Source organism: Schistocerca nitens, chromosome 4 (genome assembly GCF_023898315.1).
Source record: "Schistocerca nitens isolate TAMUIC-IGC-003100 chromosome 4, iqSchNite1.1, whole genome shotgun sequence".
NCBI classification, from domain to species: Eukaryota; Metazoa; Arthropoda; class Insecta; order Orthoptera; family Acrididae; genus Schistocerca; species Schistocerca nitens.
In genome coordinates, this window is record NC_064617.1 from 232,248,702 (window position 1) to 232,320,790 (window position 72,089).

The following is a 72,089-nucleotide window of genomic DNA, read 5'->3' on the forward strand; positions in this document are numbered from 1 at the left end:
TATGGTGCTGTCGGCACTCTGTAGACACTATGATTCTCTGAATATTGAATTCTCTAACGGTTTCCCAAATGGAATTTCCGGCGCGTCTAGTTCCAACTGCCACTCACATCGAAGGTCTTTTCACATGAATCATCTGAGCACAAATGACAGCTCCGCCAATGCTCTGCTCTTCCATACCTTGTGCACGCGATATTACCGCCATCTGCACATCTGCAAATCGATATCCCACGAATTTAGTCATCTCAGCGTATCCTGCTTGATAGTGACTATTATAGGCTGATAAGAACGGATATCACATCGCAGTTTGTTTGATAAACGCACATACATTCATGAGCCAAAACACTGCGATCTCTCCCCAACGCCAGATAAGCGGAACAGAGAAGAATGGGGAAACATTCTACCGACTGTATGAGTAGCAAATGGGGAAATTCATTGACACAAGCGACTTACACAAATTGGCAGATCGTTATGGCCTAGCACCTGGCAACAAATATCTTGCAAATAGCGAAACTGGTTCCTGTTTCTATGCTACTGTCGTGGACGTCTATGGAAAGTGGTTACTGGACGGTGCGCTGTGTAACCCTGTATTGTTCTTAAAATTTTGTATATAGTCTCGGTAGAATTTATATATCACCAGACTGGTGTGCTGTGTATAACCCTGCAGATCCCATAAAATATCTATGTATGTTCGTATCTTATTACGTATAGGACCAGACAGATGTACATTTTTGTAATCCCGCAGTTCTCATGAAATTTCCATTTGCTTTTCAATTTGTCGCATATGTGACCATGCAGATGTGTAATTTTGTAGGTCTGCAGCTTTCATAAGTTTTGTATATGTTTACGTGATACAGTAGTCTCTGGATTTATGTACAAGCCCTAATGACGTAGTGTTACCACACACGCAGAGCCTGTTATGACGCGAGCGATGAAATTCATTGGTGCCTCTTCTGCTAGCGCCATCGTGCGAGTACCTAGCTTGTGCTTCTATGTGATGGAGACGCTTAATATTTATAATGTCATGTCTCTTGGACGCGGATGTGCTACTTACGACAATTTTGTAAGGCCTGCGTGTTGTAGGCAACTATTAATATCACCATTGTTTGCCTTGATGTTGTAACCTGTATGTGCCCTAAGGTATGTAACTAAATTTATATGTATAGATATTATATAAGTGGAATCTAAGCCCACTTTTATAGTGTTTTCGGTCCTCCCTAGACCCGATGATACCCGGCTTTCGTTTCGCCGAAACCGATAATCATGGAATAAAAAGAATTCCTGCGATTTTGGCTACCAGTTTACTGTTTTAACATAATTACGCTACCACGCAAACATATGGGGCTATACTCGTCTTGTATGAGACGTTCCCGGGTGGGTCCACTGAGGGCCGAACCGGACAATAATCCTGGGTTCGGTGTGGGGTGGCGGTGGGATGGGTGGACTACTGTGGCCTGTTGTAGGGTTGTGAATCACTAAGGGCTACGGCGGGACGAAGCCTTTTCGTCGTTTCTAGGTCCCCTACTTAATACATAACACACACACCGTATAGGTTTTGTTGAATGAGTTTTCGAGTATGAAATTATGTGACACAATGGCTATATCGTTTGATTGAAGAGACTTAGAAATTTGATATTTTTAGACCTCAAAGGACCATTTATGTTAACGTGTGACATAAATTTGAACTTAATACGTCTTCTCGTGAAAAATAAAAGAAGGTGCAGATTGACTGCAACAAGGCGAACGCACACCGCGAGGCGCCGAGGAAGCTAACATAGGCACCGGTATTCAAATACAGAGATACGTTAACAGGAAGAATTCGATTATGCTGTCGGCAACGCCTGTATAAGACAACAAGTGTCTGGCGCAGTTATTAGATCGGTTACTGCTACCACAGTGGCAGGTAATCAATATTTAAGTGACTTTGAACGTTATGTTATCGTCGGGGCACGAGCGATGGGACACAGCATCTCAAAGGTAGCAATTTTCCCGTACGAACATTTCACGAGAGTACCGTGAATATCAGGAAAGCGATAAAACATCGAATCTCCGACACCGCTGCGGTCGGAAAAAGATCCTAGAAGAACGGGACCAACGACGACTGAAGACAATCGTTGAACGTGACAGAAGTGCAACCCTTCCACAAATTGCTGCAGATTTCAGTGCTGCGTCATCAACAAGTGTCAGCGAGTGAACCATTCAACGGATCATTATCGATATGTGCTTTCGGAGCCGAAGGTCCACTCGTGTATCCTTGATGACTGCACGACACAAAGCCATACGCCTAGCCTGCGCCCGTCAACACCTACATTGGACTGTTGATGTTTCCTAGTCGTACGAGTCTTGTTTTAAGTTGTATCGAGTGGATGGGCGTGTACGGATATGGACTCTGCATGTCAACAGAGGACTGTTCAAGCTGGTGGAGGCTCTGTAATGGCGTGGCGCGTGAGCAGCTGATATGGGATCCCTGATATGTCTAGATATGACTCTGATGGGTGGCGCGTACGTAAGCATCCTGTCTCATCACCTTCATCCATTTGTATCCACTGTGCATTCCGACGGACTTGGCCAATTCCAGCAGGACAATGCGACACCCCAAACGTCCAAAATTGCTACAGAGTCACCCCAGGAACACATTTCTGAGTTTAAACACTTCCGCTGGCCACAAAACTTGCATGGGGGCTTAATTGAATATAATGAAAATAATTTAAATTTTAAATTTTAGTAGCTGTTTGTCCGATTACGAAGTCTCGTAACGGTTGGCCCTGACTGTTATTATTACGCTATCTGACTGCATCGAACAATAACAAAGAATGAAATGGAAATTTTCATTAACACAATTAATTAATTAAGTCCCCAGCAACTATAAAAACCTACGAAACCAAAGCACAAGTGTAACTGTTCTGTGAGTGGAAGTATGACTCAACGTACGCATCTGGCACGGTTCTTCTTCAATAACACAAGAAATTTTAAATATCATTTATACTGAATTAATTAAAGAAAATAAAAATACCATAATTACTCAAGAAAACCAGAATTACACTCTAATACAAGAACACAAGCCAGATGCTTTGTTGACTGAACCTGTAATGACGCATTATTTAAAACATGGAAATAATGAAAAATAAATCAAGTTTCGTTACCTTCATATATTGACCAAAATCACTCTAATCATTACAATATATCTCCACACCGACTCGCTATTACCACATCTCAACAAGAACTTTTCAGTATCACATCTCAGCAAGCACTCCCTACTAGCACATCTGAACACGAACTGACTACTACGAGTCCTCGACAAGCACTGCCCACTACGACAATAATCACTGCCCGTGGAGGCGGCGGAACAATGCTCTCTAGCGATCTCTGGCGCTGTGGCTCAGTGTAGCCACCTTTCATATGCCCTTCCTCCACGGCTAGAATTTGATGTTATTTTTGCCAGCATTGGTGGTGAAAATACCACCAAATTCGTCAAAAAAATACAGACAAAAATAAAAAATAATATTAATACGTAAACATCACATACTAGATAAAATTTTGGCTTTGCACTGACCTTTCAATAACCTAATATATAAAATACAGTAAGCAATACAAATTCTTTCATACATGTGACTTTACATAACAGTTTACACAGTATTATGTGGTTAAACAGTTCAATCAATAGCGTCAGCAATGACGAATATGTGCAGGTAAGAGTCTCATAACTTTTCACAAACAGTAATACACAAAAAATCAGTTTATACAAATATTCACATAAACGCTTTCCATAGCTCAAGAATAAGCAGTTGACAGTTCCAGCAGTAGCACCCAGCAATGGTCAACAGGTGCAAATACCAACAAGTAACATTTTTCAATAGAAGCAGTCCATCAGTGGCACCCAGTAATGTTGAATAGGTGCAGACACCAACAAGTGACCTCATCTCAGTAGAAGCAGTCCATCAGTGGCACCCAGTAATGTTGAGCAGGTGCAGACACCAACAAGTAACACCATTTCAGTAGAAGCAGTCCATTAGTGGCACCAGCAATGTTGATCAGGTGCACACAGCAACAGGTGACTTCATTTCAGTAGAAGCAATCCATCAGTGGCACCAGCAATGTTGAACAGGTGCAGATATCAACAGGTGACATCTTTTCAGTACAAGCAGTTCCATTAGTGGCACCAGCAATGTTGAGCAGGTGTAGACATCAACAAGTAACACCATTTCAGTAGAAGCAGTCCATCAGTGGCACCCAGTAATGTTGACCAGGTGCAGACAGCAAGAAGCAACATCATTTCAGTAAAAGCAGTCCATCAGTGGTACCCAGCAATGTTGAGCAGGTGCAGACATCAACAGGTGACATCTTTTCAGTAGAAGCAGTCCATCAGTGGCACCCAGTAATGTTGACCAGGTGCTGACCGCAGTCTTTATGGACTATCACTATCACGAATCACACTGTTCATCAGCAGAAATTAAACATGTCCTTGTGGCACCAATCGTGTAGAAAAGGTACAAGTAACAGTCCATAATTTTTACAATCACTGATCACACAGTTCATCAGCAGAAATTAAACATGACTAAATGTCACACATCATGTTGAAAAGTGCAGCACCATCACTAATCACACAGTTCAGGCATGAACAATAGTTTGAAATACACATACAATGCTTTTACATTAAACATACAAATCATAACAAACACACAAATGATATCAGATAATTGTCCTATTAACTATTACAATACACAATAACAGTTAACCTATAATATTTATGGGTGTCAGTGCAAGCCACAACAAACAAGTGAAATAATATTTAGGAGATAGGTTGGGATCACTTCTCTGGGATTATAAAAGGAAAACACACAAAACACACTCACTCATCTTTCATCCACATTAGTGCTACTGTGTAATTGAATAGTGTTAACTGTGTAAATGCAATTCTGTCAAAATTTTATGTTCATCATGTGTATCAAGTAGTAGTGGCAGCAATGTATAACAGTCAATAATAGTTAAGTCAACGTCATAGTCATCATGTCAAGACCAATGTTTGCCAAGCCAGATCAAAATGTACGGTTGCTGAACAACTGTCAGTGAGCCAAGATATGCACATGCTTCCTCTCTCAAAAAAAAGTATATACTGCTTAGTGATTTAACAAGTGTGTGTATAGACAATCTTCCTTCCACTTTAGTGTTCTAGTCTGCCATCTTCATCCTCCTTGTTCCATATAAACCAACAAAAACAATATGCTCCTCATTTACTTTACCTCTTATCCACCAAAACTCCAATAATCATCAACTTCACCAAAACTCAATACCTCAATAATACGTCGATACATATAAACCTCAGCACCAATATCATTTCACTTCCATAACAACTCTTTCCTCTAGTCAGTCTCCTCGAACAAGTACAGACAAAATCCTAGTGCAACTTCAATTCATCATCCCATACAATCCGAAGACACAGTGTCCACACACAACCTCTGTGTAATCCATCTGACCCAAATTTTCTACTCATTATAAATTATAAGATACATTTTGGTTCCTTGTCCATCATTAAATAAAAGAAATGCATACATGACCTCTAACAGACTTCAGTTCGATTAACTCTCAGTAATTAAGTACGATTACGGAGTGTGAATGATCATCATATTTCACAGTGTGTACACCACTTCAAGAATCATAGCAGAAGCAAACATGTGGAGTATTTTTGTGTCAAGTGTCACTTCCTATTTCAATTGCTCACGAAAAATGCAGTGTAATGACTGTCAATAGTCTATACCTAGTTTCGGTATGTCATGTCGTTAGCTTCCTTCCTAGTAACATAAATTTATACAGCTTCCCTAAAACCTCAGCTCATGTGACTTCTACACTCCTGGAAATTGAAATAAGAACACCGTGAATTCATTGTCCCAGGAAGGGGAAACTTTATTGCACATTCCTGGGGTCAGATACATCACATGATCACACTGACAGAACCACAGGCACATAGACACAGGCAACAGAGCATGCACAATGTCGGCACTAGTACAGTGTATATCCACCTTTCGCAGCAATGCAGGCTGCTATTCTCCCATGGAGACGATCGTAGAGATGCTGGATGTAGTCCTGTGGAACGGCTTGCCATGCCATTCCCACCTGGCGCCTCAGTTGGACTAGCGTTCGTGCTGGACGTGCAGACCGCGTGAGACGACGCTTCATCCAGTCCCAAACATGCTCAATGGGGGACAGATCCGGAGATCTTGCTGGCCAGGGTAGTTGACTTACACCTTCTAGAGCACGTTGGGTGGCACGGGGTACATGCGGACGCGCATTGTCCTGTTGGAACAGCAAGTTCCCTTGCCGGTCTAGGAATGGTAGAACGATGGGTTCGATGACGGTTTGGATGTACCGTGCACTTTTCAGTGACCCCTCGACGATCACCAGTGGTGTACGGCCAGTGTAGGAGATCGCTCCCCACACCATGATGCCGGGTGTTGGCCCTGTGTGCCTTGGTCGTATGCAGTCCTGATTGTGGCGCTCACCTGCACGGCGCCAAACACGCATACGACCATCATTGGCACCAAGGCAGAAGCGACTCTCATCGCTGAAGACGACACGTCTCCATTCGTCCCTCCATTCACGCCTGTCGCAACACCACTGGAGGCGGGCTGCACGATGTTGGGGCGTGAGCGGAAGACGGCCTAACGGTGTGCGGGACCTTAGCCCAGCTTCATGGAGACGGTTGCGAATGGTCCTCGCCGATACCCCAGGAGCAACAGTGTCCCTAATTTGCTGGGAAGTGGCGGTGCGGTCCCCTACGGCACTGCGTAGGATCCTACGGTCTTGGCGTGCATCCGTGCGTCGCTGCGGTCCGGTCCCAGGTCGACGGGCACGTGCACCTTCCGCCGACCACTGGCGACAACATCGATGTACTGTGGAGATCTCACGCCCCACGTGTTGAGCAATTCGGCGGTACGTCCACCCGGCCTCCCGCATGCCCACTATACGCCCTCGCTCAAAGTCCGTCAACTGCACATACGGTTCACGTCCACGCTGTCGCGGCATGCTACCAGTGTTAAAGACTGCGATGGAGCTCCGTATGCCACGGCAAACTGGCTGACACTGACGGCGGCGGTGCACAAATGCTGCGCAGCTAGCGCCATTCGACGGCCAACACCGCGGTTCCTGGTGTGTCCACTGTGCCCTGCGTGTGATCATTGCTTGTACAGCCCTCTCGCAGTGTCCGGAGCAAGTATGGGGGGTCTGACACACCGGTGTCAATGTGTTCTTTTTTCCATTTCCAGGAGTGTATGAAGTTTCTTGTACTAATGTCGTTCGTCGAATTATAGCAGTTCATTTTCCTATCTTAAAAATATAAGGCACTGAGCGTAAGCAAAACAAGCAATAGCGAGTAAATATACCAGTAGAGAACAGAATGTCAACAAGTGGATGCAGCACAATCCCTACAACGAGGCTCTGCCAAGCGAACAATCTATAATTAATACCACAGTGTAACCTAAACTCTATGTTCGTACACAGTATATCAGCATTTCTATACACCAAATTAAAGAGTAGTTATGACAAAAGAACAGAAATGTGTAAATATGCAATCCATACGCACAGCAGCAAACATGCCTTACACAATAAACAGGTCATTAGCATCACATCGACATAAGCAAATAAATGTTCATATGTAATCTTTATAAGTAAACATGAAGGCGCAAGCAGATAAATCACAAAGTATAACTTACAAACATAACAGCACAATTAATCAGGTGACAATTATAATTTGAATAAATAAGCACAGCAGGCACATAATAGAAAAATATGACATCAGTGAAAAAGCATAGCAGCCAAGCGATGCATAATATACACAAGTAATAACACTGTTCATTAATCAATAATTGTCAAAATCAGCAAATGTACACAAGCACGTCGCATCACAAGTAAATTCATAGAACATGAAATTTAGCACAAAGTATGAATCACGTAATCGCAAGCAGCAAATTACGTCTAAAGTACGTACCTAAGTGGAATTATGTTACCTGAAAAATAAACTCAATCAATAGTTACCCTTTTTAGTTTATTACTTTTTTTTTTTCGAAATTGCATTCTTCCTGAAATTTTCTCCATAGTAAGTCGTCTTAACGTCGGACATGCACAGAATTTACCTGAAGGTCTTAAATATTTTACACAACCGTATCCTGAAAAATACTGAACGTTAATAACATAATTTATAAACTCACCATAGCTTTATACAGAATTTAGTCGGAGAAATTAGACTGTGTATTTGTTTACGTCTGTCAGTGCATTCGCACTGAGCGCTCGATCAGCTGTAGGCGCGTGACGTAGAAAGTGATTGTTTGCGGTTAACGACTGCCTTGTGCGGCGCGCCGACTTGACTGTTGCTTTGAGTATGTGCCGCCGCCAAAACACAGCGCGGTATCCTTGCATTCTCCGTGTGTTTACGTAGCTGTTAGTTTCTCACAAGTATGTCATTCCACAAAAATTTTAACGTTAGATATGTGATGTACTCCCTTAGAGCGTCGAGATTTAAGAGTTTCTACTTCAACAGTGTTATCATGAATGATTTTGCGAACTCTATATGGACCGTTATAAAGCAGAAAAAATTTGCGACACAAGCCTTTTCCTTTGTGAGACAAACGTTGGGACTTAATTAATACCTTTTGACCAACTGACAAAGTTTTTAAACGACCAGGACGCTTAGCTGATTTCTCTCTTCTTGCAGCCGCAGACGCAATATTTCGTAGAGCCAGGTTGACAACTTCAGAATGCCGCAGTTTCCGTGAAGGCGGAAAACGAACGATTTCAGAAATGCGATTTGTTGGTACTTTATTTTTTAATATCAATAGAGGCGGTAAAGAAGTTGAATCATTAGGGAGTTCATTCAGAATGTTTTGAAAAATATGAAGATACTGATCCCAAGTTCTGTGATTCTGATGACAATAAAGACGACACAGTTTATTAATTTCTTTCATCCATCTTTCTGAAGCGTTAGACTGAGGGTGAAAAAGTGAAATGAAGATTGGTTTAATCTTCCGACGCCGTAGAGTACGAAGCCAAATTTTAGAGCGAAACTGTGATCCATTATCTGATATAACCTTATCAACATGACCCACTTCTTTAAGAAAATGTTTGATGAAAGCATTAGATACTGAACGAGCTGTTGCTTTGCGTAAAGGTGTAAAACACACATATTTTGATGTCAATTCCACTGCTACGAAAATGTACGCAAAACCATTAGTAGAACGAACCACTGGACCGAACAAATCGACTGCAGCCATGTCCTTTAATTTCGCTGGAATGATAGGAAACAACGGTGATCAATGAGAAATAGTTGACATAATTTGCATAAACGAGGTGTGGCCAAATTGTCCAATCTAACAAAGCGTCTAAGAAAATTAGACACCAAGGAAACTACGAACATCACGTTTTGTGGTAGGAACAGCATAATTACGAATAGCGTCTAGTTTCTCTGGATCAGGGAGAATACCTTCTGTAGAAATAATGTGACCGAGAAATTTCACCTGAGAACGACCAAATTCAGATTTTTCCAAGTTCACTGTCATGCCAACTCGTGTAAAAATACGTAATAATGAATCCAAAATTTTGTTATGCTCACTCCAAGAACGTTTAGCAATAAGAATATCGTCAACGTAAGAAGTAATATTGTCACGAAGATAAACAGGTAAAATTTCATTTAAACTACGAATGAATGCTGATGAAGATACAGTAAGTCCAAACGGTAATTTCCAAAGTCACTTTTGGGTAAAACAGTCAAATCCGGTTATTGTTTACCTACTGTCTAGATAGATTGATAGTAGAAGAGTTGTTTTTTATAGATGCAAAGAATAGTGAAAGAGTAGGCAGCGGTGCAGAAAACTAAAAGGGAAATAGCACCACTACAGCTCGGGGCCCTGTGAGCGCTACGGCACATATTCACTTAGTGTAGTGAATCCCCTGAGGACTTTAATAACTGCACATAAATTTCAGTTTGTGACTCAGTGACAAATCTGGCTGAAGTGCGTACGTAAATCGATCTAACCATGCACATGGATGTATGTCATTCTTAGAATTGCGGAAGATCTTAAATTTCCGAACAGTCAAAAAGTGTTTATAGTCAACGTTTTCGCCTCGTGGCGACAAAGACCTACCGCGTCTGTCCCAGTTTGAATGTCGATTATTGTCAAGTTCGCGCGCCTGGCGCTCTCTTGTTGCATCACGTAAATGAAACAAATTATTTTCTTCAAACCCTTCTGCTAAACTAACACTTGTCAATTTATCTGAGATCTCCTCATCTCTTTCCAATAAGTTTACGTCTTTCGTAAGTGTCGCGACTCGGGTTTCAGTGTTGACACATTTGGTAGTTAACTGTTCATATTGTTGTGTTAGGTTATTTATTCTGTCATTTGGTACGGATTCCTCGATTCTCTCAATTATTTTTTCCTTATCGTGTGCACGTTGTAAATTTAATTCTGAAAATTTTTGTACTATCACGCGATCTTTTTCTTCCCGTTCTCTGTCCTGTTCCTCTTGTCTGATTTCTGTTGAAATTAAACTATTATTGTGAGCATTCAAAATCGATTGTTCTTCTTCTCTAATTTCTTTCTTTGATTCATCTTTCGTATTTTTGAAACATGTCCCTATTCGTGAGCATAACCGTGTTGTCATTGTTTCCATCTCTGTTTTAATTGTTCCTATTTGTGAACCCACTGTTTTTAATTCAGATCCCAACTGTGACCCCAGTGAGTCTAACCGTGTTTCCATTGTGCCCCTATCAGTTTTTAATTCAGATCGTAACTGCTCCATTGTTCCCATCTGTGAGTCTAACCGTGTTTCCATTGTTCTCATTTGTGATCCCAAATTTAATATTGCACCCATCAACTGCTCCATAATAGCCGGTTCGAAATTCTTTTCGCCCCTAACATTTCCCGCGAAACCAACTTCTTTCGTCATGGCTGTAAAGCTATCTGTGTTCGATACTATTTCAGAATCTTCTATCGTTAATCTCGTATTCTGTGAATTTTCTGATTGAGAAAAATTTTGAAATGGTTCCGGACTATTTTCCCGGCTTATTAAATTGTTTTCCACTTCATTATTCATGATACTGTTTTCCTCTGTTGGCGAGTTCGCCATGTTAACAATTTCGTCATTCTCACTATCCATCATTTTTGCCTTTATCATCGATCGCGTAATCATTTACAAAACATACAAAACTCGTCACTATATGAAAATTACACACAATGACACTTTATCTCCAACAATACCATTCACACGAAATGTTTCCCTCAAACACGATTAATCGAACAATTGAAATAATTGCACTAAATTGTCAAACGCGTATACAAGACAACAAAATTAAATTCTGAAAAAAAATACCATTATAAGAATGACAATTACCAAATCTACACATGCAAAACAGACTATAATTACTAAACTACAAATTGCTACAACAATGCTACTGTCTACTATTTTTACAATCAGAAGATTCCAAGGGACGATCCGAAGCAGTGGTCGCCACGTGCATGGGGGCTTAATTAAAATAGAATGCAAATAATTTTAATTTTTTGTTTTAGTAGCTGTATGTCCGATTACGAAGTCTCTTAACGGTTGGCCCTGACTGTTATTATTACGCTATCTGACTGCATCGAACAATAACAAAGAATGAAATGGAAATTTTCATTAACACAATTAATTAATTAAGTCCCCAGCAACTATAAAAACCTACGAAACCAAAGCACAAGTGTAACTGTTCTGTGAGTGGAAGTATGACTCAACGTACGCATCTGGCACGGTTCTTCTTCAATAACACAAGAAATTTTAAATATCATTTATACTGAATTAATTAAAGAAAATAAAAATACCATAATTACTCAAGAAAACCAGAATTACACTCTAATACAAGAACACAAGCCAGATGCTTTGTTGACTGAACCTGTAATGACGCATTATTTAAAACATGGAAATAATGAAAAATAAATCAAGTTTCGTTACCTTCATATATTGACCAAAATCACTCTAATCATTACAATATATCTCCACACCGACTCGCTATTACTACATCTCAACAAGAACTTTTCAGTATCACATCTCAGCAAGCACTCCCTACTAGCACATCTGAACACGAACTGACTACTACGAGTCCTCGACAAGCACTGCCCACTACGACAATAATCACTGCCCGTGGAGGCGGCGGAACAATGCTCTCTAGCGATCTCTGGCGCTGTGGCTCAGTGTAGCCACCTTTCAAACTCTCCAGACATGAACATTATTGAGCATATATGGAATGTCTTTCAACGTGCTGTTCAGAAGAGATCTCCACCCCTTCGTACTCTTACGAATTTATGGACAGCCCTACAGGATTCATGGTGTTAATTCCCTGCAGCACTTCTTCAGTCATTAGTCGAGTCCATGCCACGTCGTGTTGTGGCGTTTCTGCATGCTCGCGGGGGCCCTGCACGATATGAGGCAGGTGTACCAAAATGGCTCTGAGCACTATGGGACTCAACTGCTGTGGTCATCAGTCCCCTAGAACTTAGAACTACTTAAACCTAACTAACCTAAGGACACCACACACATCCATGCCCGAGGCAGGATTCGAACCTGCGACCGTAGCGGTCGCACGGTTCCGGACTGCGCGCCTAGAACCGCGAGACCACCGCGGCCGGCGGCAGGTGTACCAGTTTATTTGGATCTTCAGTGTATTAGGATTCCGGTTTTACAGCTTGAGATACGTAACTGTAAAAATGAATTCCTGAAAATACGTACATTGAGAAGGAGAATAGTGTCTCATTAACGATGAGAAATGATTGTTCTGATATTTGCGATAGACCGACAAGCGGGGTCGAATGCTCTCGAATGTGAGTACTGATTCTGGACGTATTCTCCTACGGCGAAGTGTGGGAACACGTAATTCACCCAGGAACATTGTCGTAGATGATCGTTTTGGTGGCTGGTGTTATGGTGTGGGGATTGCGTAGGTGGGGAACACGGTACAAATACTCTATACTATACTACAGTAGTTCTTTCCTGGTGCGGTACAAGTTTGATCGTAGTATGTTACTTCACAACAGTGACACATCTGAGAGAATTACTTTCGTCCTTAGGTTTGCACACCAGTGTATATTCGCCATTCCAGTGGGAGCACGAGCAGCGATTTCACTCTGTGCCTGCCACCATTTGCTCTGACTGAATAATTTGGTTTCTGCCTAAAGGACACAGAGACTGGAGAGCGAAAACAAGTTAGATAAGAAAAATAAAAGATCAGCTACGGTCTGTAGTTAAATCCCGCCCAGAGCACTGCAGAGCACAGTGATCTCCGTTTGTCCGTAAGTACGGTCTAAATTTCGTGTCTTACAATGTCCGTAAGCCATGAATTCTGGAACTTTCTAGCCGGCCTCCATACTTTATGATATTATAAAAAGTTTACTTAACCGCATTCGGTAAGGGCGGGATTTTTATTGGCAATCTCCGGCAGCCTCCGCAGGTGGAGTTAAGACTTTGCGAGGGCAGCGCCTCTGCAGACCCCGGACCCCGTTGCCTTTACAGACGGCATAAATCTGCACGTGACCCATAAACTCCGGCACTGGTTACCTCATTGTTCCACCGGAGGCACGCGTTGCTGCACACAGCTGGACATATCCACACGCAAGCAAAATACTATGCACTATCTTCCGCCGAAAGATACGCTGTCTTGTACTTTGTAACATGTTCTTAAGCCATTGTTCACCAACAATAATATCTTCTTTAGAAGTATTATTTTGTCAACACATTGACCTCAAAATGGTTCATGTGGCCCCGAAACCTTCCACAATTGTACGGAGAACGTTCAATAAGTAAGAAACCAAATTTCGGTAGAGAAGAATGCGAAATTTGTTGCGAGACATCGTGTAATATTCCCGCTTCAACCCCTAGGGCTTCGTGAATTTCCGATACCTGGCAACTATAACGTAGCCATCAAAATGGCGTCTATAACGGACGTGAGTTTCAAGCAGAGGGCAGTCATCGAGTTTCTTTTAGCGGAAAATCAGACCATTGTGGATATTCAAAGGCACCTGCGCAATGTCTACGGAGACCTGGAAGTGAACAACAGCATGGTCGGTCGTTGGACGAGGAATCCGTTACTATCGAAATAAAGTCACGCAAATCCGTCCGATATCCCGCGTGCTGAACGCACACGTACCCCAGAAAATTGAAGAAACCACTTCAACGTGTTCGTCGCCACGGAAACGTAAACGAAATTTTCCTTCTCCATGAAAACCCACGGCCTCAAACAACTCCACATACCCGTCAGGAGCTTACACAAAACTTCGTTGGACTGTTCTTCCTCATCCACCCTATACCCTGGATCTTGCACCTTCTCACTTCCATGTGTTTGGCCCAATGAATGGTGCACTCCGCGGGAAGCAGTAGGCCTACGTGGATGTTTGGGATGTTATTCATGCAGTAAGACGTTGGCTTCGACGTCGACAAGTAGAGTGGTACCATACACGGGTATTCCTCCCAATAAGGTGACGTGAGTCCGTCGCATTCAACAGAGATTACGTTGAAATATAGAGTTTTGTGGCCAAAACCATGGTGAATAGTATGCTGTATGGGAACCCTCAATAAAACCATCCTGCTTCCAGAAAACAAATGTGTCGCATCACTAACCGTACTCCCCTCGTAGCCGGCCGCAGTGGCCGAGCGGTTCTAGGCGCTTCAGTTCGGAACCGCGCTGCTGCTACTGTCGCAGGTTCGAATCCTGCCTCGGGAATGGATGTGTGTGATGTTCTTAGGTTAGTTGGGTTTAAGTAGTTTTAAGTCTAGGGATCTGATGACCTCAGATGTTAAGTCCCATAGTTCTTAGAGCCATTTCAATTTCGCCCCTCGTATTACATGTAGTCTAGCGTGTAATCAAAATCTATTGGACAATCGTTGGGTGCAGATTTTCTCCATCAAAGATAATATGCCAAACTGATGATAAATACGTGCGTTTTCGCAGAAATTTGTTTTGCGGAATGTTTATTGTATGCGGTTTCACACCAAAATCGCTGGTAAATCGGAGACTGCTCATTATCTGTGACATTCTGCAAAGAAGTTGTTACGCCAATAAAGTCACAGCCTGTCACGTGAAGTAAAAATGACCAAAATTCGTGAGATAACAATAGGCGGAAACTCACCGTTGTGGTTGTGGAAACGCAGCCATCAAACGGTAGCTTATCAGAAAAGATCATTCCAAACTGTGTGTATTTAACCTATCTTTCTCCGGCTAATACTTCTAATGTGCAAGAGAGCAGTTACTGGTTAAATTATCTCACGGTAATTGTTTAAGATGAGCAGCTACAGCTAGCCACACTTACAAATTTTACGCACGGCTGCTTTTATTAGTGGAGATTTTACTGTGATGTTTGCTGGGTAAAACTTGACTTCTGTTTTATACCGTTGGGTTGTGTTGATGTGGGGGAAGAGACCAAACAGCGAGGTCGTCGCTCTCAACGGATTAGGGAAAGATGGGGAAGGAAGTCGGCCGTACCCTGTCAAGGGAACCATCCCGGCATTTGCCTGAAGCGATTTAGGGACAGCACGAAAAACCTGAATGAGGGTGGCCGGATGCAGGATTGAACCGTCGTCCTCCCGAATGCGAGACCAGTGTGCTAACCGCTGCGTCACCTCGCATCTGCATAATAGTACTACAATCAATTGTAGTAATTCCAATAATTTGTTGAGACAATAGGCTTCATTAAGGAAACAGCACTGAAGTAATTTAGCCGACATATGCCGTCTTCCCAAAAAAGTTTCGAGAGTAATTTCATGCCTGACTTGTAAGGGACGTCCGAGCAATGATCATGGTGACAGCTTGAAGTAACAAATGTAAACGGCACATGTGCGTGCGGGCAGTCACGTGTGGAGTGGAAATGACAACGAGGAGAGCACGGCAAGTACCATAGTCCCATTTCCCACAAATGTCGTTCAGCGGAAGAGGAGTCAAAGTAAACAAACACAAATCTCTGCCTATGCGTAGATATCAACCGTTTCCGAGAAAACGACGATAAAAATTTTCGACGTACTTTAGATGCCTTTTAGGCCTCGCTACTCTCTGCCGAAGTGGTGGCACAGTGGCTAGTGTCATGGTTCCCTACTTTTGTTCCTCGTTTTCAAAACCCGATATTGTTTTTATTTTATTTTGTCTATTTTTCATTTATCTACTCATGCCCATAGAGTGTTACTACACAAATGTTTGCCCGCACGGGAGTGGCAAGGAGTGCCTGGTCCCCGGCACGAATCCGCGCGGCGGACTTGTGTCGAGGTCCGGTGAGCCAAACAGTCTGTGTATGGTTTTTAGGCGTTTTTCCATCTGCCTCGTCGAAAGCGGGCGGTTTCCCCTTATTCCGCCTCAGCTACACTATGTCGGCGAATGCTGCGCAAACAAGTTCTCCACGTACGCGTACAACACCGTTACTCTCGTCTGGTGTGTGACGTTCCCCTGGGGTGGGGGGGGGGGGGGGAGGGTGCACCGCACAATAACCCTGAAAGAGTGGTTCTGTGTGGGGCGGTGGAGAGGTGAAGTGGGCTGCGGTAGTCGTCGTGGGATTGTGGACCACTGCAGCTGCGGCGGGGACGGAGCCTCTCCGTTGTTTCTAGGCGCCTGGTTAACATACAATATAATACACGAATGTTTTTCAAGGTCGTTATATTAACTGTAAAATTACAGTTGGGTTTGACAAGAAGTGTCATACATTTACTATACGATCTATGGGTGTATGGTATTTTCAGGGGTTACAATATTTTTATATTCTTATATTCTTATAATCTTATATGTCATTGGAATATCGATTCTTATATTAATTCTTATACTTTATTCCTATGTTTATTTTCAGGAAGATTTGGTGCATTCTCTTCCATGATACCCATTGTAGAAACATTCTAAACATAGAAATTCCGAACATCACGAGCATCGCGCAAAGGCAGGTTTGCCACAGCGAATTTCTTCGAATGAATCTCGCTCGTGGAAGAAACGTCGTTAACATTGCTGAAGATTTCTCGCGTTGGCAATAACTTCGCGAAAACCACACATAACGGATCGCTTTACCGAAAAGTGGTACATGCAGTTGATTACGAATCGAGATACCCTACAGGAATTTTACCGAAAACAATTTCAAACAGTTTTCTTATTCACTTATTGCTTTTTTTCTTTTTTTTCACCGGAATACCATTAGTAGACGAATAAGGACAACGTTATTTCAGTATTCATTGGAAAACATTCGTATAGTAATCTTCTGTGGACGCAGGTAGATAAATGAAAAACAAAAAAAGTAGCAATCGGATTTCGAAGACGGTAACACAAGCGTAAAGCCGCGACGTTAGCCACTGAGTCACCACTTCAGCTCGAAGATTTACCTGATAAAAGGCACATACGGTGCCTCGAAAACTTTGACCATCGTTTTCTCTGAAACGGTCGAGTAGCCACGGATAGGTCGAAACACGTGTTCGCTTATTATGACTCCTCTTCCACTGAGAAAAGTTTCTGGGAAATCGGTTTATGGCACTTGACGTGTTCTCCTCGTAAGTAGTTGACGTGCAGTCGTAGTATCTCAGTTTTGTTGAGTCACAAGTCGTAATGAAGCAACGTAATGAACATTTCTAAATATAGTGTTCAGGACAGTCTCCCAGTCTCTGGACAGTTTTGAAGAAAAGGAAAGTGTGACCAAAATTTCTCGTACACATCTTGATTCCAAAAACAACAAAAATAAAAATAAGAGGCATGTAGACCTGTCGTTACTTGATTGAAATGCAAGGCGTTGACAATTTTTTTCTGGAAATACTCACTGCTGGTGACACATGACTTCGTGTTGTCAGGTCGAACCTACCAGAAAATGACATAAAAGGTCAACTCCTTGACGACGTAAACGACATTCCAGTGAATGTGACGCGTGAGTTAGACAACATCCCAAACAAGGACACTTCTGACAGATTCACTCAGCAGGGGGAGATTGTGTTGAACAATTGAAGCGTTAAAGCTACCAATTCCACATTTCTCTAACTTTTATTGGTCCGGTTTCGAAACTTTTTGGACTGAAGGGGTGGAACAATAGGCAAAATGTCTTAAATTATGACGTATAAAGGCAGAGTACTTCAACTTCTGCTTATGTATCGAGAGAAAGAATAAACTTTTATCCATACAAGTTGAAAAATAAAACAAATTAAATTTTAAACAATCTTGTACGTTTTAGAGCAAATGACCCTAATTTCTTCCACCAACGTCGCTACACGTCAACATTGACGAGGTAATGATTGATTAACCCTCTCAAAAATTCCCCGTTTGCTGCGAATGGTTTTCGCAGCCTCAGCAATTTTTGCTTCGGGTTCTTCGCGGGTGTTCATTCCCGCGCACTCAACGCTGATTGGCTGCCGAGTTCCGGCCATAGCTTCACAGCAGTTCGTTTCCGACCCGTGGTTATCTGGCAGAGTTTACTACGCTCTACGCTACCCATCGTGTTCTGCAGTTTATTCCTCTGTACCCTATATACAGGGCTTCGATAAATGACGATAAATATTTCGTTCAAAATATCTTACAATGATGTACAAACACAAAATTGTTCTTTTTTCTCTCCCAACTTCCTACGTCAATAAATGCCAATGCAACTGAATTTTATAAAACCAAAAAATTCGAAAGTCTCTGAGTATTCCTGTGCTGCAGCATCTTCTTCTACTATTTTGTTTAGTGTATCTGTCTCATGACAATAAACGTAAATATTGTCCATAGTAGGCAGTAATCCGATGTTTATTTAATCATCCGATTAGCTAATTTCGATTAAGCGTCATTGTCAAGCACCTATTAAACAAACATGGAAAAGCACTATGTTGTCTCCATACATCACAATGAATAAATAACATTTTACACACCTCACATCAAGGTAAATCATTACTGAACAAATTTATGAACATTTTTCTAACATCTGTATTTCATCTCATTTGCAAATCACTCTTAATTTCAAGTAAAAAGTAGTCATATTCCGTCATTTTACGAAGGGATCCACACTACAGTGACACCTTTTAAGATCGAATCTGAACTTTGCTGTATGTACCACAGCGTGATAACTGAGAGCAGCTGGTAATTTGCTGTCATAGAGGCATATTAATGCAGAGACTTTAAGACTCTCGATAGCACATATTATAGGCACGTTACGTATATTGTTGACGTGCCTGTCTCAAGACAGGTTTCAGCTGCACGCTTTCCATCGTATCCCTTTCTGGCATATTCCTTCACCTGTTCGTATGTTCGTTAATTTATAACGTCGTCCATTATTCCAAGTCTCTTCCTACGTCTTCCTCTCATTCCTTCCACTTTTCCCTTTGTAATTGTTTGTTACAGACAATTCAAAGACTAGATTTTTTTCCTATTTCTGATCACGTTCGATAATATTCATTTTTTTGTTGATAACGTTGGCACAGATACTGGTAACTAATATTTTTTGCTTGTAAGGTTGTTTACAGACTTTGTTGTGAAGCGCCATTGATTGATGCATTCAAAAAATGTGATTTTTGTTTCACACCGCGCAGCAGCCTCAAAGAGGAGATGGTGCTATGCGTATGTCGTGTAGGTGCTGTACAAATCGACATTGGTTGAACTTCGACCAATTTGCTTCGCTCAAAGTAAGGTTGGGTTGTTGGGGTGAAGAGACCAGATAGCGAGGTCATCGGTCGCTTCGTATTAGGGAAGGACGGGGAAGGAAGTCGGCCGTGCCCTTTCAAAGGAACCATCCCGGCATTTACCTGGAGGCGATTTAGGGAAATCACGGAAAACCTAAATCAGGATGGCCGGACGCGGGATTGAACCGTCGTGCTCCCGAATACGAGTACAGTGTGCTAGCCACTGCGCCACCTCGCTCGGTCAAAGTAAGGTATCGCAAAGTAAAACTGCAATGAACACAGAATTCCTTGAAAGGGATTGTTTCCGAACTCTCAATTATACCATGTTTTCTTTTGTTTCTAATTAATGTTCAGATGTTTGTGAAATATTATGGGACTTAACTGCTAAGGTCATCAGTCCCTAACCTCACACACTACTTAACCTAAATTATTCAAAGGACAAACACACACACCCATGCCCGAGGGAGGAGTCGAACCTCCGCTGGGACCAGCCGCACAGTCCATGACTACAGCGCCTGAGACCGCTCGGCTAATCCCGCGCGCCGGCCGGAGTCGCCGTGCTGTTCTAGGCGCTACAGTCTGGAGCCGAGCGACCGCTACGGTCGCAGGTTCGAATCCTGCCTCGGGCATGGATGTGTGTGATGTCCTTAGGTTAGTTAGGTTTAAGTAGTTCTAAGTTCTAGGCGACTGATGACCTGAGAAGTTAAGTCGCATAGTGCTCAGAGCCATTTGAACCATTTTTAATCCCGCGCGGCTAATTAACAATTTATGCAGTATTCACAGTTTATGATAAGCAAATAAAATCTATTCTTTATTAAGCATCGTACTAAAAGCGATGTAGCTGCCCAAATAATAAGTCATACATCTTTTTTTTCCTTCAGAGTTATAGAAACTCCATGAGGCTTAAATCTGGTTATTCCAGTGACAGATTGAAGTTGTTTTGTGCAACATTTTTCCCCCTGTACAAGCTGAGAATACTTACAGCAATGCACACCCCTCCAGACCGCAGGACATCAGGAGCAGGTTGGAAGGCGGAACGAGCGGCAGCTATCAAATTCTCCGCTCCGCTTCCAGCGCCTTTTTATTCTTCACTGGGTCTGGCCTCCTCTCCATCTACGTCAGACAGGCGGCCACCTGTTAGCAAATCCCCCCTCATCCAGCACACACACACACACACACACACACACACACACACACACACACACGGGGGACGGGTGCGTCCATTCACAGGACCTAGGCCCTGCACCGAACCCGATAGCGCAGGAAATTAAGTTCCCCCACCCACATATTCCCCGCCGGACAGAATCACTCAATCAGTCCTCCCCTCTCCTACCTTCGCCACTTCTCCACTCTTTCCGCCCTTCTTCTTCCCTCTTCTGCTCTGTCCCTCACTCGTCATCCCCTCCAGTTCGCCGCCAGACGAAACTCAGCACCCTTACAACCGTGTGGCGCGGAGCTCCGCCATATGTATCCGCTTTCGTTTGCTCCAACTTTTACCACGTGTCCTATCGTGCCGACAGCGTCTCCGGTTGCGTTTTCTTTGTTTGTAAATAACCGCCGGCCCTTCCGACCCTTCGCTCCTACGCTGGTCACCTTACCTGCCGCCTGGGTAAAAGGCGGAGGCGTTCCAGCGGCGGGGAAGTTGGCTTCACTCCCTCCTCCGCTCCCCCCTCTACTTCACTCCCCTCCCCTCCTTCCCCCCACCCAACCAAGCCATCAAAGTACGAGCGTGGACCGTATCCACGGGTGTGTTTGCCACCCGTGCCTTGTGAAAACAAAAGGTTCACCGGACGTGACCGGCACGTGGCGTATAACATACACACAAGCTCGTCTCTCCATTGTTTAGGAACGTGTCGGTCTGAGCGCTGTTTGTCGACTGCTGCAACAGAAATAACCCGTCGGGAGGAAAATAAACATAAAGCAAAGGAAACAAGCTAGACTCTCGCCACAGGCTATTGAGAAAATGCAGACCAAAAAGGCATTTCATCGTGTTTACAGTTTCAAATGTTATCTCGATAGTGTAATTTTTGCTGTTTGTCATTGGACGCTCGCTGTTGTTTTGCCAGAGTCGATTCTTCTGCCGATGGCGTGTTATCGCTCTAATAGTAAGCAGTGTGATGGGATTTCTACTGTTCACGTTTTGTTCAGGGTGTAACAAAAGGGGCGGCTAACGTTTCACGACACAGTCCGGACGCATAGAGGATGAAAATATTTTATTCCTGGTTGTCAATCAGCAGCTGTGAAGCACGTTCTAGGAATGGAAATAATCCGAAGTAAGTTGCACAATTTGTTTTATTAAATTAATTTCTCGACTAGTATCGGCAAATTAATTCACCATCCTTAGAAGATCGCATTATTAACCTTACATCTGAAATCAATCGTCAACCAAAAACTGGTCGGTACAGTCCTACAAAAAATGGGCGTAGAATAAGAATTTAGTGATTATCAAGGTTGAATCACAATTAGCAGCAGGTTAATAACTACAAGTGTACAATAATAAATAGATTATAGATGTACCTTCGTAAAAAAGTTTTTACATAGTTGTGTCAAGCAGATAACATGTTTTCGGTCACCATATCTTCGCACTTTTTTACCTTACTCTTTAACTGTCTGACAGTACCATGCAAAAACTTTAACAAAGGTACGTTCATACTCTGTTTATTGCTTTTTGTTATTAATTTTCTGTTAATTGCGATTCAACCATGGTAATCAGTAAATTTTTATTCTATACCCGTTTTTTGTAGGACTCTATCGTCCACCGACGAGTTTGCTTGACGATTGCTTCTCGATATAAGCTTAATTGTATGACCTTCTGAGGATGGCAAATTAATATGCCGAAACTAGTCAAGAAATTAATTTAATAAAAAAAATTGTACTGCTGTCAACTGATTATTTCTATTCTTAAAAGGAAGAAAATATTTATTTTACGGATTTACAACAATCATGTGAAACACACAAGAACAGACCTACCAGCATGTCAATGAAATACTTTCTCATCGAAATGTTTAACAAGTCCTCCGTTACCATTGATACACTATCCGATCAAAAGTGTCTGAACTTCTCTACGTAATTCGAAATTTTCCGACCGAAGTCACAAGAGGTGTCAGTATAAAAGGAGGCGGGGAGTATTTCGCTGTCAGCAGAGAAGCCGTGACAACAGAATGCTTTGGTCAACAGAGACCAGTGACTTCAAACGTGGACTAGTCACTGCATGCCATCTGAGTAACAAATCCTTCAGGAACAATTCGACCTGTCTAAAGCTGCCCAATTCGACTGTTGGCGATGTGACTATGAAGAGGAAGCCGGGTGCAACAACCACAGCTAAACAAAGACCATGTATTCACGGACAGGGACCATCGAACATTGCAGAGGGTGGCCGGGGAAAAATCGTATCAAATCTGAGGAAGAAATTATTCGCGAGTTCCAGAGTTTTGTCAGCAGTTCAGCTGCACAATGACTTGTCGAGAGCCGGCCGAGCGGTTCTAGGCGCTTCAGTCCGGAACCGCGCTGCTGCTACGGTCGCAGGTTCGAATCCTGCCTCAGGCATGGATGTGTGTGTCGTCCTTAAGTTAGTTAGGTTTAAGTAGTTCTAAGTTCTAGGGGACTGATGACCTCAGACGTTAAGTCCCATAGTGCTCAGAGCCATTTGAACCATTTTTTTGACTAGTCGAGCAGTTCTCCATAAGCTACACATTTCCGAAGTCAGTGCTAAGCGACGCTTTAGGTGACTCAGAGATGGGCTCCGCTGAACAATGGGTGACTGGAAACAAGTGATTTGGAGTGATGAATCACGCTATACCCTTGGCAGTCCGATGGAAGGGTTTGGGTTTCTCGAATCCCTGGTGAACGTTACTTGCCATCATCTGTAGTGCCAACAGGGAGAATGTTTCTGATGGTGTCACAGTAGGTGGGATGTTTTTCGTGGTTAGGTTGTAGTCCCCTAATCGTGATTAACGGTACAATAAATTCGGAAGGATATTAACACATTTCACAACCCTGTGTAATGCGTACAATGGAGGAACAGTTCGAGGACGATGATTGCTTATACCACCAAGACAACGCCCTGTTATAAAACGGTATATGCGAGGCAGTGACTTGTGAATAATAACATTCCTTAAATGGACTGGCCTGCCCAGAGTCCCAACGTAAACTCGAAAGAGCACCATTGAGACGAGCTAGGACGTCGACTTTACTCCAGATCCTAGCGTCCAACGTGACCACCTTCTCTGCTTTTCGCACTTGAAGAAAAAGGGCTGCCATTCTTCCATAGATTTGAGACACCACATTGAAAGCGTCCCTCAACAGAGTTTGTCATAAAAGCGAACGGTGAACGTACTCGTTATTAATATCCACTGATAGGAGTCCGGATAATTTTTACGAGATAATGTACCTGCTTCGTCTGGCAGTTCAGTTGAAGCGTGTGCTAATTTATCCATGGCGTACTGCATATGGAAAACGACTATGAAGGCTCTCTTTTTCTTGTTTCTTGTTGTAGGATTCAGTACATAAGAATTTTCAAACGCCCGGGAAACGTGAAGGCTATGCATAATGAGAACATGAAGCCTTAACTCCCACCACCAATGCCCGCTCCAGTACTGGCAACACATGATTTTGATAACGTAAGAATGTATATAAGCGCATTCGTGTCGTTAGTGAAAATTGATTAATGAAGCAACACAAGCTTTTCTTTTGCCACTTTTCAGTAGTATAAAGTATTCGACACATAGGAAAGTCAAATTTGAAAACGAACGGAAAATGTTTCTACTTCGCAATTCCTACTTCGTTGAACAGTTTCGTATATAAAAGATGGTAGATAGTAATCACTAATTTAAATCCGGAAAAAGGTTTTTGTATATCAATGTAAAATGCCTCGTTCCACATGATTACGATTAATCGTACTAATAACGTACTGAACATGAAACTAAGTAATTCACGTCTTATCTCAAAACTTATTTCAAAAAATTAAATAATTTAAGCAGGATAAAAAAGAATGTGGCTGGTAGTGACCTCTTTGGTGATGATGATGATAATTATGGAGATGATAATGATGAAGAAGAGGATAGTGAGGTATTCTGCCCATTAGCGCGGTCCATCACTGCAAGTTCAGAATTCTCCAGCCGACCTTTCCGTAGCTGCGTATGACGCATTTATCTTGATGTCGTCAGTTAACTGGTATCATCATCTCCCTCTGGTCCTCTCCCCAATCACCATTCATTCCAGTGCCTCCTTCGTTATACAGTCTCCCACGGAGTGTCCTAGCCAATTTTCTTTTCCTCCTGTGAATTGTTTCCAATATTTATCTTTTATCGTTCACTCTGTGTAACACAACATAATTTTTTATTTCATCTGTCCATTTCACACATTCCATTGTTCACCAAATCCACATCTTTGGAGTCTCTAAGCATCTGTCCAATCTCCGGTGCAGCGTTCATCTTCGGCACCATATAGTGCGACGTACCATACAAAACACTTAACGAAACACTTTCTAAATTGTTCAGTCATTGGATGTCAGAAAATTCTCCTCCTCCTTTCAAACATTTCTTTTGTAATATCTATCCTTATTTTTATTTCTTGATTATACGTCATTTTACAAGTTATTTTTCGTGCTAGGTATCTGAAGTTATCAGCTCGTTCTGTAAGCTCATAACAGATTCTCTCTTTTAGTTTGCCTGATTGTCTTATGTGAGTCATTGACTTCATATTCTGCACATTTATCTTCATTCAGTATTTCTCACATCCAATAATCACCTCTTTTAACATGTCGTAAATTGCCTTATCTTTTCACTTTCTAATGCCATGTCATCAGCAAACTTATACATTTATTTACCCTTTCTCGTTTTATGACACGTCTCTTTTTTTGGAAGCAGTTTTTGAAATGAATTATCTAAAAAGATATTAAACGGATTAGCTGAAAAACAACAGCCTTGCCTAACCCCTCTATCAGTTTGTTCCACCGAGCTCTATTAAAGACTTTTTCCAACCCCACAAAAACAGTACAACCTTTTACACCTTTTACTGGATAGCTTTCTCCAATTATTCGAAACAGTGCAGTTGCATCGCTTGTAACTTTACCCCTTCGGAAGCCGAAATGTTCTGTATCCAATTCTCTCTCAACTTAAGATTGCAGTTGTCTGTTTATTACTCTTTGTAAAATTTTTCTCACTGGAAACCCGTTTAAAAATTTAAACGGTCAACTAACAGAAAATATTCTTAAGAAATGTAAAGCACAGAACTGAACGCACTGTTGTGTGATACGCATAACAAAAAGTAAGCGTAAAGATAAAAATTTAGCGATAATTAAGTTACGCTTTTGCAATGGCCATTTGGCCTACCACGTTCCGTTTTATTTCAGCCAGGATGAGGCTTTGAGAAGTTAATGAATGGAAAAATTATGATAGACGTAAATATGAAAAAGAAATACAACCATTTTGTGAAACAAAGTTAATACAGAACCAAAGAACCTTTTTCTAACATGTTTTATAAAACGGTTTTCAAGCAGTTAAAATATATATTTGCCTGTACGACATATAATCTAACATTTGTAATAACTCTTTAATTAATGTGGGTGTAGAAAATTAACCTAACAGTGAGGCAACCGCCAATGAAGTGTTCGTATCATCAAAGGAATTTTTTTCTGAAATTGATGGAGTTCCGTTTCATATAGGATTCATATCTATTACTTTTAAATATTTTTAATTCCGTTTTATCTCCACACTCCGAAACATAGCATTATAAATGGGAAAAGCCAAATACGATCGTATTGGCAACGCCGTACTGGTATCCTTTGCCTGTGACAGATTTCGATGTTGCCAGATGATGCCACAGTGTTGCAAAATAAAACACAGAGAGATTGAGGGTAGAGGAGGTAGAGGAGGGGACAAAAAAGCGCTTCTCTCAATGTGACGCTTCACCTGCTGGTAATTGAATTAATTGTCGCATGTTTTCAAGTCTGCGTCACCGAATGCCGCGAACCTATCAAGTAAACAATGGCGAATGTTGTGATTAATTATTGTGCCGCGCACGGACTGTTTGAAATTAATGACGTGTGCTGGAAGCGGGTGACAGTCTGAATTTGGCGGACAGCTCGTTTTTGCGCGTCGTTTTATAACGTGTAATTATTTGAAAGGATAATTGTCGGGGCGTGGGCTTTATTTCGCGGCGGGCGTGCCGACAAATTAAGCTCATTCGGCGGTGAGTTCGCACGCCGCTGCCCGCGCGGCGCAAATCATGCTGCGAACCAGAAGCCGCCAGCGCGAACTTTTCGCCGAGGATTGTGAGTGATACGTTTGAACATTTAAAAGATTGCCTGCACGGTCCATTAGGATGGTACACACCTTGCAATACACAAGACAGCAGGCGAATTCCTTTCTTGTTTCAAACACCATGCAATCAACGTGGTTACCATCGTTATTTTTAGTAGTCGCTAGTAACAAATCAATGTAGTGAACTAGAATAGAGTTCACCAAGCTTGTGTTTCTTATGTCAAGACCTTAACAGCATTTAATTTTGCAGAAGGCATTTTAGGGTATCGCCAACAAGCATTGAGGGTTTATATTTACTTTCTCAACGAAGACTCGTGTTTTTTAAGAAAAGTATCCTTATTTGGGAAGTATCGTGGTCTTTATTCCGATATTTTTTTTTTTTTTGATCCAGTTATCGACACTAATCCATCCTGAGCAAGCTTCTTCGTCTCTGCAGTTCACATTATAGTGAACCTCCTCACTGTAGTGTAGGCTTGGTCTCCGTCTACAATTTTTACTCGTCACACTCCCCATCATTACCCCATTGACATTTCCTTGATTTCTCAGGACATGTCCTTTCAACCGATCCCTTCTGTCTTCACGCGATCGTTGTCTGCCGAATCCGTGTCGATGCCTACAGATGAGATTTTCTATCTCCAGAAATGTCATAATAAATTTCTTTCTCTTCCAATTCGATTCAGTGCCTCCTCATTAGTAACACTCCTGTAACACCACACTTCAAAAGCTTCTATTTTCTTCTTAACTCAACTGTTCATCATCCATGTTTCACGTTTGTACAAGGCTGTACCGCAAACAAGTACCTCCAGAAGAGACTTCCTCACTCTTGAATTTATACTAGGTGTTATGAAATATCTCTTTTTTAGAAATGCTCTTCCAGGAATTGCCGGTCTGCATTTTATATCCTCCCTAGTTTGTCCATCGTCACTTATTTCGCCGCGCCGAAAACTCATGTATTACTTTTAGTGCCTAAATCACTCACCATCGCCTGACTTAATTTAACATGCATTCCATTACTATTGTTTTTTTTCGGTTAAGATCATTTTCCATGTAGTGTTGCCTTCAGCTGCCTGCTGAGTACATTCCATGTGAGGTTAAGCACTTAGTAATCAGATACTGGAGCGGTTAATGCAGTAACAAATGCTATTGAGAAAGAACGTTTCTCAATTTCACCAAACAGAGTCTTACAAGGACCGGCCGGCCGGGGTGGCCGAGTAGTTCTAGGCGCTACAGTCTGCAACCGCGCGACCGCTACGGTCCCAGGTTCGAATCCTGCCTTGGGCATGGATGTGTGTGCTGTGCTTAGGTTAGTTAGGTTTAGGCAGTTCTAAGTTCTAGGAGACTGATGACCTCAGAAGTTAAGTCCTATAGTGCTCAAAGCCATTTGAGCCATCTTACAAGGACCACTCGAGCAGAGGCGAGTGGGAGGAAAGGCACTGCGCAAATCAATATAACGGGACAAAACGCAGAATATATAAGCATTTTCTGTGTTTTTTCGTCTTTGTACTCCTCCTTCCATAATGAGTGAAGTATCCGCAACCACTTTTTTTGTTTTTCATTTTTATCAGGCACCAATACTCTGTTCGTCTTGCGAAGTTTCAGTACTCTCACACGTCAGTTTTGTGGGAAGTTTAATATCATTTTTCATTCTTATCTTTTCATATGTTTGTATCTGCAGTGAGTGGCGCACCATTTCTGGCAGATATTTGACAAACACTGATGGGCTGCTGCTTGATTGTAGCGCTCGCTGTTGGTGAGGGAATTGCGGCACTTCCTATCAGGATAGTACGGATTTGTTTGTGGAGGTCATAGGGTTCAGTTTTGTAACAGAACTTCGTATGTACTGTATGTACGGTGGGGGATTCAAAAATGGCTCTGAGCACTATGGGACTTAAGTATTGAGGTCATCAGTCCCCTAGAACTTAGAACTACTTAAACCTAAATAACCTAAGGACATCACACTCATCCGAGACAGGATTCGAACCTGCGACAGTAGCGGTCGCGCGGTTCCTGACTGTAGCGCCTAGAACCGCTCGGCCACCTCGGCCGGCAAGGGGGGGGGGGGGGCAGGCGGAAAGTTTCTAGCCTAACAAATAAACAATGACAGAAATTTCATAATACCAATTTATTTTTCAATATAATAGCCGTGTACACTAGTACACTTGCGGGTACGCTCCGATAACTTCTGCAAACCATTCAAATAGAAGCACCCACAGCTTCAATGAATGCGTCATCATTGTTAAATCGTCGTCCTTTGAGGTCTTTTTTTTACGTTTGGGAAAGAAAAACGACTGATGGGGCAAAATCTGCAGAACATGGCAGATGACGTAACAATTCGTACCCGCAGTGACGCAGAGTTTCCAGTGTTGCGAGGGCTTTGTGCGCCGGTGCGTTATCCTGATGCAAAAGAACTCCGCGCGCCAATTTTCCGCGCCTTTCTTTCTTTATCTCATTTCACAAACGGCGGAGGAGGGTGCAGTAGTATGATGCAATGATAGTTACGCCCTTTTGCAGGTAATCCATCATAATTACCCCTTCTGCATTAGAAAAGAACGATGCCATCACCTTACCGGCTGATTTTTGTATCCGGAACTTTTTTGAGCTAGGAGATGAATGATGTTTCCATTCTTGTGACTGTTGTTTTGTTTCAAGATCAAAGAGAAGAACCCACGTTTCGTCCATTATCACATACCTTGCAAGAAAGCCGTCTTCATCCGCTCCCTACTGGCGGACGATTTCTTCACAACACTGCACACGCTTTCGCATCTGATCTGCAAGTCTTTCGGGACCCACCGAGATGAAACTTTCCGCTTTCCCAAAATATCCACAACAATGTCATGTGCACGGCAATGTGAGGTTCCAAATGTGGTTTAAATGTGCTGCAACGTTGTTCGACAATCCTGCAAAACCATATCGTGAATTCTCGTCAGAATCAGGGGCAAAGGTGACAGGCCTTCAACTCCTTGGCGCATCTTCCATACTCGTTCTTCCATGTTTGAAGTCGGAAACCCAGTTTTTCACTGTCGCATAGGACGCAGCACTGTCCTTAAGAGTATTTCGCATGTCCTCCGCAATTTCCTTGGGCATCATTCCCTTCAAATGAAGATATTCAATCACAACACAGTTCTTGATTCTATCGATATTCACCATTTTGCTTACGCTACGGTATACAACGCATCATAGTCGCAAAACTAACGAAGCTGGATCAGTGGAATTTGACTTGCATACTCACAAAGAGTCACCATAAAGGTAGGTGTTGTTGTTTGTGCGAGACATTACGGTAACAATTTCGGGCTAGAAACTTCTCAGCCGCCCCTAGTGATGATTTCCCACTGTGTTTATTGTGAGTTAATGCCAGAGTGCATCCATTGAAGCCGGCCGACGTGGCCGAGCGGTTCTAGGCGCTACAGTCTGGAAGCGCGCGACCGCTGTGGTTGCAGGTTCGAATCCTGGCTCGGGCATGGATGTGTGTAATGTCCTTAGGTTAGTTAGGTTTAAGGAGTTCTAAGTTCTAGGGGACTGATGACCTCAGCAGTTAAGTCCCATAGTGCTCAGAGCCATTTTTTGAGTATGCATTGAAACACTGATTTTAAATTCAAAACATTATGCTCATGTTCATTCCTAGATAAGAAGAGCTACAACAATGAACAGTATATCGAGTAATAGTGAAAGATTTAGTATGATGCTATTCAGCAAGTAATGGAGACGGGTAGTGGTTGGTCTAAAGTGACTCAGAGACATCGCAGGCGGTCAAAGATGAAAAGGGGGATTAAGGCTTAACGTAGCGTTGAAATTGTGTTTTTCAAATATTGGTTTCAAGCTCCGACAAGGAAAAAGATGGAGAAGAAAAGCAAGTTGTTTTACGCGAGACAGCGGAAATGGGCGAAGGACTCTTCAAATTCCACTCCTCCTGATTAAGAATTCAGTGTCACGGAGCTCTTAAAAAGGGAGTGCAGTACCAGGTAGATGTAAATTGTTCCTGAGATTATCCGCGTTGGACTCGGCGAGAATGTCGCATATTTTATGCAGATTGTAACTGGTATGCAGTAAAATTACCGCGAGCTGTGTCCATACCAGGAATTAAAAATGTAAGCTAGAAGCAAGCAACAGGGAAAGCGAATTGTGTTGTACTCGTATTTTCTGTTCCAACAACGAAAAATCATTGCTACGGCCGAGGTGTAAAACACATGTTTATTCAGAGAGGGTTTAGAATTTCACTAGCTGCGTATACCTCGGAATAAATGATGCCTTTTCGCCACAATTAAGCAACGACACTGACACGAATGTAACAGAAAAGTCAGCATGGTAGAAGCGTTCATTTTACTCCAGGGTACGTACTGAATGAAATATGCCGATATCATGAAACCCTCCAAGCATTCGTGGATCTGGCAAACATCATGCAATAAATTCATTTCTACGAAGAAATTAAACTTTAAGGCTGTGGGGAGGTAGCGAACGCAGTCAAAATAATATAAAATACTTCACTGGAAACAATTTATTTTGGCATGATCTATCATCGTGCTCGTTGTTATCCTCATAGTCAGCAAGTGGAAATCGCGTCTGAATAAAAGCCTCTTCTTGGCTTTTTCATGCATCGAACTGTTCGGCAGTACACAAAAGGAAAGAACAGAGATTAATATGTAACGTCCCGTCGACGGCTAACCCGTTAGAGACAGAGTAGAAGCTCGGATGGGACAGAGACCAGGGAAGAAGTTCCAGCGTATCCTTTTCCGACAGTTCCTGCCTGTCTGCTAACGCTAATACCCTCCTCCCAGTGAGTTTACTAATCTCTTAAATCGACAAAGGTTTCTGATCTTTCACATCCAATCCGTTCGCCTTGCTACATGTCGCTCCTGTCCCCGTTTTATTTTAGTGACACTCATAATTACGGCTTGCACTCCGGTCGGTTCACTGATCCATATGGTTCTCTTGCTTTCTCTTCCTCTGTGTCCTCACCAAATGTGTATCACTTCATTGCTCGCCATAACTCAAAATTGGCGAAGCACACTCAGTCTACTTCCGTTTTCAGACTCATCGAAAATATACAACGTCTGTCCAAAATGTTCCGAGACTCATTTTACTCCTGCCATACAAGCGATACCAGAGCAGTAACTACGGTGGCGCCTTGAACTAACAACTGTAAACAGCAGGTATGCGCATTCTAATAGTCAGGAGAAGGCAGCGTTAAACAGTAGACGTCCTTCCGTAATGTGTCATTGTTGTTGTTTTACAAATCACACTGGAGGGAGATCTTGAAATCAAGTGTTCAAGACATTGGCTACAATGTGGACGCCTACCGTGACTCGACTGAAACGCAAAACACGTGCAATACTTTTCTTGAGAAAACCATTACGTGTTGCAAAGATTCGAGTGTCATGAGTACGAACCTCCCATAAAACGACAAAGTGTGGAAGCTCACATGAAGTATCAACGCCGACATTCAAGCCAAAATGAAGTGCGGGTTGAACAACCTCCCGGAGAAGGACCTTTCTGACCGTTTCGTCTGGCTGTATGAACGTTCCGTGCATTGTACTCAGGTAGTGGAAGAGTTGTAGAACTCCCGAAGCATTAAAACCACCATCTAAAGTTTCTTCTGCTCTTTACACTGAAGCGCCAAAGAAACTGGTATAGGCGTGCGTATTTAAACACAGAGTTGTGTAAACAAGCAGGATACGGCGCTTCGATAGACAACGCCTATATAAGACCACAAGTGTCTGGCGCAGTTGATAGATCGGTTACTGCTCTACAATGGCAGGTTATCAAGATTCGAGAGAGATTGAAAGTGGTGCTATAGTCGGCGCACAACTGATGGGACATAGCATCTCCGAGGTACCGATGAAGTGGGAATTTTCCCGTACGACCATTTCACGAGTGTACTGTGAATATCGGGAATCCGGTAAAACATCAGATCTCCGACATCTCTGCGGCCGGAAAAAGATCCTGCTAGAACGGGACCAACGACTACTGAAGAGAATCGTTCAATGTGACTGAAGTGCAACCCTTCCGCAAATTGCTGCAGATTTTAATGCTGGGCCATCAACAAGTGTCAGCGTACCAAACATTCAACGAAACATCACCGATATGGGCTTTCGCAGCCGAACTCCCACTCGTGTATCCTTGATGACTGCAGGACACAAAGCTTTACGCCTCACCTGGGCCCGTCAACAACGACATTGGACTGCTGATGACTGGAAACTTATTGTATCGAGCGGATGGTCACGTAAGGGTATTGAAACAACCTCATGAATCTATGGGCCCCCTGATACGTCTAGATACGACTCTGACAGGTCACGCGTAAGTAAGCATCCTGTCTGATGACCTGCATCCATTCATGTCCATTGTGCCTTCCGCCGGCCGCGGTGGCCGAGCGGTTCTAGGCGCTTGAGTCCGGAACCGCGCGACTGCTGCGGTCGCAGGTTCGAATCCTGCCTCGAGGATGGATGTGTGTGATGTCGTTAGGTTTAAGTAGTTCTAAGTTCTAGGGAACTGATGACCCAAGATGTTAAGTCCCTAGTTCTCAGAGCCACTTGAACCATTGTGCCTTCCGACTGACGTGGGAAATTCCAGCAGAACAATGCGTCATCCCACACGTCCAGAATTGCTGCAGAGTGGCTCGAGGAACACACTTCTGAGTTTAAACACTTCTGCTGTCCACCAAAATCCTTATATCCTCCGTCTTGTAATCTTACGGATTTATGGGCTGCCCTGCAGGATTAGTGGTGTCACTTCTCTCCTGCACTACTTCAGACATCAGTCTAGTCCACGCCACGTCGTGTTGCGGCACTTCCGCGAGCTCGCGGGGGCCCTACACGGTATTAGGCAGGTGGACCAGTTTCTTTGGCTCTTCAGTGAATTGATCTAGGCTTGAAACATTTTAGACTGACGGGGTAGTTTTGCAAGTTACGTTTAGTTTGCCAAAAGTTTTTGAGGCCAGTTTCATTCATATGTTGGATTATTTTGTGATCCGTCGATTGTTTCATCACTTCATTAGCAACTTTCATCAAACTAGCGACCCTGTCCGGATTCCCACTGGCACCAAAAAGTATGTATGTTCGGACGACTTGTCTGGCATAGTGGTGAGGAATTATATACGCGAAGATTTTTCGTTAATCATAATATACCAGTGAGAACCGTATCAAAATCCGTACAGTAGTTCCTGAGACTAGCCTCCACGTACAGATAGAAAAGCATGACGAGGCACTTTAATTTAGTAATATGTATAGACCAAGTAGCCAAAAAGTCAAGGGTAAGTATGTTCTGTTTGAAGATGCACCGCGTATAACATCCGTATGTTGCCGCTGGTTGCGCCGTATTGCGTGATTTTAGACTTAGTATTTCAATAGTCCTTTAAATATAGCATTGTATACAATACAGAAACTACAAGATGGGAATGAAGGCACAATGAAGATTTGTATCGGCAGTTTAAGAAAGCCAATATTGAGAGAGTAATTACAAGAAGAAGGCTACAGTGGACAGGACATGTTACGAAAAGAGGACACTCTCCCTAACGGAGTATTTCTACACCAGCCAAATGGTAGACGTCCAAAAGGTGGTCCCCGAACGAGGTGGAGAGACAGGACCCAGAAAGAAGCAGATCCTATGATCAACACTGAAGATGACCGAGACAGAAGTAAATGGGCAAACATATATCATTAATTTCTGCTATGTTACAACCATTTTGCCATGTTTCATGGACTTGGTGTGTTAATAATTTCATTTTGTTCTATGTGTGTCTTCTACCTGTATATTTTTCTCTTCCGCCATGGGCCTAAATGGCCTGTGCATGTGCAATAATCATGATTTGAAGACAGCACGTCGCTAGTTTAAATACCTTGAGCGTGGAATGATAACCGATGTAAGACTCATAGGTCATGACATGCCAAAGATTACTGAAAAGTTTCAGTGTTCCGACTGGATGTTTAATATCTCTGAGGCAATGTTTACACACGTGTAAACCGCCATACCGAACGACCACCATTGTCTGACCGTGGCCAACGATAAATACAGACCAGAAGGCACGCCTGTTTGACGTCAGCAATGTAGTGTTTGTGGTCAACGATAAATACTTACCAAAGTCCTTTGGTCAAATCTTTAACAGTGTAGTAAGGATGCTTTTATCAAAGATCTCTGATAAAAGTTAGAGCGAGTGCATAACTTTGAGCACTGTGTACTTGTCGCTTCGCTTCCTTTAGTGCATTTAAGTCGCAAAAGATGAAGTATATCTGGTGCGTGCCTACAATCACACAGATCATTGCAAAGTATAAAGAATATGAAATTCTTCACATCACAAAGCACGCTAACTACAGGAACCATAATAAACGGTTGGAATCTTAAAAAAGAAGTAGCTGCAGCTATTAGCTAAGTTCAAAGTGGCTGCACTGTGCATGAATTCAAGCTTACATGTAGAAGAAGATGGAGACGTGAAACAGCAAGTGCATTCAAAATGTACGTAAGTGAAATATATTTCTTTATTTGCATTTTAAATTCCTCCTTGAGTTATTTACATATTTTTTTCATGTGTTCCTCGAATAATATGTAAAATAGTACACTGTGGGATTCAAGTAGTTTACTATGTTGAAAGCTGGAATAGTTTTCGGCTTTAAATAAAAACCTAACCATGAGACGATCTTTAGCAGAAACAGTATTCATAATTTAAATAACGAAACACTGCACGAGTTACGTATTTTTTACATTGTTTACATGATGTTTTGGGAGAATTTTTTTCTCATTATCAAGTACAAATATTTACTTAGGAAATGTAGGTCATGTTTCGAAAAAATGGGACAAAAGAAATTTGACCGTTTGCAGTAATTCATAAAAACACAACTTCAGGATGAGAGAGGGAGAACCACACACATACAAACACTACATAAAATACCTATTGCGAATGTTTCCTCTAGATAAAGAGGGAACGCGTCGTATTGAGTATGAAGAAATACGTAACTTGTGCAGTGTTCCATTATTTGAATCATGAATGACACAGTTGCAGTTTTTCTAAAAGCATCGATTACAATGAATGAAATTAAAAAATGGCATTTCTTAAATGAGTATCGCATATGCGAATATGACGGGCCACTTTCATGGGGACAGACTGAAATGTTTGTTTGCCATTCTCAAATAATTTTCGTTGTTCATTATGCCCTCGCACTTTAGATCACGAAACAAATTTAGTGAACACTTCCAGCTTCTCTTCTCGCTATCCGAGGTTTCACACACTACCGTATCCATTTCTCTTTCTTTTAACCAACGCGCTCACCACCAGAATATGTTCATGTACAGGTGATTAACTGTTCGCCATCCATTCCCGAACAACTACACTCCTGGAAATGGAAAAAAGAACACATTGACACCGGTGTGTCAGACCCACCATACTTGCTCCGGACACTGCGAGAGGGCTGTACAAGCAATGATCACACGCACGGCACAGCGGACACACCAGGAACCGCGGTGTTGGCCGTCGAATGGCGCTAGCTGCGCAGCATTTGTGCACCGCCGCCGTCAGTGTCAGCCAGTTTGCCGTGGCATACGGAGCTCCATCGCAGTCTTTAACACTGGTAGCATGCCGCGACAGCGTGGACGTGAACCGTATGTGCAGTTGACGGACTTTGAGCGAGGGCGTATAGTGGGCATGCGGGAGGCCGGGTGGACGTACCGCCGAATTGCTCAACACGTGGGGCGTGAGGTCTCCACAGTACATCGATGTTGTCGCCAGTGGTCGGCGGAAGGTGCACGTGCCCGTCGACCTGGGACCGGACCGCAGCGACGCACGGATGCACGCCAAGACCGTAGGATCCTACGCAGTGCCGTAGGGGACCGCACCGCCACTTCCCAGCAAATTAGGGACACTGTTGCTCCTGGGGTATCGGCGAGGACCATTCGCAACCGTCTCCATGAAGCTGGGCTACGGTCCCGCACACCGTTAGGCCGTCTTCCGCTCACGCCCCAACATCGTGCAGCCCGCCTCCAGTGGTGTCGCGACAGGCGTGAATGGAGGGACGAATGGAGACGTGTCGTCTTCAGCGATGAGAGTCGCTTCTGCCTTGGTGCCAATGATGGTCGTATGCGTGTTTGGCGCCGTGCAGGTGAGCGCCACAATCAGGACTGCATACGACCGAGGCACACAGGGCCAACACCCGGCATCATGGTGTGGAGAGCGATCTCCTACACTGGCCGTACACCACTGGTGATCGTCGAGGGGACACTGAATAGTGCACGGTACATCCAAACCGTCATCGAACCCATCGTTCTACCATTCCTAGACCGGCAAGGGAACTTGCTGTTCCAACAGGACAATGCACGTCCGCATGTATCCCGTGCCACCCAACGTGCTCTAGAAGGTGTAAGTCAACTACCCTGGCCAGCAAGATCTCCGGATCTGTCCCCCATTGAGCATGTTTGGGACTGGATGAAGCGTCGTCTCACGCGGTCTGCACGTCCAGCACGAACGCTGGTCCAACTGAGGCGCCAGGTGGAAATGGCATGGCAAGCCGTTCCACAGGACTACACCCAGCATCTCTACGATCGTCTCCATGGGAGAATAGCAGCCTGCATTGCTGCGAAAGGTGGATATACACTGTACTAGTGCCGACATTGTGCATGCTCTGTTGCCTGTGTCTATGTGCCTGTGGTTCTGTCAGTGTGATCATGTGATGTATCTGACCCCAGGAATGTGTCAATAAAGTTTCCCCTTCCTGGGACAATGAATTCACGGTGTTCTTATTTCAATTTCGAGGAGTGTATTACAAAAAATTTACGATCGTGTAATAGCTCCAGTGAAGTAGTTTGGTCAAAAGATCATCCTCAGAAGTCTTTTACAGTGTAATACGGGCTTCAGAGTTCACGCGTTTGTGTCGGACAGCAGTAACACTACAGTGCTGACATCCACAGACACGCGCTCTAGCCTGTATTTATCATTGGCCATGTCGTCTGACGAAGTAACATCACGTCGCACCCTGAGAACCGTATGGGGCGATCGATGCTCTGCTGGGAGTCAAATAACCGCTGATTTGAAAGTGAGATATAAATAACCCATTTCCAAGAGTACGGTACGTAGACAAATGCATTGCATTGCATTGCATTGCATAGTCTGTGCTTCGCTGTGTTGTGATAATGTACAGTTTCTAGTTTTCGCAGTCAGTTTAACTACGACGGAAGGACGTTTAAACCAATAAAGAACTTTGTTTTCTTCATCACGGTCTGTTTCAACAGAAAACACGAAAGTAGTATGTATGGCTTATCGAATTACGATTAGGATACTACTACGGCATCATTATTGTGCCGAACTTTGTAATCCTACCCGTTTGTAGATTTAACTACATGAAATACTGTCATTGAAGCTACTGTCCTTCCAGATCCAACAGGTGTCTCTCATACCCCGTATACCAGTGATCCCAAATGATTTACCTAATTGTTTTAAGCTACATCAATTCCCAATCAAGGTTTCGTTCTCCATAACAATAAATAAGACTTTGGGTCAGTGATAGGAGGGGGAAGGAAGATGGACAGCGAGGGTGTGTGGAGGGGGTGGAAGGAAATGGACAAAGAGAGACAGGGTGGAGAGAGGAGGAGGTGGAGAGAGACAGAAAGAGGAGGAGACCTACAGAGAGAGGGGGGAGGAGGGGAGGGACAGAAAACGGGTGAGGCGTAGGAGATCACAACGTATATTCAACTCCCGTACTTTTTTTTATCAATAGCAAAGCACTGCTGTCACCTCGCAGTAGTTCAGCTACCATATGGCGCACTATTGGAACTCAGGGCGTCTGCACCTCGAAATGAAATTGGTGAATGCCTTGTACATTACAGAGAAGAATCTCGTAGATGTGTAGTGCTTTACGTCTCCTTTATTGGAAAGTAGAAAAAGTACTCTGTTGCTGCAGATTTTAAGAGCATTCCCTTGCATTTGGATTCTACATTATAATTTCACGAGTACCTTTCGTATTAGGCATATCTACCTCCTGTAAAACCTCACTCTGTCTCTTTTCTAGCGTATATCCCGCCATACTGGGTCTTTTTTTCATGATTTATAAATTTATTTTATTTACCCTTGTATTCTGATGCCCGTCCCATTTGTTGCAACAGTTCTGCTACCCAAGACAGAGAAGTCCTTGTGCACCGCCTGTAAGTGAGTTATGTACACTTTGGTCTGTGTGCTGTTGTATTTTAACTGTTTGTGTATCATATTTTATGAGGCAGAGATTGGGGACTAGCCCATAATTCACCTAAACAAGTGAGGTAAACGCCTAAAAGCCACGCTTAGGATAACCGTTGTATCAGACCACGGTGGTTAATCAGCCGGGTGGTTTCGATACAGGTCCGGCTCTCTCCCTCTCTCTCAGCCTACTGCGTTGTGCATTAAGCTGTACAAGCAAGCCATTATCTCCTGTAAATCACTATTGCGGAATACACACGGATGTTTGGTTGCCTCGACTCAATCCACATTCTGACAGTTTCCCATAACCATTTCCCACTCAGTCCACTTCCCATAACAACCTTGTGCTTGGCGCTGAGCCTTGAGCCTTTTCTTATACGGTGTTGTCAGAAAGATCCTTCACGCCCTACCTAAACGCCTGTGACGACGTAAGGTACTAAAATATTTAGGATTTGAACTTCCCGTCCAAACCACTGATGTGGCAACTGTTCTCCTCTCGTGAACTGCAACGCTACTGCTGCGTAACCACCACGCGACTGACACGTCACTGCCCGGGGAGAAAAATAACTTTTGTGCGTTGACCAGTTCATTGTTCCACTCTACGAGTCTCGTGAAAGACAGTGGGATATACCGGCGACATCACTTTGGTGGACTGGTTAGTGACAAATTTGTGGGTCCATGATCGGAGTCACAACAACGAAAGTGTGACACAGGTGACAGAAATGTTTCGCGAATGGTTCAGTTGGGAGTTTTTGGATGCCCCCCCCCCCCCTCTCGCCACTCTGCTCGTCCATCAACCTGAAGGCTACATGAGCCGAAGTTATTGAATCTATGATACATTCACGCTGCAAGTCAACCAGAAAGCGCTCTGCAGAGCTTGAAATTAGGAGGATGACGATGTAGTTTCACATGAAAATGGAAGTAGATCTTTAAGCATTCCTGGAATGGCCATCAGTGCGCTAACGAATGATGAATTAAACTGCCGGCATGAAGCACGCAAGAACTTATTCAAGGCCTTCCCCACCATTCCTAGCCGGCCGTTGGTGACCGAGCGGTTCTAGGCGCTTCAGTCTGGAACCGCGTGACCGCTACGGTCGCAGGTTCGAATCCTGCCTCGGGCATGGATGTATGAGATGTCCTTAAGTTAGTTAGGTTTTAGTTCTACGTTCTAGGAGACTGATGACCTGAGATGGAAGTCCCATAGCGCTCAGAGCCATTTGAACCACCATTCCTGCTAAGAGTTTGCGGATTATGAACATCTTCGTATGGACAAAAGAAAACCCACATTTTTGCCAAGAAGTTGAGAACAAACCTCCTCACATCCAGGTCTGCATGGGGATTACTGAAGAACACATCTTTGTTCTGTACTTATTTGAGAGATCCGTTACATAGATGACGTATCTGGAGACGGCGAATGACTGGCTTCTTCCACAGCTGCAGGATTTGGGCACCAACGACACTGTTGTTTCCCAACACAATGAAGTTCGCGTCCACAATGTTCCCTGGCCGGTGCATAAGAAGAGGCCTCCAAATTCAGAAACCCCTTATCCTTGGCCGCTCGAAGTCCGCACCTTACCACACGAGACAGTGCTCTGTGGCCGATCTTCTAATCATATGTCAAGAAGAGGCAGTGCATTGACAATGTTGCTCTGAGGGCAAGTGTGCTTGAAGCATTCCAGCGTGTCACACTGCACCTGCTGAAGCGGATGAGTGTGACGTGGGGGCGCATCAGGCTGAGCAGGGAGAATGGTGGTGCACTTACGGACATTTTGAATAAATAACTGAGTCATAGAAGAATGCTGAAGATAAGGTGGGTAGATCACGTAACTAATAAGGAGGTATTGAAGAGGATTGGGGAGAAGAGAAGTTTGTGGCACAACTTGACTAGAAGAAGGGATCGGTTGGTAGGACATGTTTTGAGGCATCAAGGGATCACAAATTTAGCATTGGAGGGCAGCGTGGACGGTAAAAATCGTAGAGGGAGACCAAGAGATGAATACACTAAGCAGATTCAGAAGGATGTAGGTTTCAGTAGGTACTGGGAGATGAAGAAGCTTGCACAGGATAGAGTAGCATGGAGAGCTGCATCAAACCAGTCTCAGGACTGAAGACCACAACAACAACAACAACAACAACAACTGAGTCATTAAAGTTACAATGAAGTAACTGCACGCAGGGATGCCGGTTGTCGCTAAAACAACAGGTTTTCGCTTATATAATTTTTTTTCACGCCAGTTTAAGCTAACTGTTAAACCGCTCGAAATAACCCGTTCCTGAAATAACCAACTTCAAGTTTTTTATTCATGCTATTTCGAGTAATGAACGTAGAAATCGTGCGAAGATGAAAAAATCGGTTTTAAGATATACAGAATCAAAATACTAAATTAAATAGGCAAATAAACAGAAACTTAGTCTGTCCACCGTTCTCTACTTTTCACGAAAAGTGATATTTGGTTGAATACTACAAGAAATCACCAGTATTCCCGTATTGATTCTATTTTTTTTCTTTTTTTTAAACTCTGCTTAAAAATAATGTTGTAATCAGGGATCATACCCTTATTTCGGCATTATGAACAGTCGGTGCTAAAAGGTGAAAACCAAGGTTTCGCGTTAATTTGTCCGTTTTCAGGGACTACAAGCAGATAAAGGCATATTACGTAGACACAGGCGGCAGGACAACTACTGTCTATTTTTAGTGCATACTATGAATGAACTGTTAAGCTTTTAGTTTATTACTGTTACCACAATTTCCTTCCTCTTTTATTGTTTTAGAGAAATGGTAAACAAGTCTTTAATCACTTAAAACAAATGAAACATTTTACGTAACTGCCACGTTACTTCGTAAAAATATCTTCAAACAAGGACTGGTGTCGTTCTGCAAAGCAACGGATGTCCGGCGACGAACAATATCAAATTACCGCATAGATCAGATGGGAGAAGTCTTGTATACTGCACGTACATGTGAATCCCAGGCCACGACACATTGCAACAAGGATATTACTGCCTCATGAATGGCGTACCAATTTTTACGCCATGTGTCTGTCGCTCGCTTCTGGCGGCATTTTTATTAAAATAGCATTTTCTGTAATGACGCAATATTTTAAACCAATGTAAATATTTAAGAATAAACATTACTAATTTTTTTTAAAAAAGAAAAATCTTAGTACTGCTGACATGATTGATATTTCGGTCGTTTACTCCGTTATTCGTAAAAAAATTAAGAAAAAGGCCTGCTTTAATCGAGATTAATATACCGGTATCGTTTTTAACCGCTCGGTTTTTGCAGCCCATAACTGCGTGTGTAAAGGCACATTTTGATCATCCTGTACACACCTGATGTCATACGAAATGCGTTCACCGGGTTCTTCAGAGATTTTTTGGGTACGTGTTACGGACGCGTATAATCCTTTATGCACAGGGGCTCTTTCTGAACGCGCGCCTGGACTTAAACGCGGTGCGTGGCGCGCCAGGTATTCTGCCGTACGCCAGCGCCCATTGGCCGAGCCGCGATTAACGCCAGTTTAATTGTTGTCGGCCTCGTTTAGTGAGGCCGCGCGTCCGGAATGCGGCAAGAATGTCCGATGGCGCGCGACCGCCTCCGCGGAGCCTCTGGCCCCGCCCATTACGTGACCACTCGACCAATAGACGCGCATTAGCTGACGCTGTCTCGCACACCTTTCTACAGCATTTTCATGGTCTGCGGCGTCCCCAGCCAGCGTTTTAGCTTAATTCGTTGACAATTATACTCTGATGAGCCAAAACATTATAACCACTTTCTCAGTAGCTTGTTTGTCAATCTTTCGAACGGAACACATCACTGATTCTGCGTATCTGGGATCGCACGATCTGTTGGTAGGTTTGTGGAGCTATGTGGCGTAAGATGTCTACTCACATATCATGAAATTCTTGTAAATAACGGGCCGCTGATTTGCGTACAGCCGATCAGTGTGGCCGAGTGGTTCTAGGCGCTTCAGTCTGGAACCGCGCGACCCTTACGGTCGCAGGTTCGAATCCTGCCTCGGGCATGGATGTGTGTGATGTCCTTAGGTTAGTTAGGTTTGTGTAGTTCTACTTTCTAGGGGACTGATGACCTGGGATGTTAAGTCCCATAGTACTCAGAGCCATTTGAACCATTTTATTTGTGTACGCGGTGATGGGGCCCGATAGCGACTCAGATGTGTTCAATAGGATGTACATCAGGCGAATTAGGTCGTCGAGATATCAACATGAGTTCACTGTTATACTCCTCAAACTACTGCAGCAGGATTGTGACTCCGAGACATGGAGATGACAACGCCGACGGGGAAGACATCAAGCATGATGGGTCACCGGTGGCTACAGGTGTCAACATGTCTTCGATCACAACCACAGGCCCCATGCAAACGCAGGAGAATGTCTCCCATAGCTTAATATGGCTCCCACCAGCCTGCTTCCGTGGCGCGCTGCACGTCTCCAGTCGCTGTTCACCTCGATGACGGCGTTTGCAAAGACGACCATCGACCTAGTGTAGCAAAAATTTGATTCACTCGAAGAGCCGACACGTTTACATTAATCGATATCCGAATCCCGATGGTCCCGTAATTGATTATGTCGTTGGGTCAACATGTGAACACGTCGGGGTGGTCTGTTGCGGTGCTCCATGTTTAACGATGTACAATGAACGGTGTGCTCCGAAACACTTGTGCGTGCACCATCAGAGATGCCACAGATCACGATCTATTCTACTTTGCCTTGCGGTTAAAGGCGCTGCAGTCTGGAACCGCAGGACCGCTACGGTCGCAGGTTCGAATCCTGCCTCGGGCATGGATGTTTGTGATGTCCTTATGTTAGTTAGGTTTAACTAGTTCTAAGTTCTAGGGGACTAATGACCTCAGCAGTTGAGTCCCATAGTGCTCAGAGCCATTATTCTACTTTAGGGAGCAGAGAAACCTTCGAACCGCATGGCCTGTGAAGAGTCAGGGACGTCCAACCATTAAGCGTCTAGTGGTACCTGCACTGCCCTTCTATCTCTTTTCGTAGATGCTTACGACAGTAGCACGTGGACATTCCACCAGCTTCGCCGTTTTCCAGATATTTGTTCATTTGCAGCACGTACTCGTACCTTGGCTTGGGTGATCCCTCGTCCATGTCTGTCCCGCTTACATACGAAGGTCACCCCCAAAAGAAATGCACACTATTTTTGTAAAAATACAATTTTCATTCTGAATGTGTGATAGTCTTACAGTGTTTTCGAACTTAGTTCAACCTCTTCCCGTGAGTGGCGCCGCTACAGCATGTCTTCAAGATGGTTGCTACACTTGATGTTCGTCAGAAGCAACGTGCTGTCACACACTTCCTGTGCTTTGAAAACGAGACAGTGGGAAACATCCACAAGAGGGTGTATGGAGATGCTGATGTCGATCGCAGTACAGTTAGTCGGTGGAAAGCAGGTTACATGACGAAAGCGGGCACATTAATATTGAGGATTGTCCTCGCAGCGGCAGGCATCTTACTGCACACACTCCCTGGTTCCCGGGTTCGATTCCCGGCGGGGCAGGGTTTTCTCTGCCTCGTGATGACTGGGTGTTGTGTGATGTCCTTAGATTGGTTAGATTTAAGTAGTTCTAAGTTCTAGGGGACTGATGACCATAGATGTTAAGTCTCATAGTGCTCAGAGCCATTTGAACCATTTGCACACACTCCAGACAATGTGCAGAGAGTTAACGAATTGGTGACTGCTGACAGACGCATCACAGTGAACGAATTGTCACGCTGCGTTGAAATAGGGGAAGGAAGTGTTTGCAGAGTACTGAAAGTGTTGGCGTTAAAAAAGGTTTGTGCCAGGTGGGCTCCCAGGATGTTGGCTCACAAAGAAACAAGAAAAACGGTATGCAGCAAACTTTTGGAACAGTTCGAGAATCTTGGACACGAATTTCTTGGAAGAATTGTGACAGATGACGAAACATGGCTCCATCATTTTTCACCAGAGACGAAGAGGCAATCAATGGAGTGGCATCATGCATATTTACCCAAGAAAAAAAATTCAAAACCACGCCTTCTGCTGGAAAAGTTATGGCTACGGTGTTTTTCGATTCCGAAGGACTCTTGCTTGTGGACATCATGCCAAGTGGAACCACCATAAATTCTGATGCATATGTGACGACACTGAAGAAACTTCAAGCTCGACTGAGTCGTGTTCGACCACATCGGCAAAAGCAGGCTGTTGTGCTGTTGCACGACAATGCACGGCCACATGTCAGTCAAAAAACCATGAAAGCGATCACAAAACTCGGATGGACAACACTGAAACACCCGCCTTACAGTGTTGACCTGGCTCCATGTGACATACTTGTACCTCTTTGGGAAACTGAAAGACTCTCTTCGTGGAACAAGATTTGAAGATGGTGACTCCCTTGTGCACGCTGCCAAACAGTGGCTCCAACAGGTTGGTCCAGAATTTTACCGTGCGGGTATGCAGGCGCTGGTTCCAAGATGGCGTAAGGCAGTTGAGAGGGATGGAAATTATGTCGAGAAATGAAAATATTGTTCCTAAAGTATGTATCTACACACTGTAAAACTTTCAAACACATAGAATAAAAGATGGATTTAAAAACAATAGTGTGCATTTCTTTTGCAGTGACCCTCGTACTTTTGTTATCTCAACGCTACCAGGGGGCATCCGACGTCACAGTAGGCAGTGGTCGTAATGTTTTGGTTTATAAGTGTACAACCTCCTGGGGGCCTTCTTGATTCCCAGGTCTTTCTCTTGGACTCCTGTCGTAGTCTTCAGCCTGATTACTGTTACGATGCAGCCCTACACGCTGGTCTACATGTGCAAATCTCTTTACCTCTGTACAACTTTAACTCACATTCATTTCCACCTACTTACTGTATTCTAGCCTTGGTGTTTCTGTACAGTTAGTACCTTTCATACTTCCATGCTATACCGAACTCTGTGGTTCTTCGCGATTTGTCCTACTAGTCTTCGTATTGGGTTGGTGCATAAGTTCGTAACGTTTTCCCGTAACTTTAATAAACACAATAGATACACATATCAGAGACCTTAGTCATCAATAACATATTGTCCTTCACTAGTTCCAACAGTCTGCCAACGCTGGGGTAACTTTTTTCCGCGGTTGTAGAAATAACGTGGCTTTCAGGCGAAGAAATCATCGATCCATGTTCGTACTACTTTTTTCTCTTTTCTTTTTTTCAGTCTAGCAACTGCCTTGCCGCAGTGGATACACCGGTTCCCGTGCGATCACTGAAGTTAAGCGCTGTTGGGCGTGGCCATGCGCTGCTGCCATTTTTCGGGCTGCACTCAGCCTCGTGATGCCAATTGGGGAGCTACTCGACCGAATAGTAGCGGCTTCGGTCAAGAATACCATCATAACGACCGGGAGAGCGGTGTGCTGACCCCACTCCCCTCCTATCCGCATCCTTCACTGAGGATGACACGGCGGTCGGATGGTCCCCGTATGCCACTCCTGGCCTGAAGACGGAGTGCTTTTTTTTTCAGTCTAACACAATGGGAGCTGGTTTTATCGTGGAGTAATATCACTTCGCACAGTCTTCCTGGCCGTTGTTCTTGGAATGTGTCTGCAGTCTGCAAGAGGTATCAGTTGTTGATAATAAGTATCAGTAGTGGTGGTTACACTTCGGGGAAGCAATTCGTAGTACACATCGTCGCTGTTCCACCAGGTGCATTACATTATCTTTCGTGGATGCGCGCTGGTCTTTGTAGGCGCAGATGCTGCTTTCTTTCGGCTCAAACATTCCTTTCGTTATGTTAGCATGAAGCCAACGTTTTTCTTCACTAGTTACGGTAGTGTACAGGAATGGTCAGTGTTGTTTAGATGACGAGCAAACAGAAATGCATATGTGGTCACCCCCTGATTTTTGTGATTTTGGTTCAGAGCATGAGATACCTATACAGCCGATTTTATGAATCTTTCCCATTGTATGCAAATGTCGCACGTTGGTGTAATGACCACAGTTCACCACATTTGCCACTTCTCGAGTACACCGACGTGGATCATTGTGGATTAATGCATTTGAACCTGTGGTTCAAAATGTTCAAATGTGTGTGAAATCTGATGGGACGTAACTGCTAAGGTCATCAGTCCCAAAGCTTACACACTACTTAACCTAAATTATCGTAAGGACAAACACACACACCCATGCCCGAGGGAGGACTCGAATCTCCGCCGGGACCAGCCGCACCGACGGTGACTGCAGCGCCTAAGACCGCTCGGCTAATCCCGCGCGGTGAACGAGTGGTCGCGAAACTTTTTCGCTCAAGAGCCAATACTGGCAATGTTGGTTGACACCTCGGGCCGAGTAAGCATTGGCGGGCTGGGTAGAGGGGCAGGGTAAATAAACTTTTTAAGTGAAAAAGAAAATAATATATGGGAACTACATGCTTGTTTTGAAAGCTTTTATAGGTGCGCCGGCCGAAGTGGCCGTGCGGTTAAAGGCGCTGCAGTCTGGAACCGCAAGACCGCTACGGTCGCAGGTTCGAATCCTGCCTCGGGCATGAATGTTTGTGATGTCCTTAGGTTAGTTAGGTTTAACTAGTTCTAAGTTCTAGGGGACTAATGACCTCAGAAGTTGAGTCCCATAGTGCTCAGAGCCATTTGAACCATTTTTTTTATAGGTGCCATCGCACAAGATCGCATGTTTGTTTTTCTCATTTTGGGGCACATGTTCCAGCCATCTTCACGCCCTACTACCTGAAAGAAAGCCAAGCGGCTGCAGCAGAACGTTTTCAACAGACTTGTATTAACCCAAATAGAACAGAGACGGTTTTAAATAATGTAAGACAGTTACTCCAAAATTGTCACAAAGGTATAGAATGGTTATTCACATCTCTGTATAAAAAAGGATCCGGAAACCAGTTTCATCTTTTGTGTTATCCTTGTTTTTTGGAGGTAATTAAATCTTATTGGGGTGAACACCTTGGCGAGTTTTCCCTACGAGTAACGTGGCCACATCTCCCGAGCGGAAAAAGTATCAGACTTAAATAAATACCAAGGAAGTACATTTATAGGCCAAAAGGCGTATAACGTTGATATGCAGATAAAGTTTAGAGGTAAAGTAACATGAATCTCCTCCCGAACAGACCATGAAGGTCTAAAGGTACCGACTGGCCGCCGTGTCATCCTCAGACCACAGGCGTCACTGGATGCGGATATGGAGGGGCATGGGGTCAGCACAACGCACTACCGCTCGTATGTCAGTTTACGCGGCCGGAGCCGCTACTTCTCAGTCAAGTAGCTCTTCAGTTTGCCTCACAAGGGCTGAGTGCACCCCGCCTACCAACAGCGCTCAGCAGACCGTATGGTCACCCATCCAAGTGCTAGCCCAGCCCGACGGCGCTTAACTTCGGTGATCTGACGGGAACCGGCGTTACCACTGCGGCAAGGCCATTGTCTTAGGTAACATGGATAATACACGAAAAATGACTTACCTTACATCAGACGACTGAAAAACAAAAACGTTTTTGCTAAAAAATAATGGAACAAGCTTCCACTATCAGTCTCATTGACAACAGTGGTGATGCATGTTATAACTAGTCTGATCACGTCAAGGTTGGCAGTGGCCGCTTTTTCCGTCCTGGCGACTTTGCCACATGTTTCCCTACCGATAAGACACGATCACAAACGTTTACTAAATGTTTTGAATTTCATTTTCCTTGTACTGTTGCATGGGGGCTTAATTAAAATGAAATGCAAATAATTTTAATTTCTGCTTTAGTAGCTGTCTGTCCGATTACGAAGTCTCGTAACGGTTGGCCCTGACTAGTATTATTACGCTATCTGACTGCATAGAACAACAACAAAGAATGAAATGGAAATTTTCATTAACACAATTAATTAATTAAGTCCCCAGCAACTATAAAACCAACGCAACAACAAGCACAAGAGTAACTGTTCTGTGTGTGGGAGTGTGACTCAACGTACGCATCTGGCACGGTTCTTCTTCAACAACACAAGAATTTTTAAATAACATTTATACTGAATTAATTAAAGGAAATAAAAATACCATAATTACTCAAGAGAACCACAATTACACTCTAATCCAAGAACACAAGCCAGATGCTTTGTTGACTGAACCTGTAATGACGCATTATTTAAAACATGGAAATAATGAAAAATAAATCAAGTTTCGTTACCTTCATATATTGATGACAAGCACTCAAATTATTACAATATATCTCCACACCGACTCGCTATTACAACATCTCAACAAGAATTTTTCAGTATCACATCTCAGCAAGCACTCCCTACTAGCACATCTCAACACGAACTGACTACTACGAGTCCTGGACAAGCACTGACTACTACGACATCTCAATAATCACTCTGCCAGTGGAGGCGGGCGAACAATGCTCTCTAGCGATCTCTGGCGCTGTGGCTCAGTGTAGCCACCTTTCATATGCCCTTCCTCCACGGCTAGAATTTGATGGTATTTTTGCCAGCATTGGTGGTGAAAATACCACCAAATTCGTCAAAAAAATACAGACAAAAATAAAAGATAATATTAATACGTAAATACCATATAACTAGATAAAATTTTGGCTTTGCACTGACCTTTCAATAACCTATTATATAGAATACAGTAAGCAATACAAATTCTTTCATGCATGTGACTTTACATAATAGTTTACACAAGTATTATGTGGTTAAACAGTTCAATCAATAGCGTCAGCAATGACGAATATGTGCAGGTAAGAGTCTCATAACTTTCCACAAACAGTAATACACAAAAAAATCAGTTTATACAAATATTCACATAAACGCTATCCATAGCCCATGAATAAGCAGTTGACAGTTCCAGCAATAGCACCCAGCAATGGTCAACAGGTGCAAAAACCAATAAGTAACATTTTTTCAATAGAAGCAGTCCATCAGTGGCACCCACAATGTTGATCAGGTGCACACAGCAACAGGTGACTTCATTTCAGTAGAAGCAATCCATCAGCGGCACCCAGCAATGTTGAGTAGGTGCAGACATCAACAGGTGACATCTTTTCATTAGAAGCAGTCCATCAGTGGCACCCAGCAATGTTGAGTAGGTGCAGACACCAACAAGTAACACCATTTCAGTAGAAGCAGTCCATTAGTGGCACCCAGCAATGTTGAGTAGGTGCACACAGCAACAGGTGACTTCATTTCAGTAGAAGCAATCCATCAGTGGCACCCAGCAATGTTGAGCAGGTGCAGACATCAACAGGTGACATCTTTTCAGTAGAAGCAGTCCATCAGTGGCACCCAGCAATGTTGAGTAGGTGCAGACATCAACAGGTGACATCATTTCGGTAGAAGCAGTCCATCAGTGGCACCCGCAATGTTGAGTAGGTGCAGACACCAACAAGTAACACCATTTCAGTAGAAGCAGTCCATGAGTGGCACCAGCAAAGCTGAGCAGGTACACACAGCAACAAGTCACATTTCTCAGCAGAAGCAGTTCCATAAAATACACTGTCACTGATCACACTGTTCATCAGAGTTTATAAGCAGAAATTAAACATGTCCTAGTGGCACCAATATTGTAGAAAAGGTACAAGTAACAGTCCATAATTTTTTTACAATCACTGATCACACAGTTCATCAGCAGAAATTAAACATGTACTTGTGGCACCAATCATGTAGAAAAAGTGCAAGTAACAGTCCATACTATTCACCATAACTACTGAGACAGTTCAGTCATGAACAATAGTTTGAATGCACATACAATTTCTTTAACAAAATATAATCAATGCTCTTACACTAAACATACAAATCATAATAAACACACAAATGATATCAGGTAATTGTCACATTAACTATTACAGTACACAATAACAGTTAACCTATAATATTTATGGGTGTCAGTGCAAGCCACAACAAACAAGTGAAATAATATTTAGGAGATAGGTTGGGATCACTTCTCTGGGATTAAAAAAGGAAAACACACAAAACACACTCACTCATCTTTCATCCACATTAGTGCTACTGTGTAATTGAATAGTGTTAACTGTGTAAATGCAATTCTGTCAAAATTTTATGTTCATCATGTGTATCAAGTAGTAGTGGCAGCAATGTATAACAGTCAATAATAGTTAGTCAACGTCATAGTCATCATGTCAAGACCAATGTTTGCCAAGCCAGATCAAATTGTACTGTTGCTGAACAACTGTCAGTGAGCCAAGATATGCAATTGCTTCCTCTCTCCCAAAAAAAATATGTACTGCTTAGTGATTTAACAAAGTGTGTGTATAGACAATCTTCCTTCCACTTTAGTGTTCTAGTCTGCCATCTTCATCCTCCTTGTTCCATATAAACCAACAAAAACAATATGCTCCTCATTTACTTTACCTCTTATCCACCAAAACTCCAATAATCATCAACTTCACCTAATCTCAATACCTCAATAATACGTCGATACATATAAACCTCAGCACCAATATCATTTCAATATCATTTACCTTACCTTTTGTCCACGAAAACTCCAATAATCATCACTTAATCTTATCTCAATACTTCACTAATACCTCTTCAACTTCACATAATCTCAATAATACCTCAATAATAAATCTTCAATACGTCGATACCTATAAACCTTATTGCCAATATCATTTCACTTCCATAACAACTCTTTCCTCTAGTCAGTCTCCTCGAACAAGTACAAATAAAATCCTAGTGCAACTTCAATTCAGCATCCCATGCAATCCGAAGACACATTGTCCACACACAACCTCTGTGTATTCCATCTGACCCAAATTTTCTACTCATTATAAATTATAAGATACATTTTGGTTCCTTGTCCATCATTAAATAAAAGAATTGCATACATGACCTCTAACAGACTTAGTTCGAATAACTCTCAGTAATTAAGTACGATTACGGAGTGTGAATAATCATAATATTTCACAGTGTGTACACCACTTCAAGAATCATGGCAGAAGCAATCATGTGGAGTATTCCTTGTGTCAAGTGTCACTTCCTATTTCAATTGCTCACGAAAAATGCAGTGTAATACTGTCAATGGTCTAAACCTAGTTTTGGTCTGTCATGTCGTTAGCTTCCTTCCTATTAGCATAAATTTATACAGCTTCCATAAAACCTCAGCTCATGTGACTTCTATGACTTTCTTTTACTAATGTCGTTCGTCGAATTATAGCAGTTCATTTTCTTATCTTAAAAATATAAGGCACTGAGCGTAAGCAAAACATGCAATAGCGAGTAAATATACCAGTAGAGAACAGAATGTCAGCAAGTGGATGCAGCACAATCCCTACAACGAGACTCTGCCAAGCGAACAATCTACAATTAATACCATAGTGTGACCTAAACTCTATGTACGTACACAGTATATCAGCATTTCTATATTCTAAATTGAAGAGTAGTTATGACAACAAAACAGAAACGTGTAAATATGCAATCCATACGCACAGCAGCAAACATGCCTTACACAATAAACAGGTCATTAGCATCACATCGACATAAGCAAATAAATGTTCATATGTAATCTTAATAAGTACCCATGAAGGCGCAAGCAGATAAATCACAAAGTATAACTTACATATCTAACCACATCAGCACAATTAATCAGGTGACAATTATAATTTAAATAAATAAGCACAGCAGGCCCATAATTAAAAAATATGACATCAGTGAAAAAGCATAGCAGCCAAGCGATGCATAATATATACAAATAACAACCCTGTTCATTAGTCAATCATTGTCAAAATCAGTTAATGTGCGCAAGCACGTCGCTTCACTAGTAAATTCATAGAACATGAAATTTAGCACAAAGTATGAATCACGTAATCGCAAGCAGCAAATTACGTCTAAAGTACGTACCTAAGTGGAATTATGTTACCTGAAAAATAAACTCAATCAATAGTTACCCTTTTTAGTTTATTATTATTATTTTTTTTTTCGAAATTACATTCTTCCTGAAATTTTCTCCAAAGCAAGTCGTCTTAACGTCGGACACGCACAGAATTTACCTGAAGGTCTTAAATATTTTACACAACCGTATCCTGAAAAATACTGAACGTTAATAACATAATTTATGAAGTCGTCATAGCTTTATACAGAATTTATTCGGAGAAATTAGACTGTGTATTTGTTTACGTCTGTCAGTGCATTCGCACTGAGCGCTCGATCAGCTGTAGGCGCGTGACGTAGGAAGCGATTGTTTGCGGTTAACGACTGCCTTGTGCGGCGCGCAGACTGACTGTTGCTTTGAGTATGTGCCGCCGCCAAAACACAGCGCGGTATCCTTGTACTCTCTCCATGTTTACGTAAACTGTTGGTTTCTCACAAGTAGGTCATTCCACAAAAATTTTTACGTTTGATATATGATGTATTCCTTTAGAGCGTCGTGATTTAAGAGTTTCTACTTCAACAGTGTTATCATGAATAATTTTGCGAACTCTATATGGACTGTTATAAAGCAGAAAAAATTTGCGACACAAGCCTTTTCCTTTATGAGACAAACGGTGGGACTTAATTAACACCTTCTGGCCAACTGATAAGATTTTTAAACGACCAGGACGTTTCGCTGATTTCTCTCTTCTAGCAGCCGCAGACGCAATATTTCGTAGAGCCAGGTTGACAACTTCAGAATGCCGCAGTTTCCGTGAAGGCGGAAAAGGAACGATTTCAGAAATGCGATTTGTTGGTACTTTATTTTTTAATATCAATAGAGGCGGTAAAGAAGTTGAGTCATTAGGAAGTTCATTCAGAATGTTTTGAAAAATATGAAGATACTGATCCCAAGTTCTGTGATTCTGATGACAATAAAGACGGCACAATTTATTTATTTCCTTCATCCATCTCTCTGAAGCATTAGATTGAGGGTGAAAAAGTGAAATGAAAATTGGTTTAATCTTCCGACGCCGTAGAGTACGAAGCCAAATTTTAGAGCGAAACTGTGATCCATTATCTGATATAACCTTATCAACATGACCAACTTCTTTAAGAAAATGTTTGATGAAAGCGTTAGATACTGAACGAGCTGTTGCTTTGCGTAAAGGTGTAAAACACACATATTTTGATGTCAACTCCACTGCTACGAAAATGTACGCAAAACCATTAGTAGAACGAACCACTGGACCGAACAAATCGACTGCAGCCATGTCCTTTAATTTCGCTGGAATGATAGGAAACAACGGTGCTCTGTGAGAAACAGTTGGCGGCTTAGCCATTTGACATAATTTGCATTTGGCAAGAACGGATCGAATACGTTTTTCCATATTACTGAAGTAGCAATTTTCTCGTAATTTATGAAAGCATTTTCTGGGACCAAAGTGTTCATAACAGAAATGTGTAAACGAGGTGTGGCCAAATCATCCAATCTAACAAAGCGTCTAAGAAGATTACAAACACCAAGGAAACTACGAACATCACGTTTTGTAGTAGGAACAGCATAATTACGAATAGCGTCTAATTTTTCTGGATCAGGAAGAATACCTTCTGTAGAAATAATGTGACTGAGAAATTTCACCTGTGAACGACCAAATTCAGATTTTTCTAAGTTCACAGTAATGCCAACTCTTGCAAAGATACGTAATAATGAATCCAAAATTTTGTTGTACTCACTCCAAGAACGATTAGCAATAAGAATGTCGTCAACATATGAAGTAATATTGTCACGAAGATAAACAGGTAAAATTTCATTTAAGCTACGAATGAATGCTGCAGAAAATATAGTAAGTCCAAACGGTAATTTCCAAAGTCACTTTTGGGTAAAATAGTCAAATCCGGCTATTGTTTACCTACTGTCAAGATAGATGGATAGTAGAAGAATTGTTTTTATAGGTGCAAAGAATAGTGAAAGAGTAGGCAGCGGTGCAGAAAACTAAAAGGGAAATAGCACCACTACAGCTCGGGGCCCTGTGATCGCTACGGCACATATTCACTTAGTGTAGTGAAACCCCTGAGGACTTAATAGCTGCACATAAATTTCAGTTTGTGACGAAGTGGCCAATTTGGTGGGAGTGCGTACATAAATTGATTTAACCATGCACATGGATGTATGTCATTCTTAGAATTGCGGAAGATCTTAAATTTCCGAACAGTCAAGAAGTGTTTACAGTCAAAGCTTCCGCCTCGCGGCGACAAAGACCTACCGCGTCTGTCCCAGTCCGAATGTCGATTATTGTCAAGTTCCCGCGCCTGGCGCTCTCTTGTTACATCCCGTAAATGAAACAAATTACTTTATTCAAAGCCCTCTGCTATCTGTGATACTAAAATTCGTCTGCTGTCTTTTCCTACGATTTCGCTTTCAATATATTTGTCTTGCTTTTGTAATGCCTCAAATTCCCTTTTGACGCGTTCATTAACTTTTCCCTGATTTTCAACATGCTTATTTATGTTCTGGTACTCTTCGGTTTCTGCAAATGGCAATGGTGCTGTATCATCTGAATCTCTGTCCCCATTTAAGTTAAGACTTGTCAATTTATCTGGAATCTCCTCAACTCTTTCCGATAAGTTTACGTCTTCCGTCAGTGTCGCAACTCGGGTTGCGGTATTGTCACATTTAGTAGTTGACTGTTCACACTGTTGCGTTAAGTCATTTGGTACGGATTCCTCAATTCTTTCAAATATTTCTTCCTTATCATGTGCAAGTTGTAAATTTAACTCTGAAAAATTTTGTACTATCACGCGATCTTTTTCTTCCCGTTCTCTGTCCTGTTCCTCTTGTCTGATTTCTGTTGAAATTAAGCTATTATTGTGAGCCTTCAAAATCGGTTGTACTTCTCTAATTTCTTTGTTTGATTCATCATTCGTATTTTTGAAACATGTCCCTATTCGTGAGCATAACCGTGTTGTCATTGTTCCCATCTCAGTTTTAATTGTTCCTATTTGTGAGTCTAACCGTGTTTCCATTGTTCCCATCTCAGTTTTAATTGTTCCCATCTCAGTTTTAATTGTTCCTATCTCTGTTTTAAATTGAGATCGAAAATTTAATATTGCACTCATCAACTGCTCCATATTAACTTGTTCGAAATTCTTTTCGCCCCTAACATTTCCCGCAAAACCAGGTTCCTTCGTCATCGCTGTAAAGCTATCTGTGTTCGATACTGTTCCAGAATCTTCTGTCGTTAATCTCGAATTCTGAAAATTTTCTAATTGTGAAAAGTTTTGAATTGGTTCCGGACTATTTTCCCGACTTATTACATTGTTTTCCACTTCATTATTCATCACACTGTTTTCCCCTGTTGGCGAGTTCGCCATGTTAACAATTTCGTCTTTCTCACTATTCATCATTTTTGTCTTTTTCATTGATCGCGTAATCATTTACAAAACATACAAAACTCGTCACTGTACGGAAATTATACACAATGACTCGTTATCTCCAACAATACCATTCACTCGAAATGTTTCCCTCAAACACGATTAACGAACAATTGAAATAATTGCACTAAATCGTCAAACGCGTATACAAGACAACAAATCAAATTCAGAGAAGAAAAAAAAATACCATTAGAAGAATGCCAATTACCAAATCTACACATGCAATATAGACTACAATTACTAAACCACAAATTACTACAACAATACTACTGTCTACTATTTTTTACAATCAGAAGAATTCCAAGGGACGATCCGAAGCAGTGGTCGCCACGTGCATGGGGGCTTAATTAAATGTATGATGCAAATAATTTTAATTTCTGCTTTAGTAGCTGTCTGTCCGATTACGAAGTCTCGTAACGGTTGGCCCTGACTAGTATTATTACGCTATCTGACTGCATAGAACAACAACAAAGAATGAAATGGAAATTTTCATTAACACAATTAATTAATTAAGTCCCCAGCAACTATAAAACCAACGCAACAACAAGCACAAGAGTAACTGTTCTGTGTGTGGGAGTGTGACTCAACGTACGCATCTGGCACGGTTCTTCTTCAACAACACAAGAATTTTTAAATAACATTTATACTGAATTAATTAAAGGAAATAAAAATACCATAATTACTCAAGAGAACCACAATTACACTCTAATCCAAGAACACAAGCCAGATGCTTTGTTGACTGAACCTGTAATGACGCATTATTTAAAACATGGAAATAATGAAAAATAAATCAAGTTTCGTTACCTTCATATATTGATGACAAGCACTCAAATTATTACAATATATCTCCACACCGACTCGCTATTACAACATCTCAACAAGAATTTTTCAGTATCACATCTCAGCAAGCACTCCCTACTAGCACATCTCAACACGAACTGACTACTACGAGTCCTGGACAAGCACTGACTACTACGACATCTCAATAATCACTCTGCCAGTGGAGGCGGGCGAACAATGCTCTCTAGCGATCTCTGGCGCTGTGGCTCAGTGTAGCCACCTTTCACTGTAATACAACAGCCTTAATTTGATTTCATATTGCTTGCTACAAACATGAGCCACATTTGGAGATGAGCGTCTCTATAATGCGCATTGACGAATCTATGTTAATTCCGTTTGACATTTACGTCGTAAGAGCTATTCTGTGCTACTTGCGCACCGTCGTGAGTTTTTAGTGTTGCAAGACCAACAGTAAAATATTCTCCATCCCATTCATGTTATCCTCGCAGTGGCCGTACTACATTTTATTCTATCCCTGATACAAGCGGCAAACTTTACTTTACTCGCGACGTCAATCAAAAAAATAAGTACATTTCAAAATACTACTGCCTCTGAACGTATATTTGTTTGTTACTGAGCAAGAAAAGTACACTCTTTATGTAGCTATTAACGGTTATTTATCGTTTCTGGGCTCAGTTGTTAGCTGCAAGAAGCATGTTGTTATAAAATACGGCTAAGAAGCGCGGGACGCACGAACAATTGATTCCAGTTTGACGACCACTTGTTTAAACGATCTTCATCAAACCTCGACGGTCTTCCTTAATTTGGAGAGTCACTAATATCAAAATGATCTTGCTAACGAGAATACAGTTTTCTTGCCATGCTCCGTCCAGTGGCACTATCCCCGTGCGGAGTGCAAATTTTTATGGCTGTCTCCCCTTAATTCACCCTCGTTTGAACTCAAACAGAAAAATATGTTGTAAATTTTCATATTTCTCCACTTCCCACTCCTTTTCCTAGCGTCCACAGCTCCACTCACTATCTCCAAATGAAAAAAAATGAGCATATGTAAACTCCAATAGCAACAGGAAACTGCAAATAAAAGTGGCAATCGATAAATAAATCCTTAGCAACCGGAATACCAACATGCAAAACAAAAACGCTACTACGTAACGTACCAACCTAATAACTGGACGTACGTAAATAAGAGTCACTGCTGTTTCTACCTGTTTCGGTTTTGATCTGAGAAGCCAGATGTAACGTAAGGTTACTTTATTGAACAGTATATGCACTTTTAAAAGTTAGTTCTTTACTTGCACAACGGGTTTTATACCTTCTCACATGATATTATCAGACTGCCATAAATATACGAGGGTTGGAACTTAAATGGTGGCAACTATTTATTTACAGCTCGTACAAAATGGATACGTGTTTCAAAGTTTTACCGATCTTCAAAGTGGTCCGCAGCATTGTGTATAGGCCGTTACCAGCGATGTGGAAGTCGTAGGATACTCTTAGCAGTGCCAGTTCGAGAGGCGTGGCTTACTGCCCGACGAATTTGTAGCAGTTCTGAAGCGAATGCCGTTAAGTGCTTCCTTCAGTTTAGAAGTCGATTGAGCTTACGAGCTTAAGTCAGGGGAGTATAGTAGCCACATCAGTCAAACAAATCGTAGCTTGAGCATTGTCCTGCAAAATGATGGTAATGTCCTGCAGAAAGTGTCATCACTTCTGTCTCCATGCTGTTCACTTTTGGAACACAGCCTACGAACAGCTTAGAGACAAAAGTGATGACACTTTCTGCAGGACCTGACGATCATTGCAGCAGCAGTAACCGATCTTATAACAATTGCGCTAGACACTAGTGGTCTTATACAGTACAGGGTGAAGCGAAATTCACGCACTCAGGCTTCGCAGCGGTCGCAAAATTTCGTCCGGCGAGTGCGTCCGGCAGAAAATGAACGTTGAAGAGAGGCAATCTGACAACACTGTAACCACATGTATGGTAACTATCTTTGTCTTCACATATAATTTGTGCTGCACAGTTGGTGCAGTGGGCAGAGTTTAGTGTTAACATGCAGGAGGCCGTGGGTTCAATCCTGGGTTGGGTCGCATTTTTTTTATTTGCTAATTTCATTCTGACATTTCATAGTGTAATATAAGCCGGTTCTTAGGTCAGATGTATACTAAATTAACAACACCTTGTAGCTCTGAACGTAACAAATACATGGTTAGACAAATAAGAAATAGACGGTTGAAGCAAAAGACCTGTCATAGGACAGAATAACTACAAAAACAATATCAGTTTCGAGATGCTAAAGCTACGCCTGTTCCATGTAATGCGCATTACGCCTCTGACAGATATTGTTCTGCATCATTCATACCGACATCGCTAATTGTGAAATATTCTGTTTCGAATTACACTGTGTCTCTAACGGTAATAGACGTGATGTTTCCACAACCCCAGAAATAGAATAATAATAATAATAATAGTGCATTGAAATATGTACTAAACAGCATGCCGTTACCAGACTCTGTGTTGAAAGGCATGGCCCATGGTGATAACACATGTGTTTGGACATTATTCGCAGAGCACATTCGTAGTCCCATTGGTAAAGTAAGGCCCTAACGAAATGTATGGACCTGAACGAGGCAAGAATAGTAGTTGCTACTAATCTCTGGGACCATTGGAGGAGGATACAAAACAGGTTTCGCATCTAGTGGATGAGGTAATTGTGAAATTCCATGACATTTAAAGGGCTACTTTCAAAGCCGACCAGTCATCCAATTGTGGCCGAGTGGTTCTAGGCGCTACAGTCTGGAACCGCACGACTGTTAGGTCGCAGGTTCGAATCCTGCCTCGGGCATGGATGTGTGACGTCCTTAGGTTAGTTAGGTTTAAGTAGTTCTAAGTTCTAGGGGACTGATGACCTCAGAAGTTAAGTCCCATAGTGCTCAGAGCCATTTGAACCATTTTGAGCCAATCATACATTTCTACGATTGTAGTATGTAAGTGTTTCCTAGAGGAGTCGCTGCAATCGCTGTTGACGATTAAGATGCCAGATAACGTACCACCTGGACGACATTGACCAAATAAAAAACATAGGCCTCAATCCAGGGTCGAACCATCGACATGCTGCATGCTAACGCAAAACTCTATCCACTGCACTAACTGTACTGCACTAAGACTATGTGCAGGCAGAGGTGGCTACCATACACGTGGTTACAGTGTTGTCAGATTACCACTCTTTAACACCCATTTCTGACAGATTTTGTGAGAGACATTTGTTATCCTTGGCTTGTAAAGAGTTGCACTGAGAAGCCCGAGCGCGCGAATTTCGCTTCACACTGTATAGCCGTTGCCAACCGCATCACCGTATTCTGCCTGTTTACGCATCTCTTTATTTGAATATGCATGCCTATACCAGTTTCTTTGGCGCTCCAGTGTATTGTGTCACGACAGTAGCTGTAATTCTTGTTACTGCGGTTATTTTATGCATATTGGATTTGTATCAGTGGTTTACGTCCCTCACTTTGCTGACGTAATGTGTGGATTCAGTATTACCACAAATACACTCCTGGAAATGGAAAAAAGAACACATTGACACCGGTGTGTCAGACCCACCATACTTGCTCCGGACACTGCGAGAGGGCTGTACAAGCAATGATCACACGCACGGCACAGCGGACACACCAGGAACCGCGGTGTTGGCCGTCGAATGGCGCTAGCTGCGCAGCATTTGTGCACCGCCGCCGTCAGTGTCAGCCAGTTTGCCGTGGCATACGGAGCTCCATCGCAGTCTTTAACACTGGTAGCATGCCGCGACAGCGTGGACGTGAACCGTATGTGCAGTTGACGGACTTTGAGCGAGGGCGTATAGTGGGCATGCGGGAGGCCGGGTGGACGTACCGCCGAATTGCTCAACACGTGGGGCGTGAGGTCTCCACAGTACATCGATGTTGTCGCCAGTGGTCGGCGGAAGGTGCACGTGCCCGTCGACCTGGGACCGGACCGCAGCGACGCACGGATGCACGCCAAGACCGTAGGATACTACGCAGTGCCGTAGGGGACCGCACCGCCACTTCCCAGCAAATTAGGGACACTGTTACTCCTGGGGTATCGGCGAGGACCATTCGCAACCGTCTCCATGAAGCTGGGCTACGGTCCCGCACACCGTTAGGCCGTCTTCCGCTCACGCCCCAACATCGTGCAGCCCGCCTCCAGTGGTGTCGCGACAGGCGTGAATGGAGGGACGAATGGAGACGTGTCGTCTTCAGCGATGAGAGTCGCTTCTGCCTTGGTGCCAATGATGGTCGTATGCGTGTTTGGCGCCGTGCAGGTGAGCGCCACAATCAGGACTGCATACGACCGAGGCACACAGGGCCAACACCCGGCATCATGGTGTGGGGAGCGATCTCCTACACTGGCCGTACACCACTGGTGATCGTCGAGGGGACACTGAATAGTGCACGGTACATCCAAACCGTCATCGAACCCATCGTTCTACCATTCCTAGACCGGCAAGGGAACTTGCTGTTCCAACAGGACAATGCACGTCCGCATGTATCCCGTGCCACCCAACGTGCTCTAGAAGGTGTAAGTCAACTACCCTGGCCAGCAAGATCTCCGGATCTGTCCCCCATTGAGCATGTTTGGGACTGGATGAAGCGTCGTCTCACGCGGTCTGCACGTCCAGCACGAACGCTGGTCCAACTGAGGCGCCAGGTGGAAATGGCATGGCAAGCCGTTCCACAGGACTACATCCAGCATCTCTACGATCGTCTCCATGGGAGAATAGCAGCCTGCATTGCTGCGAAAGGTGTATATACACTGTACTAGTGCCGACATTGTGCATGCTCTGTTGCCTGTGTCTATGTGCCTGTGGTTCTGTCAGTGTGATCATGTGATGTATCTGACCCCAGGAATGTGTCAATAAAGTTTCCCCTTCCTGGGACAATGAATTCACGGTGTTCTTATTTCAATTTCCAGGAGTGTAGTTTCCACGAGTAATAGATACTGACGCTGCCTGAATTACGTACCACTGGAGTGGTTAGCACTATAAAAGCACTCACGTGTAACCCGAATTAACTTTCCTGCTGTGTACGAGGCGAAACAGCAACCGCCGGAATGCAGTAAGTGAAGTGTCACGGTAAAATTATGAGAACGAGATGAATATGTGCCGCACGGCATGTCCACTCTAACAGTTTTACCGAGGTGCTGCTCGGCGGCGCATTTGCGTTGTCTACCACCCCGCAGTGGTTAGCCGCGAACGTACCACGCGCTGCGCTGCCGACCCTCCACTTGGGCACTCGGGCTGCGGCTGCTGACGTCACGGGACACGCCAATCCGACGTCACCGTAATTGCGGTAATTGTGCGACAGGCAATTTTGCTCGTGGGCGTGACGTGGTGAAAGTTGCCGTGACGCTGCGCGCCCGGAATATTCCATTTAGGGGTTTTGCTTGCCGAATACGTAGGTGAGACAGGCAGAGAGAGAGAGAGAGAGAGAGAGAGAGAAAGAGAAAGAGAAAATGAGAATGGAGGGCGCCCCCGTTCCACAATACCATCACAAGTACCTTCATTCCCTCACCTCATAATCCTATTTCTGCCTGTCTCACTCCCTTCCATTTTCTCTCCTTCCTCTGTGTTGTCACCTCGTCTCCGTGTTCGCCACTCAACCCATGCGTGTCTCATAACGCCTGCTGCATAGCATCAGCGTCCAACATTCGTAATGATGTAATGTGCTGCAAGTTCTTTTTATTATATACGTAATGTGTGTTACCGTGGTAACCATTGCGTGGACTTTGTCGGTGCCCTGTAGCCCTTGGCTTCTACTCCTCTTTGCTGTCCAACCCCAGAAAGTGAGACTCATCCATCATATGGAATTTATGTTAATATTATTCGTGACAGGACCGCCGGAATATTCGGCTGTGCGATGCTAGTTATGCGCTCGTATGCGTTCCCTGTTCTCTCTGTCTGCATGTGTGTGTGTGTGTGTGTGTGTGTCTGGAAGCCTTTATTGTTATTCAAGTTGCGCTCCCAGCTTCCCCCCCCCTCCCCCCTCTCCCAACATCCTCCATGTTCCACGTTAATGTGTTCTGCATCGCCATTACATCCAGCGGTTGGCCAGTTAACGTCCAAATTGGTCGTACTGGTCCTCTCAGTTTTATTAATATTTTATAAGCGCCCATAACGGCGTTATTGATTTCAGATCGAATGGGCGGTCGTTATAGGTTTTATTTTGTTTTGTTGCGTTTCTGTTTTTGCATGAACAGAAAAATTAAGAATTATTGTTGCCATGTGGGGGAAATAATTTAGGAATATAACTGCGTATAACAATACACGTTTTATTTTTACTAAGCTAAGCAGAAATAGAAAGATAACTCTAGCGTTGTTTCCCGTCTCTGATACAAGCCCGAAAGTCACTAGATAGGAAACCTTTCGTGTTAGAACCCTATACAAAATTTAATGAGAAAAAAGGCAACACATTATTTGCAAATGGTACGCTCTTCAGTATTAAGATTAGTGATGTAGAGAGCGAAAATAAGTTGCTTATGCTGCCGTAACATGTAAAACGGACTATTATACTCTGCAGCGTTGGGAAAATAATTTAATTTTTATGCTCTTTGTATTTATTTATTGCTGTAACAACTCACTATTGTAATTCAAAGGCGGGTCGCTATATTCTATACTTTCTGCTTCAGTATGATATAGAATAGGTAACATTAAACATCTATAACTAAACTCTGAAACCTTATTAACCAAAAATTATAGAAGTGAGAGAAGCCAAGAAGAGTAAAGTATGAATGAAGGAGAACTGAACATAATATAGCATTATCAGTCCTCCCATCATCCTGCCATTCCGATCATCAACATAATAGTCTCAATCTCAACTTAGAATGTCCGATCAACTTCCCTTCTCATTGTTTCCTTGTAGAACTTGTAAGTAGGCTGTTTAGGTTTTTATATTGGTAACGCCACTTAGCGCTCTGTATGAAAATCACTGGCTGTGCTGTGTGCAGTCTGTGGCTGGTTGGCATTGTTGTCATATTCGCTGTTGTAGTGTTGGGCAGTTGGATGTGAACAGCGCGTAGCGTTGCACAGTTGGAGGTGAGCCGCCAGCAGTGGTGGATGTGGGGAGAGAGATGGCAGAGTTTTGAAAGCGGATGATCTGGACGTGTGTCCATTACAGACACTAAATTTGTAAGACTGGATGTCATGAAGTGATATATATATATATATATATATATATATATATATATATATATATATATATATATATATTGCCTTGTTTATTCAAGCACTTGTCGTACCGTAAAACTAAGTTTTTAATTCCCTCTTAAAAGAATTCGGCCGCCTGCTCCGACAGCCAAGAGTTCACGGCCGCTTTCACTTCATCGTCGTCATTGAAGCGCTGCCCGCCAAGATGGTGTTTCAGGTACCGGAAAGGTGAAAATCGCTAGGAGCAAGGTCGGGGCTGTATGGTGCATGGTCAAAAACTTCCCAGCCAAAAGAATCAATCAAATCCCGAGTCTTTTGAGAGGTGTGAGGCCTAGCGTTATCGTGCTGGAGCAAAACTCCTTTTGTCAGCATGCCGCGCCTTTTGTTTTGAATTGCTCTGCGGAGCTTCTTTAGAGTTGCGCAGTAGGCATCTGAGTTGATTGTCGTTCCTCGTGGCATAAAGTCCACTAGCAAAACACCGCGCCGGTTCCAGAACACAATTGCCATAATCTTGCGCTTTGACAGCGTCTGTTTGGCTTTGACCTTGACGGGTGAGGTTGTGTGTCGCCATTCCATCGATTGTCGCTTGCTTTCGGGAGTGATATGGGATACCCATTTTTCATCTCCAGTGACAATTTGACTCAACATGTCATCCCCTTCTTCCTCGTAACGAATCAAAAAGTCCAATGAAGTGGCAAATCTCTTCCCTTTGTGGTCCTCTGTGAGGAGTCTGGGTACCCACCGAGAACACAGTTTCTTAAAGTTTAGGTTTTCAGACACAATTTTGTACAAAACCGATCTTGAAACTTGTGGAAATTCCAAAGAAAGAGTGGAAATTGCGAATCTCCTGTCCTCACGAATCTTTGTTTCGACTGCAGCCACCAAATCATCAGTGATCACTGAGGGCCGGCGTGAGCGTTCTTCGTCATGGACGTTTTGACGACCATTTTTAAACTCTGTAACCCATGGACGCACTTTATCTTCACTCATTGCATTCAAGCCATAAACTTCTGTTTACTGACGATGAATTTCTGCAGCTGATAGGCTTCTCGCGGTCAAAAAACGTATCACTGACCGTATCTCACACGCGGCGGGCGATTCAATAATCGTAAACATTATACAGTAGCACAGCGATGCGTACACGCCAGCTACAGAGCTGCAACTTACATCAGTGTGAACGGGAAGGATGCCGGCAAGTGGCGCGGTGGCTTGTTGCGGCGTCCGCGCAAACTACGGGACTATACGCGCGAACGGCCCTTACTTAAAAAAGAACCCTCGTACATTCAATATCCCCTATTAGCCCTGTTTGTTATGGGTTCCACGCACTTGAGCAATATTCTACGAAGGGACTCAGAAGTGATTTCTAGGCATTCTAATTTCTAGAATTATTGCATTTTTTCCAGTACCCTGCCAACTAACCGAATTGTCCCAGCTGCCGTACCTGCGACTGTACCTATGTGATCATTCCATTTCACATCCGTGCAAGCTGTTACACCCGTGTATTCGTATGAGTTGACTGGTTCTAATTGTGAATTGTTGATACTTTAGTTCTACAATACCACTACTTTACGTTTTATTAAGAGATAATTTTTAAGTTCCTAACCTTGGCACCACTTCAAAATCTTATGAAGTCCTGATGATTAATATTTTCTGTCGGATCATACAACATAAACAGCAAGGGTCCAAACACACTTCCATGAGGCACGCCTGAAATTATTTTTACTGCTTTCGTTGACTCTCCATCAAAGATAATATGCTGCATCCTCCCAACTAAAAAATCCTCAACACAGTCACGAATTTTTCTTGATATGCGATGTGATAGTGTTTCTGATAACAGACGCTGGAACAGTACCGAGCAGAATCAGGAAATACTGCAACCACTTGACTGATCAATAGCTTCTAGATTATCTTGTGAGAAAAATGCGATTTGGGTTTTACATGATCCATGTTTTCGGAAACCATGCTGGTTGGCACGGAGGAGGTCTTTCAGTTCGAGACACCTCATTTTGTTTGAGCTCAGAATACATGGTATACGTAAAGGTGTTGCCAAACTTTCGGGTAACATTCCTCACACGTAGAAGAAGCGCGTCCGGCCATTCTGATTTAGGTTTTCCGTGATTTCCCTAAATCGCACCAGGCAAATGCCGAGATGGTTCCTTTGTAAGGGCACGGCCGGCTTCCTTCCCCGTCCTTCCCTAATCCGATGAGACCGATGACCTCGCTGTCTGGTCTCCTTCCCTAAAAACAACAACAACAACGTAGAAGAAGAACATATGTTGTATGGACATGAGTCCGGATACGTTTCATTTCAGTGTCAGAGCTCAGTTTCTACGACTCTTCAACACATTAATCATAGGATCGTAAGGGAAAAGAACGCATTTGCATAGTATGAAACACTTTAGTAAATGAGGTGTTCAAAACGCCCTCCATTAGCACGGGTACATGCATCGACCCGCCGTCGCATGCGCTGATGTGTCCCTGGAGAATTTTGTCTTGTTTCACAGTCGTTACAAACTGGGCACGAGGACTCTATACATTTGTACCAGCGTTCTGCACACAAGAACTTTCAAAGCCTCTACAATTAAGTCTGGTGGTTTTAGGTCTGGAGAGTGCGGGGGCCAAGGAAATGGTCCATTTCTAGCTAACCATCTGTCATGGAATCTGTAATGAGCAGTCTACGAATATTAACGCTAAAATGAGGAGGAATATATCGTGGATGAAGTACACGTTTTGACGCACTGGTGAAGGTGCATGTTCTTACAGAACAGGTAGAGTATTCACTAATAAAGCGTCGTAAGTTTCACCCTCGAGCCTAACGAACAGAGACCAATAATACTGGCCCAAAAATTGACAGAAAATCTTTGTGGGTGATGCTCTTGCACAATTTAGTGAGGATACTCGATACCCCATACTAAGGAGTAGGAGTGGACCTAACATTGAGCCATGTGGAACTCCATTCGTGATTTCCCCGCCCTCACCAATTTTTTTCTCTTTTTAACATTGTTAGAATTATTCAGCACAACTTTTGTATTCTGTTTCAAACCTGTTTTGCTTCCCATGATCATTGTGATTAGGTTCAAATGGCTCTGAGCACTATGGGACATAACATCTGATGTCATCAGTCCCCTAGAACTGAGAACTACTTAAACCTAACCAATCTAAGGACATCACACATTCAGTCTCGAACCGCGCGACCGCTACGGTCGTAGGTTCGAATCCTGCCTCGGGCATGTATGTGTGTGATGTCCTTAGGTTGGTTAGGTTTAAGTAGTTCTAAGTTTTAGGGGACTGATGACCTGAGATGTTAAGTCCCATAGTGCTCAGAGCCATTTGACATCACACACATCCATGCCCGAGGCAGGATTTGAACCTGCGACCGTAGCGGTTGCGCGGTTCCAGACTGAAGCGCCTAGAACCGCTCGGTCACACCGGCCGGCAGTGTGATTAGCAAGAGAGACAGAACAAGAGCTCTGACATGAAAATAAAGCGTTTTCGGATCCATGTCTATGTAATACATTTTGTTGCTCAATGTGTCAGAAACGTTTCCTGAAAGTTCGGCCACACCTTTTCGTTACACCCTGAATGTTAAAGGATCGCCGGCCGCGGTGGTCTCGCGGTTCTAGGCGCGCAGTCCGGAACCGTGCGACTGCTACGGTCGCAGGTTCGAATCCTGCCTCGGGCATGGATGTGTGTGATGTTCTTAGGTTAGTTAGGTTTAAGTAGTTCTAAGTTCTAGGGGACTGATGACCACAGCAGTTGAGTCCCATAGTGCTCAGAGCCATTTGAACCATTTGTTAAAGGATCCTGCAGTAGATGGACGCCACTGAGATTGGTTTGTAGTTTTTTGGATCATTTGTGTTACTCTTCTTGTAAATGGGTGTGACCTGTGCGCTTTTCCAACCACCGGGCACTGTTTTCTGATTCTTATTAGGGTATGTTACGGCTAAAATCAGCCCCTCATTCGTCGTCACTTGGCTGAGGACGACCTGTTCGAGTTCTTCTACCAGGGAGGAAAAGTCCTTGACCGCGTCGGGAATCGTATCCAGTTCCGCTGTTCAACTACAGGCATAGACGAGACCCGTGATTATGCAGTCTTGTAATAGGCCCACCTAACTATTGGGGGGATCGCGCTACCGCGTGCAGCGAGAAGGGGGGCGAACGCGTCAAGGATGTCCGGCTAGCAACGCGATGTGACAGCCTTATCGACGGCACTGCCGCCACCTGTCGCTAGCGAGACACTAAATTGCGCTCTGCGTCCATAATTCACTGCAATCAGTAGGTTGGAGGCACTTCAGTGCATTCAATTACAGCTAGTCTTGATTGTTGTCCGCGTGCGTGCGAGGGAAACACGCACACACTAGCGAAAGCGTCGATGCGACGAAGCCAACACGCACACACACACACACACACACACACACACACACACACACACACACACACATACAGGCAAGCGGGCAAGCACCCGCCTAGATAAGTCTGTACGTGAGCACATGGTCATATGGATGTGTGTGTGTGTGTGTGTGTGTGTGTGTGAAAAAAAGGACCTGTGTGCCTGAGTTGCAGCAAAATGCAGCGATATCAGTACCCCGCCCGCATTCCAGTGTAAAACGCGGCCACCGGGCGCCGAGGGTAATTCGATAAACATGTCATGGCTGATGCAGAAATAAAAGGTAATTTGATTTAAGGCACGTTCATCGGCAGTCCGGTCGTTAAAATTATCCGTCTGATTGCATATTTGCTGCCGTATGCCCCGTTCGGAAATTCGGAGAGCTAATAATTCATGCTAACTATTTTAGCCTGATCAATTTTCCGTCCCGATGAATGGGGGCAGTGGGTGCGCTGTGCGCTTCCGCCTGGGACTTTCGGCACGGCGCAGCCGACGCGGCGGTCGATATGTAAAATTGCAAAAAAGCTGGAAATTACTGTATAAGTTCGAATGTTTGTTATTTGTGAGGAGTGCGATGTGAACTTTTTCTACGCAACGACCAGTTTAATTAAGGGTTAAAGTGACGTTACTTGGCAGAAGACATTCGTCTTCTCGAACGGGAAGGTTTTTTGGTAGTAAATTATCGAATCACTTCCTAAGAAAAAGTTTTAAAAGAACTTTTTAAACAACGCCATCTTAAATCCCTCCTCTGTAGTTTATACCTTTACTAGCTTAATAAATAACTGTCGCGTGACTTCTAGCTTAGCGCACGCCCCGTATTTTACACCTCTTCGATGTCTTGCGGGTCAGTTTCACTGCTTTTTTATTCAAGTGTCTTCTTATTTGCCTCTCGAGGATGAGCGGATTGCCCTCCAATCTTTTCCGCCACAGAAGACTCTGTGGTCGTCTTGGGAAATAGAACGCAAGATCTCCGTGTTAGCAGACGGAAACCATTAGAACACCGAGGGGGCTTAACTTTCCCAACCGTTGTTCCGTTATTTACCCTAATCTTACACTGAGGTGCCAAAAGTTATTGAATAGCGATACGCGCACATGGTAGGCGGTAGCATCGCGTACAGAAGGTATAAAAACACAGTGGACTGGCGAAGCTGTCATTTGTACTCAGGTGATTCATGTGAAGAGGTTTCCGACGTGATATTGTCTGCGCGATGCAAATTAATAGACTACGAACGGTCCACAGTGTGAAGAGTGTGCCGAGAACGCCACTCCTGCGCTCGTGACCATGTCTGTTATACCATAGACGACTGGAAAACCGTGTCCTGGTAACATGAGTCCCGATTTCGGTCGGTAAAAGCTGATGCTAGGGTTCGAGTGTGTCGCGGACCCCACGAAACCATGGACCCAGGTTGTCAGCAAGACACTGTCAAAATTAGTGGTGGCTCCATAATGGTGTGGGATGTGTTTACATCGAAACGACTGGATGCTCCGGATGTCCGGTTACTTGGAGACAATTGGCAACCACTCGTGGACTTCGTGTTCCAAAACGACGATGCGCCATGCCACTGGGCCACAATTGTTCGCTACTGGTTTGAACAACATTCTGGACGATTCGAGCGAATGATTTGGCCACCCAGACGGCCCGACGTGAATGCCATCCAACATTTATGCTACATAATCGAGAGGTCAGTTCGTGCACAAAGTCCTGCAGTGGCAACTTTTTATCAATTATGAACGTCTTGAATGGCAGCGTGACTCAATATTTCTGCTGAGGACTCCCAACGACTTGTTGAGTCTATGCCACGTCGAGATTCTGCACTGTGCCGAGCAAAAGGAGGCCGACACGACATTAGAAGGCAGGCTATCCCATGACTTTCGTCACTTCAGTTGATATTAAATTGGAAGATTCAAATGGCTCTGAGCACTATGGGACTTGACATCTGCGGCGCAGGATTAGCCGAGCGGTCTAGGGCGCTGCAGTCATGGACGGTGCGGCTTGTCCCGGGGGAGGTTCGAGTCCTCCCTCGGGCATGGGTGTGTGTGTTTGTCCTTAGGATAATCTGGGTTAAGTAGTGTGTAAGCTTAGGGACTGATGACCTTAGCAGTTAAGTAGCATAAGATTTCACACACATTTGAACATTTTTGAACTTAACATCTGAGGTCATCAGTCCCCTATAACTTAGAACTACGTAAACCTAACTAACCTAAGGACATCACACACATCCATGCCCGAGGCAGGATTCCAACCTGCGATCGTAGCAGTCGCGCGGTTCCGGACTAAAGCGCCTAGAACCGCTCGGCCACACCGGCCGGCAAATCGGAAGAGGAAAGAAGCCTGTCTACCGTGAAAAAACTTGGTTTATTTACTTGTCTTCATCTCTATGAATGCTAAGCATGTCAGAGTCATTTTTTTTTCCACATACCAAACCATAATCTTACTTCCTTCTCTCTCCTTGTCGAATCTTAGGTCAGCTTCTAACTACTACGAGTTCCTCATAATAATGGTAATAATAATGGTGACAATAATACAATTTCTTCGGATTTCCACATCATTATTACCTAGGTGCGGATACATGGAGACGAGGGGATCAGGGACTCCATAAAATCCCACCCCTCCTATCCAAAAGAAACGTGTTAGTAAATGTGTTTGTATATAAGCTTCCAAGTTGTCTACTAAATTTCTTGAAAACTAAGCGTGCCGAAATGGCAAGGAATTCGAAATTACAAGCTATGTTTCACACAGGTACATCTCGGTTGCTCGTGTGATAGGGCCTGCAGCCTCACCGCCTGCAGGAACATTACAGCCAGAAGAAGGCGCATTGTATGACCGTGTCTGCTGTCAACAACAAATGTTGTCGGTTCTCTTGGTCTCGCGTTAAAGTAAGTGCAAGGTAACCGAAAGATTGTGGGATCGAATCCCAGTGGGACCACAGAATACTTCCGTCATCCTTTAAGCTAGCCTTCACCTCTCAATGGTACGAATATGCGACGGAAATGACACATAGCTGGATTCAGTATTAAACTGTAGATTCAATTTTTCCAGAATTACGACTCGTGTAGGTTAGAGATACCCTGGTTTGCGAAATGGCGTCCGTTTGAAAGACGTGCAACAGCGCACTGGGCAACACGCAGCTACAATTATAACAAAAATTCCAGTGTGGTTAGGGAACGAGTGCACTTGCAGAAACGATAAATGACACTGGTTTGACTAGTGGAAGATAGAAAGGCTAAGGACAAAAAGAAAAAAAAAACTGAAACCTGACTTGCCAAAAGTAGGTGGAAATGACTGAAAGAACCAACAGTCCTCACATTTAAACGCTTGCATAATTGTAGGCTATACACAGTACAGCTTAGTGAAATACAGAACAATACTAAGGGCACATTACTAGTTTATAATCTTTAAACTGTGACATGAGTTTATTGCTG